This window comes from Apodemus sylvaticus, chromosome 19, assembly GCF_947179515.1.
Source record: "Apodemus sylvaticus chromosome 19, mApoSyl1.1, whole genome shotgun sequence".
NCBI classification, from domain to species: domain Eukaryota; kingdom Metazoa; phylum Chordata; class Mammalia; order Rodentia; family Muridae; genus Apodemus; species Apodemus sylvaticus.
Genome location: NC_067490.1, coordinates 61,666,026 through 61,738,114, shown reverse-complemented (window position 1 = coordinate 61,738,114; position 72,089 = coordinate 61,666,026). Strand labels below are relative to the sequence as shown.

Genomic DNA, 72,089 nt, shown 5'->3' with positions numbered 1-72,089 from the left:
ATGTTGAACATTTCTTAAGGTGTTTCTCAGCCCTCCAAAGTTCTTCAGGTGAAAATTCTTTGTTTAGCTCCGTACCCCACTTTTTAATGGGGTTATTTGGTTCTCTGGGTTCTACCTTCAGTTATTTGTATATATTAGATATTAGAGCTCTGTCGGATTTAGTGTTGGTGAAGATCCTTTCCCAATCTGTTGGTTGACGTTTTGTCTTTTGACAGTGTCCTTTGCCTTATAGAAACTTTGTAATTTTATGAGGTCCCATTAGTCAATTCTTGATCTTAGAGCATAAGCTATTGGTATTCTATTCAGGAACTTTTCCCCTGTGCCAATGTCCTCAAGGGTCTTCCCCAGTTTCTTTTCTATTAGTTTCAGTGTGTCAGGTTTTATGTGGAGGTCCTTGATCCATTTGGAGTTGAGCTTAATAGAAAAAGATAAGAATGGATTGATTCGCACTCTTCTGCATGCTGACCTCCAATTGAACCAGCACCATTTGTTGAAAAGACTTTCTTTTTTCCACTGGATGCTTTCAGCTCCTTTGTCGAAGATCAAGTGACCATAGGTGACCATAGGTTCATTTCTGTGTCTTCAATCCTATTCCAATGATCTGCTTGCCTGACATTGTACCAACACCATGCAGTTTTTTATCACTATTGCTCTGTATTAAAGTTTAAAGTCTGGGATACTGAATCCCCCTGAAATTCTTTTACTGTTGAGAATAGTTTTAGCTATCCTGGGTTTTTTGTTAGTCCAGATGAATTTGTGAATTGCTCTTTCTAGCACTATGAAGAACTGGGTTGGGATTTTTATGGGGATAGCATTGAATCTGTAGATTGCCTTTGGCAAGATGGCCATTTTAACTATATTAATCCTGCCAATCCACGAGCATGGCAGATTTTTCCATTTTCTGAGGTCTTCTTCAATTTCCTACTTCAGAGATCTGAAGTTCTTGTCATATAGGTCTTTCACTCGTTTTGTTAGAGTCACCCCAAGATATTTTATGTGGTTTGTGGCTATTGTGAAGGGTGCCATTTCCCTAATTTCTTTCTCAGTCTGCTTATCCTTTGAGTATAGAAGGGCAACTGATTTGCTTTAGTTGATTTTATAACCAGCCACCTTGCTGAAGTTGTTTATCAGCTGTATGAGATCTCTGGTCTAGGTTTTTTGGGTCACCTAAGTATACTATCATACCATCTGCAAATAGTGGTAGTTTCACTTCTACCTTTCCAGTTTGTATCCTTTTGACCTCCTTATGTTGTCTAATTGATCTAGCTAGGACTTCAAGAACTATATTGAAAAGATAAGGAGAGAGAGGGCAGCCTTTTCTATTCCCTGATTTTAGTAGGATTGCTTCAAGTTTCTCTCTGTTTTGTTTGATGTTGGCTACTGGTTTGCTGTATACTGCTTTTACTGTGTTTAATTTTCGGCCTTGAATTCCTGTTCTTTCCAAGACTTTTAGCATGAAAAGGTGCTGAATTTTGTCAAATGCTTTTTCAGCATGTAATGAAATCATCATGTGGGTTTTTCTTTGAGTTTGTTTATGTAGTGGACAGTATTGATGGATTTCTGTATATTGATCCATCCCTGCATCCTTGGGATGAAACCTACTTGATCCTGTATTGTGGAAGATTGTTTATCGTTTTGATGTGGTCTTGTATTAGATGGGCAAGAATTTTATTGAGTATTTTTGCATCGATATTTATAAGGGATAATTGGCCTGAAGTTCTCTTTCTTTGTTGAACCTTTGTGTGCTTTTGGTATCAGCATAATTGTGGCTTCATAGAACGAGTTGGGTAGTGTTCTTCTGTTTCTATTTGGTGGAATAGTTTGATGAGTATTGGTGTTAAGTCTTCTTTGAAGGTCTGATAGAATCCTGCACTAAAACAATCTGGTCCTGTGCTTTTGTTTGGTTGGAAGGCTTTCTATGACCCCTTCTATTTCTTTAGTGGTTCTGGGTCTGTTTAGATAATATATTTGATCCTGATTTAATTTTGGTATTTGGTATCTCTCTAGTAACTGGTCCATTTCCTACAGACTCTCCAATTGTGTTGAGTATAGACTTTTGTAGTGGGATCTGATGATTTTTTTTGAATTTCTTCAGTTTCTATTGTTACATCTCCCTTTTAATTTATAATTTTGTTAATTTGGATAATGTTTTGTGCCCTTTGGTTAGTCTGGCTAAGGTTTTATCTATCTTGTGGATTTCTTCAAAGAACCAGCTTCTGGTTTTGTTGATTCTTTGTATGGTTCTCTTAGTTTCTACTTGATTGATTTCAGCCCTGAGTTTGATGATTTCCTGACTTTGCCTCCTGGGTGAATTAGCTTCTTGTTCCAGGGCTTTCAGGTGTGCTGTTAAGCTGCTAGTGTATGCACTCTCCATTTTCTTTTTGGAGGCACTCAAAGCTATGAATTTTCCTCTTAGCATTGCTTTCATTGTGTCCCATAAATCTGGGTATGTTGTGTGTTCATTTTCATTAAATTCTAAAAAGTCTTTGATTCCTTTCTTTATTTCTTCCTTGACCAAGGTATCATTGAGTATTGTTCAGTTTTCATGTATATTTGGGCTTTCTGTTGTTTTTGTTGTTATTAAAGGCCACTTTTACTCCATGGTGATCTGATAGGAGGCATGGGATTATTTCGATCTTCTTATATTTGTTGAGGTCTGTCTTATGACCAACTAACTATATGATCAATTTTGGAGAAGGTACCATGAGGTGCTGAGAAAAAGGTATATTCTTTTGCTTTGGGATGAAACATTCTCTCTCTCTCTTTCTCTCTCTCTCTCTCTCTCTCTCTCTCTCTATATATATATATATATATATATATATATATATATATATATATATATACATATATATATATACGTATATATATATGTATATATATGTGTGTGTGTGTGTGTGTGTGTGTGTGTTAAATCCAATTGGTCCAAAGCCTCAATTAGTTTCACAGTCTCCCTGTTTAGTTTCTGTTTTCCTGATAGGTCCATTGAGGAGAGTGTGGTGTTGAAGTCACCCATACTTATTGTGTTAGGTGCAATGTGTGCTTTGAGCTTTAGTAAAGTTTCCTTATGAATGAGGTTGCCTTTGCATTTGGAGCTTAGATGTTCAGGATTGAGAGCAGGCCTTTTAAAATCTTATTTAAACTCTATAAAATTAGAGGGCATGGCTGGCCAGTATTTGTATAATCTATAGGTCAAATAATTAGTTAAGTAATGTGAATTTCTCTAAAGACATCATGAGTAAATTATTTTTGATGTACAGATTGCAGAATATATACAGTCCCATAAGAAATAGTTGTCAGTGCTGGAGAGAAGGCTCAGTGGTTAAGAGCACTGGCTGCTCTTCCAGAGGTTCTGAGTTTAATTCCCAGCAACCACACAATGGATCACTACCATTGTCATGGGATTCTATGCCTTCTTCTCCTGTGTCTGAAAACAGGGACAATATGCTCACATACATGAAATAAATAAATAAATCTATTTTAAAAAAGAAAAACATTGTCAGATTTCTGTAGGAAAAGCCAATAGTTTCACTTTTATCCTTTGATGAACTATGATACTTTTAAAATGTTGTGCCACTGAAAACATAGAAAGAGGGAAAATAAATTGCTTATTCCCCACCCATGAATAAGTATTCTCACAATACTTTGTGGATTTATTTGTTAAACCTATTGAATATTATGACATTAACATTTATAAAATGTTAGAATGATCTAAAGATTGAAACAGTTTTAATAAACAAGGATTTATACAGACTAAAAGGGAAATTTTCAAAATGAGAATTAAAAAAATTCACACACAACCTTTCTAAGTTCGAATGAAATAATTGAAGTATTTAAGGCACTTAGATTATGAGACTTATGGGAAATATATATGGGATTTAAGTCTCTGTCGTCAGATAAACAATTAGTAAATACTGGCTATAATATAAGTCTAAATCTTCCCTGTGTTCAGTCTAAATTGAGGAGAGTTAAAATACAGGTTTGATTCCTTCAGATCTTAGAAGGGTAGTCTCACTCAGTACAAGCAAGGATATCGGGTCATGTTCACTAAGAGGGAAAAATGTCCCATCACAATGCCCCACTCTCTGATCACAGTGCCCCACTGTCCATCACAATGCCCCACTGTCCATCACAGTGCCCCACTGTCCATCACAGTGCCCCACTATCCCATCACACTGCCCCACTGTCCCATAACAGTGCCCCACTGTCCCAACACAATGTCTCACTGTACCATCACAGTGACCCACTCTCCCATCACAGTGCCATGCCCTAGAACACCCCAGCTGGATATAGGGGTCCCTGGAATGTGGGTTCTCGAAGCCAGACGGGTAAGGATTCTGTGGCGACACACAAAAGTTACACAGAAACAGTTTGAATCAGAGTGTATTTTGCAGCTCTCAAGCAAGGGTTTTTACACATAAAGAAGCTGGTATTTCAACAATGAAAATCTCTGTTCAGTGAAGTGGTACAACAGTATGGACAATGCAATCATCATTCGACACAGAAAAATACAAAATCATTCAAATATTACAACTTCAAAAATATATATATTCAACGAGGTGGCCAGGTAGAAAGGATATTGTTATGATCTTCAAAACATAAAAGTCACCCAAGCTAGTGGCACATTTCCAAAATTTAACCAATAATTTTCTTATGATCAGTTACTATTTAACTTCTACTTTCTGCTCTACTACTCTTCAAAATACAAATTTAAACTACTTTAATTCTCTTCTATTTTGAGCTTTCTTAAACAATATACCAAAACCTACCTCCGTTGACACACATGCAGACATACAAAGTGATTGATACAGTGAAGCACTGGTTTACCCGGAGATGATGTCATGGTTAATGAGTCCATCTTGGGAGACGGTTCCGTACCCATTATATCTGCTCAAGATCTTAGCCCCGTCTCTCAGGAACATCTTGTAAATGAGAAAAGGAAGAGGAAACATAAGAGATAAGTTGCCAAGAGAACTATGGTTCAATATATTTTTCCTCTGGCGAAGGGATTTACAAATGTTTCCAGGAGGCCTACCCCTGTTGAGGGCAAATGCCTCCATCTGTGGAACTTGTCACACAGATTCAACAGGAGGTGGTGTGGTAAACTAGAATTGTGGTCTTCTGTCCCTTTTAGAGTAAACTTTAATTTTTTGTAGAGTGATTTCTCCCTGGGAAAGCATATTAATTCTAAGACAGCTGTTTCTTCAGCATTTTAGAAAAATGTTTCCAAGGAAATGTGTTGACTCAGGTCATCTTGTGCCAGTCTGTTGCTTCCCTGAGAAACGACTTTTGTTTACCTCTTGTTTAAACACACAACATTCTTTAGTTAAAAGGCTGTACCACAGCAGAGTTTTAAAGTTGCCCATTGGTATCAGGTAGTAAACTGTCCATTACAGGAAATGGATTTGCAAGTGAAGCATGGCTTCTGCCTTCAGTGTAGAATATTAGGAACAGGTTAGTTTGGACAAGACACAGTGAAACATGGTAGGCAATAGCTACACCACAGATCAGTGTTTAAGGGAGTCAGCTGCAGGGGACACAATTATGAAGAAAAACCTGATACAAGCAGACTGAGTAGTTTTGTAATTTCACAGCTTGTATTGATTCATGTATGTGAAAGAAAACAGACCAGATTGTGGGGGTGTACAATTTGGATAAGTTATCTTGAGCCAGTGAATAATGAATTTACAATTACGGGATTCTCATGTAAAGATACGTGGAATGCTTACTGATATAATTAAGTCAGCTCAGAAATTTGAGACACAAACCATTGGCTGAGCTGTGAATGTCCACAGTAATATTTCCCATAGTGACAAAGTAAAAAGCTCTCTTCTTAATGTCATTCCCTCTACCAGCGAATGTCTGCTCCTTTTCAAAGTTAGTATATCTACATGCCTTTTTTTTAAAACATATTTATCTTTTTTAAAAATCAATTGTTCCTATTACTTTTCAAATTTCATTTTCTCTGAGTCACTGCTCTAATCACATATTTGTTTCTATTCTCCATAGTTTCCTCATCATTAAAACTTTCATTCCTTTTACCCAGAGGCTTTGGTATTTGATCTTTGTTTATGTTTAGAGGAGTGTCTTCTGTAGCTGAGACTTGGTCATTATAGGTAATCAAGACTTGTTTTGAAGACCCAATCCTATCTCTGCTGCACTGTTCGTTCAAGAGAAAAATACTCCTCCTTTGAGGCTTGGCTCTACTGGTCAGTGTGAAGGAAAAGATATTATTGAGTGTCCTCTAACCTCCATGACAGATCTCTTTCTCTCTATGTCCTGCCTGTGACACTTCTCCAAACAATTCTCTCTTGCTATTCTGAAAACATTCTCTTGATAGTTTTTCTCTCGTAACTCATAAGCCCATTCTCTTATTTTACATGTAAATCCAGTTAATTACTCCTGCTATCTTTTTCATTTTCATATAAATCAGCATCCTGTGAACCTATCCCTTTGCTTCTTAAGAGACAGCAATCACATATTTCTCTTTAAGTGTGCAAAATAATTTAGAGATCTGCTTTCCTCTGTCAAGCACAAATAATAAGCAAGCTCTGGGTACCCTTTCTAGAAATTACTACTTTTTATTGAATATATTCTTCATTTACATTTAACATATTTGCCCTTTCCCAGATTTCCCCCTCCCAGAAATCCCTCAACCCATCCTCCCCCCACCTCCAAGAAGATGCCCCTCTTTCCAACCGCTTCCCACCTAGAACCCCCTCCCTTGCCCACACTGGTGCATTTATCTAGCCTTCATAGGAACACGGACTTCTACCACTGATGCCAAAGAAGGCATTCCTCTACCGCAAATTCAGCTGGAACCATGTGCACCCCTTGGTTGATGGCTTAGTCCCTGAGAGCCCTAGCAGTTGTGGTTGGTCAACATCACAGTTCATCCCATGAGGATGCAAACCCCTTTAGCTCCTCCAGTTCTCCCTCCAACTCCTCCATTGGGGACTTCACTCTCAGCCCAATGGTTGGCTGCTAGTATCTGCCTCTGTATCTGTAAGGCCCTGGCAGGGCCCCTCAGGAAACAGCCATAATAGGCTCCTTTCAGTACCCATTTCTTGGCATCCATAATACTGTCACAATTTGGCAACTGTTTTTTAAGATGAATTCCCCAGGTAGTACAATCACTGCATGGCCATTCCTTTAGTCTCTACCCACACATTGTCTCCATAATTGCTCCTGTGTGTATTTTGTTCCCCTTCTCAAAAAAATCACCCACACTGTGTTCTTATTTCTTCTTGAGCTTCATGTGGTATGTAAATTGGATCTTGATTGTTCTCAACTTTTGGGCAAATATTCATTTAGCTGTGAGTGCATACCATGTGTGTTCTTTTATAATTGGGTCAACTCAGTCATGATGACATTCTCCAGTTCCACCCACTTGCCTAAGAATTTCATGAATTCATTGTTTTTAGTTGCTAAGCAGTATCCCATAGTATAAATATACCACATTTTCTTTATCCATTCCTCCATTGAGGGGCAGCTGGGATCTTTCCAGCTTCTGGCTATCACAAATAAGGCTGCTATGAACATTCTGGAGCTTCTGTCCTTACTACATGTTGGAGCATCCTCTGGGTATTTGACCAGGAGTGGTATAGCTGGGTCCTCAGTACTATGTCTAATTTTCTGAGGAAGCGCCAGACTGATTTCCAGAGTGGTTGCACCAGCTTGCAACCCCACTAGCAGTGGAGGAGTGTTCCTCTTTCTCCACATCCTTGCCATTATCTGGTTTCTCCTGAGTTTTTGATGGTACCTATTCTGACTGGTGTGAGGTGAAACTTTCATCAGAAATTGATTTGTTATCTCCAAAGTCATCACACACAGAAGCAGTCATGTTTGTACGAGAAAGTGACTGATATGAAGCAGATGGTAGTGAGGGGGAAGGTTGGTAACCAGAATAAGTGAGTAAAGTTTCCAGAAAGGGAGGAAGGAAAAAAGGGATATAAATATTTTGAAGCAAATGATTACTTGAGTGAAACATATATAATCCATCATAAGTCAATGACATAAATACCTCGTTGCATACATTCAACTGAGAAAGCCATGAGGATGTTTCTACACTGACATCCTGGAAAAGTCAGTTAAAATACTATAGACTAGGTAGATAGTGAGACTCACTGATCCCAGGAGCTTGGAATGCAACACTTCAGGTCACAGTATTAAAGAAAAGCATCCTATTCATGTCATAAGAATAGATATGAAGGGTTTGTGCACTGAAGAACACCTGAGAAACAAATGAAGCATTGAAAGTAAAGGAGACGCCACAGGTGCAGGCAAATCTGCCAGAGACAATGGCCTCTTTGCTCAAAGAGTCTTGAAAATAAGTCAGAGCCAACAGAAAATCTGTTCAAGAAAACAGAACTAGAAATGTGATGTCAATTTGGAGCCTAACGAGGATCAACTCTCAGCAAGAGATGAACCAAAACCCCTCCTTTATAACATGAAAACATAAAGGGAACTGATTCTTCAAGCATTCAGACCAGAAAAATAAAACTTCAATTAACCCATGAGGAATAAAATTCACATTTTTTGGGTATCTCATAGAGAAGCCTGACTCAGAGATATGGTTTCTCTAAAATAGAAAGATTCAGCAACTAGAGAATTCCATATCTAACAGAAGACTGATGCAATTCAAATCAAGATAAAACATCTTCCCAATTTTACAGATCCAGCTGTGAGAGTCTTATCAGAGTTAAATGTGTGGACTCTAGTGGATGATATGCAGTGTCTTCCTCAGTCGATATTCACCACATTTTCTTGGGTGAGCCCTCCCCACGAAGGAGGGTCTCACCAACACGACTGGACTGAGTGTGTGTCAAACACCAGGGATGTGTACATGTTGTGTATGTGTGTGTACTGGGAATCTTCAAAGAGGACCTCATGTTCACAGAGAAAGTGCCCCAGCCATGAGTCCATGTTCCTGCCCCCATTTCCTCATGACAGTTATAATGAATTCCATGTCATTAGTGATTCTGAACATTCTAGGAGTGATGATGATGATAAGTAGTATTTATCTTTTTAAGAATTACATATATGTGCATAATTTTTAGGCCCACATGGCTTGAAATTTGACATCAGGCCAGGCCAAAGAAGTAGGCTTCAGGCAGGAATTTGATAATGGGCCAGGACAATATGATATGGGAGTAACATAAGCTCAGGCAGGAATCTGAGTTTGGGATACAACAAAGAAGCAGGCTTCAGGCAAGGATATGAATGTGCGCTAGGACAGGGAAGTAGGCTCAGATATCTTGGTCATCCTGATAAGCCCTTAGAAACTGTGACCATGGAACCTTGTTTATTGCCTTTCTTGTTCTTTGACTAATTGTGTTTATTCTCTTGCTTGTCCCTTAACATACACCTTATATTATTAGTTGAAAGTAAATAAAATAGTATGAAAGCAGATGGGGAAAAATAAAACCAGCTCAGGCTCGAAACTGGATGTGATCATGCTACAGTGCTGTCTAACTCTCTTTTTCTTTTTCATCCTCATTTTTACCCTGGAGAACCTGCTAACTTACTGACCTGGCTTGGTCACAGATTCTCAAAATATCCCACTGTATTCCACTCAGTTGCCCTATTTTACCCCAGAGTACTTGAACCTCAGAGCATGAGAAAGACATGTTTTATATATGCAGGTGAAGTGTGAAGAGAAGTGTGTCAAAGATGCACATTGTAATGAAACTTAGCATGTGTATACTTCTCACATGCAACTATATACATTTCAGTCTCAATGGGCTGCTGGGTTGAAGAAACATGATTGTGTTTAAAATCAACACAACATGCAGCATTTGAGGGATCTCTTCAGGAAGCCACTCTCTCCTTTTATCCGTATGTTGTTCCCAGAGTCAATGCTAAATTCCTTAAGTCCTCCAGGGAGCCAACTACAATGTAATCACATTATAGTCTCCTTATTACAAACTTGAGTTTTGACCTCCTCACCTCCAATCCATAAGACACTTTGGTGAAGCAGCCCAAAACCTCATTGGGACATGGATTTGTAGAAAACATGGGAGCAAGTGTGGGGGTATACAGCCTGGAAAGCATCTAATAGATTGACTATTGGCAGGCTGGTTGGTGTTCTGAAGCAAGACAATGAATAATCACAAAAGATATGAAAGTACATCTGAATCAGACTAATCTTTGATTCACTGTTACAAAATAGCTAGGGAGGCACTCTAGGGTATCAGTTAAGGACCAGTCAGAGGGTACTTTCTGGTACATGGGTGCAGTTTGGTTTCTTATAAAAGTCATGATCACTGGCTTTTTAAGAAAAAGGCTTGTCCCAAGATGGAGTAGATTTGGCCTCTCAAAATCATATATGTTGAATCTTTCTAAGACCACACTTAATTTTGTTTGAGTTTTAAATATATTTTTGTTCTTATGTCCAGACATGTATTCACATGTGCCTATGAAATACTTTTGACTTTTAATTATGCTTATGTGTACTCGGCTGGTCAGTGTCCTTGCAGATTACTGATAGTGAGGTTGTGTTGCTATTTCCAATCTTTGCTTCCCAAGAGTTCAAGGGGTACCACAACTGAACGGTAAAAAAAGAACATGGTTTACTCTCTTATTAAGGTCCTAGAGAAAACAGAATCCTGCCTTTTCTGTTTACTGATTATATCTCTCATCTGAAATGATTTCTTCATATCAGGTTAATATCATTGTATCTGAAATTATATCACAGGGCACATTTGGTTTGATGGGTAAGGAAGATTGGATTAACCAAGACCCACTAAAACAGGATTAGAAGAAAGAACCCAAGAGCAGCTGAGTAGAAAGTGGAAACTCAACCTGAATGGAGAAGAGCTTCTCCGTGGAGAGAGAGCAGTCCTGTGAAGGCAGTCTTGGGCCCTCACAGGGGAGCCATAAACACTGTATGCAGGTGAAACATAGGAATGTTGAGTGAGCCAGTCTTCCACATTCCCTTCTACATCCTTTACATGAAATCATGGTCAGTGAGCAATCCTCAACAGTGCTGTATTACAGAGTGGCCAGCTATTCCACATCACCCATATCGAATGCCTGAAGAGCTGGTTTGAATGCAGCAGACACTCAGAAGCTTCCAATGATGTCAAAGTAAAAGATGTCTGTAGGGAACAAGGAGTTGCCTCAGCATATAAAGAGTTTATCATGTGCTTAGGAAGGTCATGTTGGGGATCCACAACCCTTGTCTAAGAAGCCAGGAATGGTGGGGCAAACCTGTAACATCAGGCTAGGAAGACATACTGGTAGATCATTCAGAGTCACAGAACAGTAAGGACTGCATAAGAATTTGACAGCAGAGCTGACCAGAGGCTGAAATGATGTCTTCACTATTACATAGTCTGTACTGTTTGGTGAAATCCTTAAGGAGTCCAGTCAAGGCTGAAATGCAGGTGCTTGAAATCCACAGGTCAAGGATTTTTGCCCAGTGACTTCTTGGTGCAATTGAAAAAGCATCATTTCCTGACAGGTGCAAAACACATGAACTGAGAGGAAATGTCATGTTACGAAAAAGATAAACACAGGCCAAGTCAACATGTAGATGTGTTTGTATTTTTCCAAGGACATTTTTATCCCATAGTAGGACATAGGAGCTAGTGTTAACCTCAATGCCTTTTTTTTCTTAAGTGTATACTCAAGAATAGCTATAAAAAATTCTCTGTGTCACTTTGTCCCATCATGAAAGATATCCACAAAATGCACATAAAGCAGATCTTATGGCTACTTACCTAGAAAGGTGCTGATAGCCCCTAACAGGACAGTTAGACTCAGTTAACAGCTAATATCACCTCTGCTAATGGCAGTAGGCAATAAAGGTCAGAGCTGCTGGCTGCTAGCTTAATGTGAGCACTGATGGTACCCAGCCGTGTGCTGATTGCACCTAATATCTGCCTCTAATGATGGCGGCAGGAAATTTATTAACAAGAGCTTATGGCTCCTGGCTGAATCGTGGTACTGATGCTGCCCAACCACGTGCTGATGGAATCTTTTATCTACCTCTGCTGATGGTGCCAGACAATATAAAACAATAGCTGATGGATCCTGGTTCAATCCGAGTAGTGATGGTACCCACCCAGGTGCTGATGGCACCTAATATCTATCACTGCTCATGGCAGAGGGCAATTAAACTATTTATCACCCTGCATAACCACACACTTCTTGTCCAAGGGGTTTGCAAGACCCAGATGAGAGTCCTATTTGTGTCCACTTATCTTCTTCAAGTCCCTGTTCAAGCACCATATGCTAAAGGTCAGGAGGCTCCTACCTGGAAGAAGGTAGTGATGGAGTCAGGGAATAGGGTTCTGGTGATGGCTTTAAAGTATGAGGGTCTCAGGGCTTTCTAGCTCTATAACTGTACTAAAATGCTGATGATAAATTCTTGCTCTTTCTGAAGGTGAAGGACTGCTGGCTTAAGTGATTAATACCTGCAGCCTAACAGCAGAGGATTAAGCAATGTGGTCGTTTTTATCTCAGCTGGAACTGCTGGGCTCTAACTTTCAGTATGCTAGTCAGAAATCTTTGCAGCAAGAGAAATGGGACACTTAAAGAAGTGTTTACTGAGTTTATTTCAAAGTTGTAAAGAGTTTCCTTTGAAAACTATCTAAGGAGAAAACCAGAATGAACCCAAGTTGGGAAAGGGAAAAGAATTCTTCTAGGCACAGAAAAGGAAAATATAAGGGGGGGGGGAGAGAAAGAGGGGCACTTTCTCTTTTGTCTTCTGTACTTATATATCTTTCAGAAAATATAATCACGTTACAAAGTTCATCACAAGTTCACACAAAAACTAAACATAAATTGAATTAGAAGTTTACAACAGAGAATGTATATATGTATATCCATTAGGAGAAATTATCTAGCTAAACATTTATCAGTGGTCTTAGGTTTACAGGTTCATTGAATTTTAAAACCATAACTAAGTTTTTAGTGAAGTTTTGTTTGGATAAACCCAGGCAATATTTTATCTTCTGTCCTAACATCTATAATAAATCCCAGTTCTCTTTTTATGACCTCTGCTTAATTGTTTTACATCCTCTTGCAATGTGCTCAGAGTGTGGTTGCCATCTAAGAACAATTAACTAGTGAGACTTGGGAGACTGGCTGAGTTCTCATTGCAATTTTGACTATGAGAAAAGGACCTAATAGCAGTTCCATTATAAAAGAGCTTAACAATCACAGATGTAATTTTAGGAGTTCTTATAGGATCATCATTAAACTTAATTCATTTATTTGTCTATATAGCATCACGATAAGACAGTGCATCTTGGAGGATATGCAGAGATCCACTCCCAAAGGGTGTGGTATTACTTATTGATATTATATATGTTTAATGATAACAGTAAAAATATATAAATATCAGGAAACTTTCCTAAAATTAGTGTGTCACAGCCTTGCTTATTTAGGGCTCACCTGTATGAGATTATATAGTAATCTGAAACAGGCCATCATGATGGCCTTCAGGAGGATCACCTGCTAGAACATTAGCTTGTCCCATTATGGCTCCCGACATGGATTCTTGAGATTTCATTTGCCAATGCAATCAATATAAATCTCTTTCCCTTTACTACAGGGAGACTCTTCAGACAAGGGCAATAAGCAGCAACATTCTTTGCCAAAACATCAAAGAGCCATCTCCACAACTGAAATAAAACTAAGCACCCATTTATATCATATTCCTATTGCAATAGCCTCTTAATTCCCATTTAATTTTGATTATATTCACTAGGTTTCTCTCCAGTATGTGTTCTTTTATGTCTTTGTAGACTTTTATATTATAAATAGGCTTTACCAAATTGATTGCATTTATGAGGTATCTTTGCAGTTTGTGCTCTTTTATGATATCAGAGACTATACTTACATGAAAAATCCTTACCACATTGATTACTTTCACAAAGTTTCTCTTCAGTATGCAGCCTTTTATGTCTTTGTAGATGACTGGGACATGAAAAGGCTTTACCACACTGACTACATTCATAGGGTTTCTATCCAGAAACTCCCATTTAATTCATGATTAAATTCATTAGGTTTCTCTCCACTATGTGTTCTTTTAAGTCTTTGTAGACTTCTACATTATAAATAGGCTTTACCACATTGATTGTATTTATTAGGTTTCTCTTCAGTATGCAACCTTTTATGTCTTTGTAGATGACTGGGACATGAAAAGGTTTTACCACACTGATTACTTTCATAGGGTTTCCCTCCAGTATGTGTTCTTTTATGATATTGGAGATGACTGTGACATGAAAAGGCTTTACCACATTGATAAAATTTATAAGGATTTTCTCCAGTATGTGTTCTTTTATGACTTTGGAGATTACTGTGACAGGAAAAGGCTTTACCACATTGATTTCATTTATAAGGTTTTTCTCCAGTACGTGTTCTTTTATGATTTTGGAGATTACTGTGACATGTGAAGTTTTTACCACACTGATTACATTCATAAGGTTTCTCTCCAGTATGTTTTCTTTTATGATTTTGGAAAGTATTGTGCTGTGCAAAAGCTTTACCACATTGATTATGTTCATATGGTTTCTCTCCAGTATGTGTTCTTTTATGGCATTGTAAATGACTGTTACCTGCCAAGGCTTTACCACATTGATTACATTCATAAGGTTTCTCTCCAGTATGTGTTCTTTTATGATATTGGAATGTAATGTACTGTGCAAAAACTTTACCACATTGATTACATTCGTAAAGTCTCTCTCCAGTATGTGTTCTTTTATGTTTTTGGAGACCACTGTGACTTGAAAATGGTCTACCACATTGATTACATTCATAAGGTTTCTCTCCAGTATGTATTCATTTATGATCTTGGAAAGTACTGCGTCTTGCAAAGGCTTTACCACATTGATTACATTCATATGGTTTCTCTCCATTATGACTTCTTACATGCTTGCAACAATAATTGACACATGTGAAATCATTACACCATTCTTTACCCTGATCAATCATTTTATCAATATGAATTAAGTTTACTTTTCTGTGCAATGGTAAAGAAGCATCAGTTCATAAAGTTTTATAACATCATATGTTCACGAGGTTCTTGTGCATTATGTGTTTTTCAATATACCTGTGATGGTTATTACATGGTTCATATTTATAAGATCTGTTTTTATATGGGATTTCTACATGATGTATTTCACTTATCTGATGAAAACAGAAAAAAAAAAAGACTCTGAGCTTTATATCACTGTGTGGAATCACAAATATCCCTGTAGTATAAATAATACCACATTTGATTTGAACTAGGAGAAAGAGAAGATTTTCCAAATTCTAGTACACATAAAGATTTTCTACAGTGACTGTTTGGGGATGTTTGTAGTAAAATTTAAAAACCAATAAATTACAAACTTCTATCATGTTAAGAAAGTCTATCGCTAGGCGGTGGTGGCACATGCCTGTAATCCCAGCACTCTGGGAGGGAAAGGAAGGTAGATTTCTACTTTTGAGGCTAGCCTGGTCTACAGAGTGATTTCCAGGACAGCCAGGGCTATACAGAGAAACCCTGTCTTGAAAAAATCAAATCCAAAACACCACAAAAAAACAAAAGGAAAGTCTACCAAAGGAAAAATACTACATATTCTCTAATTGTTTTGGGATAGAAAGAAGTTCACTGTTTATGTCAATATCCCAATGCTCATGTGGCTATAATCATAGTGACACACTACATATGTATTACAAGAAGAACAAATGAAAGTTTTCCACATTGAATTCGCACTCTATTATTTTTGTTCCTCATAGATATTTGATATATGAATTAAATGATAACATACTTGACTCTCATAAACTGAGCTCTCAATAAACTTAGCAATGTCACTACAAGAATAAGAATATCACCAATTTCACCGTGGACTATTAGCTTTTTCCTGAGTTTTGGACATATATTTATCACTATTTAATTTGTAACATCTATATTTTATGGGACTATATAGATTAGAAGATTCACCGCAGAGCTCTAATGGATCTATAAATCAAAGTTATCTCTAAAGACATTCTTTCCTTGCCTTCTTTCTTAAGGGAATTCCTTGCATACATGGGTCAGATAACCTACAATGAGATACATGGTTTTGAGAGAATATTATAATCATAGCTACAGTTAAACGACTGAAATTTAACTCTCTTGCTTTTAGTTAGAGCTTCCAGAACATATTAAAATTTTGAGAGAGGCATATTTGTATCAATTTGTGTGTCCTCCCCTAGCCAATTGTTCTCTAAGAATAGCAGGCAGCAACCTAACCATCTCCTGCAGAACAATCAGAACCGGTTTCCAACCTTCAAGGGGGGGGGGAGGCGCTTGGCCTGCCTTTTTATCTTGAGAGAGATGCATTAAAGGTTGTGACTTGAACCAAAAGTCATGTCTGTCTCCACGCATTTTCTCTTGCCACATTGTTCCTATTCCCATCTCTCTTCCAGAGAACCCACCATTAGGATGTAGCTGCTGGACACTACAAGTTTGCAAATGAAAATTACCTTTCATGACTTCTAGAAGTTTGACATTGTTCTTCAATACAATGGTCTTTACAATGGGAACGTAAAACACGATACCACAAAAGAAATTATATAATTTTTGAAATTAGGTAAAATTCAAGGAACTGTGAATTTTCACAGCACTGAACCTGATTTATTCAGTTCAATCTTCCTGGTTCTCAATTAAAAGAAATGGATTCATCAATAACCAAGAAATATCTGTCCTTTATTTTGAAGATCAGAAGAAAGTTTACTGTCTTACCTATAACAGTGAGGTTCCAGTAGGTCTCCAGCATCACATCTTTATAGAGATTCTTCTGGGAAGGATCAAGTAAATTCCACTCTTCTGAAGTGAAGTTCAGATGCACATAATCATAATACACTGCATCCTAAAATGTACCACACATGTGTACAACACAAAGCATGATACTGATATCACTGTAAAGTAAATGTAAGCTTTCTTGACAATATATTCATTCAATTTTAGTGCTTCTTCCACTTATTTCCTGACACAGAAGGTATAATCTAATAACCATGTCATTTTTTGAAAGAAATTGAATGGTGTCAGGATAACCATGGGGCCCAAACCCTCTAAAAGGAAAAGCAGAAGTGATTGGGAGGAAGAAATTTGTGAGAGCATGGAACCTAGAGTGGGGACAGTGATCCTGGAAATGAGGAATATATAAACTATTGGGGATGACAAAATGCAGGGAAGAAAGAAATTTTTTTAAGTCTATACAAACGGTCATCTCCCACAATAGGTTTCTGGAAAAACCCCACATACAAGACCTTCCACAAACTCCAAAAAGAAAACCAAACAGGACATACAAACATTCAAAGATATCATCCTATCCATAACCTTTTTGTTTCAATCAACTGCATTGTAACCCTGGTCATAATAAGTTCATGCCCGTGCTGTGGTGAAAACGCATTCAGTCTATTTTTATCCTCATAGTCTGAAGTAGCTCCTACACTGTTCAAAGTTCTAAATTCTCCTCTGACACTCAAGGCAGTATCTTGAAAGTCATATATTGTAAAATCAGCAAAGCATGTTGTATCTTTCCAACATGCAATGACACAGAGTATTCCTTTACATTCCCATAAATATGGAAGTGCACATATGTAGAGAACACTGGGCCAAGGCAAGAAACCCAGCAGGACAAACACCAAATCCTGTAGCTTTATTTTAAACACATCGGACTTCAGTTTCTAAAGGCTTAGATGGCCCTCTTCTTGTAACTTCTAATACATCTCTCAATTTGGGTATTTCCTCTTCCTTTATGCCTCTCTTCTTATCAGATTTAGGGATCTCAACACCTTCTGGTCCCACAATGCAACTTAAGCATCATTCTCATGACTTCAATGCAGTGAACTCTCAGAGCCTTAACTGAGGCTCTGACTCTGCCAAAGGATGGCTAGAATAGTGCAAAACTTAAACCATAGAGGAAGACTCCATGATCTTGAAATTTTCGTCTGTCAGTTTCTAGAACCAGCATAATATGGATGATTCTGTTAAGTTTTGATTCTAAGTTGATGGACCACAATTACATTAGGTTTTATTTAAAGTTCTTTCCTGGATCTATGAAAAAATACCCATTTCTTCCATTAATTTATGATTTATCAGGAGGAAGAATTTCACTTAGGGTACCTCCTCAGGTATACACCCACCAGAGCATTTGCTCTACTGTTTTATTTATAACAGCTAAAAGTTTGAAAAAGTCCAGATGCCCCTCAACTAAAATAAGGATATAGAAAATTTGTTTCATTTTCAAAATTGAATACTATTCAGCTATTAATAACAAGGCCATCATGAATTTTTCAGGCAAATGTATACAACTAGAAACTATAATATGGACTGTGGTAACTCTGACACAAAAGGAAAAGCATGTATATACTTACTTACAAGTGAATAATAACCATAAAGTCCAGGATATCCACAATACACTCCATAGACTAAAAGAAGTGACACAAGAAGGAAGACCAGTTGGGCAGTGGTGGAACATGCCTTTAATCCCAGCACTTGGGAGGTAGAGGCAGGTGGATCCCTCGAGTTTGAGGCCATCCTGGTCTACAGAGTGAGTTTCAGGGCAGTCAGTGTTACACTGAGAAATTTTGTCTAGATAAACAAAACAAAACAAACAAACAAAAAACATAACAAAACAAAGAATGAAGACCCAAATGAGCATGGTTGAATCTCAATCAGAAGGGGAAAATAAAACAGTCATAGGCGGTAGAGGGAAGAGAGAGAACTGGATAAGAGAGCAAATAAGAAAGGGGAAGAAGGCTAGAACAGGAACAGGTATGGTAAGAGGCAAGACAGGACCAAAGGACAAAGACAATGAAATGTAATCTGCAGCAGGAGAGGGAGGAAGGGTGGGGTATCTTTAAGATTTGCCAAAGATGACAAATTTGAGGACACCAAGGAGTATTTGAGGGGTAATCTTAGCCTAAATGCATTGCAGTGAGATATGAACCCTGAAGTGGCCACATTTTGATGACAGGCAGGACCCCTCAGTGGGGAGTTAGGGACACAAACTGAACCAATAACATTTCTACCCAAATTTTGTCCTGTCTACAAGAAATGCAGGTGAAAATATGGAACAGAGAATGAGGGAATGGACTACTGATCGCCTGCCCAACTTGAGACACACCCCATGAGTGAGCAAGCACTGAGCCATGACATTACAGAGGATGTACTTATACTTCCAGAGAGTAGATGGGCATGATTGTCCTCTAAGAGTCTCCACCCAGCACCTGACTGAAACATGCAGACACCCACAGTGTGACATTGGACAGAGCACAGGGGATCCTTTGTAAGAGTTTGGTAAATGATTGAGGAATAGGAAGTCCATAAGAAGACAATGAGAGTCAATTAACCTGCACACTTGGAGACTCTCAGAGACTGAGTCACCAACCACGGAACATACACAAGATAGACCGATTTCCCACCACATATGTAGTATGTGAGCTACTCATTCTTCATAAGTTTCCCTCAACAAATGGAGCAGTAGATGTCCCTTATCGCTTCTCAGCATTTTGCCTAACATCAAGTGTAGAAGATGTCCCTTATTGTGTTGACTGTCTGTCCAAACTGTTCAGCTAACTTGTCTGCCTTTTCTGACCTCAGTAAGACAGATATGCCTAACCATGCAGAGAATAGAAATGCCACGGCTGGTGGATACTCCAGTGGTCCCTGTGCTCCTTGGAGAGGTAAAAGTATATAGGGATGAAGGATTCTGTAAGGTGGAATGGAGAGATTGGAAAAAGTAGAATTTATATTAAGTAAATAAATGATAAATATATAAGTGGGGAAAATGAACAATTGCATATACATAGAATAAAAATATAGAAATTAGTCCATTATTTTTACATTTTAACCCCCTCAATATTTCAGGGTGTAAACAAAGGAGAAAATATTTTAGGCCAAAATGTCACACAAGTGACATCTTACTAAAATTCACCCTGTGTCTATTTTCATCTGAAATGCTATGCTCAATTTCCTCTGGCTGCACACTGTCAGCATTCCAATCTCTCAAGTCCTATGAGAACAACTGATTAAGCTCCATGAACAGCTTTCTATGACTTTCATCATCTCAAGTTCTGATAATTATCATATTCTTTCAAAAAAGAACAAAGATTCTTTACAATGGCAAAACCACTTGTTGATAATGATTTTGTGGTTGTTTTTGTTGTTCTAACTTGTTACTCTGTGCTGTAAAGGAATCATCTGAAGAAAAGCATGTCTGGTAATAAGAGGTTGTGAATTGTTCTGTAAGATCACAATTCATCACTTTGAGTAGAAACTGAAGCTACAAACTGAAGGTAAAGCATGGACAAACATTGTCTCCTGGCTTGCTCTCCTGCTTGGTCATTATCCCATGCCCAGGTAGCTCTCTCATCCAGGCCAGACCCACTTGTTTATGAATATTGTCACCCTCTGTGGAAGAGCCTTCCCACATCAATCATCTTCACTGTCTCACAAAGTCATCCCAACCACTCATTCTGATGAGAGCACACCTTCAGCTAAGGCACCTTCGGATGAATGTAGCTCTGAAATGTAGAAATATTGGCAGATTCACCTCTTTCCTGACTATGTCTCCTTCTGTGTTGCTATGATTTTCTCTTCCTGCCCACCTCTTCTTGATCTTAACATTAGCTAGCATTCCCTCTTGAACAAACCCACCAGACAGTAAATGGGGCAACACTCAGCCAACCCTCTCTGAAAATCTAGAGAGCAAATTATAACTCAGGAATAAACACCCACCCAAACAAGGCAAACTGAGAAACCAGTACCTAGACCTATAGTAATCACAAACACAGATGCCCATACAGCAGCATAGGATGATGGGAAATACCAACCAGGAAAATAAGTCACTATCCTCAGGTTTTCACTCCTTTCCATTGCCCCGTACAACCTCTTTTGAATCAGATCTCTTCCATGTTTTAGTTTAGTTTAGTTTCTCAGGACAGGTTAAAGAAGAAGAAAAAGGAGGAGGAAGAGAAGGTGGAGGAGGAGAAGGAGGAAGAGGAGTAGGAAGAGAAGGAGGAGGAGAAGGAGGAGGAGAAGGAGAAGGAGAAGGAGAAGGAGAAGGAGAAGGAGAAGGAGAAGGAGAAGGAGAAGGAGAAGAAGAAGAAGAAGAAGAAGAAGAAGAAGAAGAAGAAGAAGAAGAAGAAGAAGAAGAAGAAGAAGAAGAAGAAGAAGAAGAAAAACAACAACAACAACAACAACAACAACAACAAGATCAATCAACATAAAGGTCTAGAAAATATTTCAAATGATATCATAAATGAAAACTTTCCAGAACTAAAGAAGGTGCATGTTAATATACAAGAAGCATCAACAATACCAAACAGACCGGGAAAGAGTACCTTGCCATGGAATAATCAAAACACTAAACATAATTTAAAGAAATATAAAACATATACAGCAGAAAAAATAACAAACTAATCAAAACAAAAAATAGTAATGTTTGAAATCAGAACTATTAGATCCATATCTGTCTTTTTTTTAAAGATTCAATTCATTACTTATACAATTGTCCCTGCATGTATTCCTGCTGGTCAGAAGAGGGCACCAGATCATGTTACATATAGTTGTGACCCACCATACTGTTCCTAAGAATTGAACTCCTGACCTGTATAGGAACAGCCAGAGTGCCTAACCTCTGAGCCATCTCTCCAGATATATTCCTGCCTTCTTAATGTATATTATGAAAGACAAAATTGTATGGAAACATGTGATTCATAGTCACAGAAACCACCCATGCTTCTACAAGAAAGCAACTGTCACAGATATTTTGGACAGAATTACAGTCAGTCATGATACTGAAGTTATTGAGAGGACATGGGCTGAAATTGCAAGTAAGAAGCACCATTAGAAACCTCACAGGTAGTCACAACAGGCTGATGCTTTCGATCCAACCCCATAGAGGGCACACCAGCCCAGGACCCAATGCTCAGCTGCTTGTTCCTCCCTATTGTGGGCAGATATCCTATGCTCACCATGTCTTGATTTCAGAGCTTCCTTGAGGTCCCCACACAGCACCCAACAGCAGAGCTCAGAGCAGGACACAGAGAACCATTCAAGCTGCACAGCTACAGCAAACACACAAAAAGGCAACCAGAAAATCCCACCTCCTTGTCTGACTGGCAGGTTTGCCTGGAGGCCTTGATTGGCCAGTGAGACTTATCCCTCCTCAACCTTAAAGAGTACTTCCTAACCAGGACCAGACCTTTCACAAGTCTCAGGAGTAGTTTGCCCTTCATTAGCATTTGAAGCAAGATTCCAAGAGGAATCTCACCATACCAAGCCTGGCAGGAGGATAAACATTCCAGCTCAGACTGGTCAGCTGCCTGCTCCTCTGGTCTGTGAGCTAGGACCCTGAGCTTACCCAGACCTGTGCCTGAATTTCTTCAAAGCACTTGTCTTCTTCCCATAATCATGGTGAATTACTTGCCTAGACCATTACTGAAGGTGCATTGGAGGTATCAATCTGACCCAAGAAAGGATAACCCAAAGAATGATACAGGCTATTAACATTAAAATGGAATTGTAGAGACAACTGTTTTAGCCAGACAGTGGTGGTGCATGCCTGTAATCCTAGTACTGGGGAGGCAGAATAAGGTGGCTATTTGAGTTTGAGGCACACACATACACACACACACACACACACACACACACAAGAAAAAAGAAACAAACCAAGAATTTTGTTTGTGGATAAATGCTGGGATCAGGGAAACTGAAGCTCCTTTCAACAAATGACAGATATCAAAGAACCCCAGGAAAAAAGCCAGAAACACAAGTGAATCACTGCTTACCACTATTACTACTCAGCACATTTTCATCATTGTCAAAGTAGAGAAGAAACACAGTTGGATTAGTACAGATTGTTTAGATAAGCCTATTTTAAATCACAGAGAAAATGAATCTTTCTATTCGTATAGAGAATGGGTAGTTAATAACATTTCTCAATTAAGGTTGTCAGCAAAGGAAATTAGAAATATCAGGAATTTTTTATTTCATGTTGTAGGATATTACAGCTGGTCTTCATTATATACCAGAATACTTAAGAAATAATTATTCTTTTTTTGTTTGGTTGGTTTTTTCGAGATAGGGTTTCTCTGTGTATCCCTGGCTGTCCTGGAACTCACTCTGTAGACTAGGCTGGCCTCGAACTCAGAAATCCACCTGCCTATGCCTCTCAAGTGGTGGGATTAAAGGCATGTGTCACCACCGCCCAGCAGAAATATGTATTCTTAAAAAAAACAAAAACAAATCACCATTGTTTTGTAAAATAAAGTAGTACAAATACAAAAAACAAAAATGACCCTTCCATATGTAAGTTGCAAAAAGAATCTATAACCTAGGTCAAAGGTGGATTAGAACATCTCAAAAGATCATGATTAAGAAAGGGTTTCTCACTTCAAAAAGTATAATTAAGAAACATCCCCCACAGTAACCAGGGTTAGAGTTAGGGTTAGGGGATTAGAGGGTTATGGTTAGGATCAGTACGAGGGTTTTTAGGATAGGATGCTTAGGAAATTAAGGGGTTAAGATAGGATTAGAGAACATAGTAGAGCATGTATCCTTATTACATGGTGGGGAATCCTCTGGGTATATGCCCAGGAGTGGTATAGCAGGATCTTCTGGAAGTGAGGTGCCCCGTTTTCGGAGGAACTGCCAGACTGATTTCCAGAGTGGTTGTACCAATTTGCAACTCCACCAGCAGTGGAGGAGTGTTCCTCTTTCTCCACACCCTCTCCAACACCTGCTATCTCCTGAATTTTTAATCTTAGCCATTCTGACTGGTGTAAGGTGAAATCTCAGGGTTGTTTTGATTTGCATTTCCCTAATGACTAATGAAGTTGAGCATTTTTTAAGATGTTTCTCTGCCATCCGAAGTTCTTCAGGTGAGAATTCTTTGTTTAACTCTGTACCCCATTTTTGTATCCCTCAAGAGAAGAGTGGATGCAAAAAATGTGGTATATCTACACAATGGAGTACTATTCAGCCATTAGAAACAATGAATTCATGAAATTCTTAGGCAAATGAATGGAGCTAGAGAACATCATACTAAGTGAGGTAACCCAGACTCAAAAGGTGAATCATGGTATGCACTCATTAATAAGTGGATATTAACCTAGAAAACTGGAATACCCAAAACATAATCTACACATCAAATGAGGTACACGAAGAAAGGAAGAGTGACCCTTTGTTCTGGAAAGACTCAATGAAGCAGTATTCAGCAAAACCAGAACGGGGAAGTGGGAAGGGGTGGATGGGAGGCCAGGGGGAGAGAAGGGGGCTTACGGGACTTTCTGGGAGTGGGGGTCTAGGAAAGCAGAAATCATTTGAAATGTAAATAAAAAATTTATCAAATAAAAAAATAATAAGTTAAAAAAAAGATAGGATTAGAGATTTAGGATAAGTCCCAGGGTTAGGCTCAGGGTTAGGGTTAAGGTGGCCACCATTACTCTTGATGGTCCCACTGAATGAATAGTATCCCTGAAACACAAAGAAGAAATATCAGGTTTAGGCTTAGTCTCAGGATTATGTCAAAGTTTTGTTTCTTGTGCTGTGTGAACTTAGCTTCTATATTTTCGCTCATTTGCCTTCCTACTCCTCTTTTTCATAACATCAAAATCTTCTTTCCTCCCCGAGTGACAGTGGAAAGTGACTTATCTAAAACCTAGAATTCCCAAATGGGCAATATCTTTACTTTATTTTGGGGCCCAGTTCACATACAAAAAAAGGGTAAATATGACTCACAATATCAGTTTTCCCAAGCTCACAAACACACTGCTGCTAAAGGAATTCTTAAGTTTTTTAAAGAATGGTAATAAAATGTCCTTGTTATTAGTTAGTACTTGCTGATCAATTTATTACCTCCTCTGAGGTCAAGACACACCTCATCCCTCCACAGACTCTGAAGAGCTGCTTTAAAATTATAAGCCTAGGCAGGTGAGGCACACATACACTGCCACCACCACACACACACATCACTGGGCACTTGGAAACTAGGAGACGGCTATGAGTTCCAGCCAACCTAGAAGACATAGTGAGTTCTAGGGCAGCCCTAGGCTGCACAGCAAGATGCTGTCCCAAAACCCTGAACTTAATAAACATCCCACACTACATGCATGCTAGTCAAAGGACTTCAGTTTGGGAACAAAGTTTGCAGGCGGCATTTAGAAATTATGTCAAGTTACTACAACACACAACCTCTGGACACAGGACTTTGATTCCTTTCTGAGAGGGAATATTAAATAACACTGGCCGAGCTTATGGCTTTACAGAAATAACTGCAAACACAGTTAAAAAAAATATGGGCCAAAAGTTTTGCCACTAAGCTAATGGCTTGGCTGCTGAAGTTACTACACTTCTAAACCCCTATCATATCCCTACTGCTTCAACTACACAGTAGGACAGCAAGAGCATGTTTTGCACTTAGCAATCGCCATGTGGTCTCAGGTCTTAGGTGGCTCTCATTGTTAGTCTATGTCCTCCCACATTTAAAAAGAACCTGGACAGCCCAGCAGTAGTGGTACACACCTTTAATCCCAGGACTTCGGGGGGCATGCAGAGGCAGGTGGATCTCCTGAGAGTTCGAGGCCAGCCTGGTCTACAGAACAAGATCTAGGGACAGTTAGGGCTAATGGTGAAAACCTGTCTCAAAACAAACAAACAAGCAAACAAAGAAACAAAAACAAAGCAAACAAGCAAAATGCCCCACCTGTCTCAAACATGCTCCAAGGCCATCCCCTTACCCATCCACTGAGGACCCATCCAGATCATCTTCCCCCACAGCCTCATCTCACCCTGACAAGTCAACAGCACTTTAATTCCTAGCAAGCTTACTGCCTGAAGCCTTAAGAATGAGCCTCAGGAGTACACTTCTGCATTTGATTGCAAGGTAAATCCCACTTTTAAATGTGTTTCTTTTTTAAAGAAAAAAATATGCTAAGGTTTTAGTTTTCAAATAAAATACTATTCATAGCATGTCTATTATGGAGGCCTTTAAGTGGAAATAAAAGTCTCATATATTTTTGTCTTTTTTAGACATCTGGGATATTCATTCATTAATATTTTATGTTAGTTCTTAAAGTTAAGAGGAAAAGCTGCCCTATTTTCTGTAAAAAAATTATTTTTAGGGTCTGTCAACATGTTAAATGCACTGCTATTATGTTTAGAATATATGTATGCATACCTGAATAAGGCTCAGTCTAACGTTTCCATATTGCCATTCCCTGGGCACTCGATAACTGATTAGAAGCCAGACTCCCTACTTAACACATCAACTCCACTGTCTCATCTGTTTATCAAATAAACGCTCATCATCTGTGCCACACCAGGCATAAACAGCAACCATGACAGTTATCAAAGTGTTATCTGTACCAGATAATGGTGCTGTACAGAATCCCTAATGCCTAACACACACATGTTATCCAGGTCAGCCCATGTTTCTGTCAGCACAGTCTCCATCAGCAATTCTGGGGGAGCTGCAGCATCTGCCATCTGTTGTAGCACAACAGGGAAAGCCACTATTAAGTGATGCCAACTTTCATTCCTTTCTACAGGTAGATGAACATTCTCTTAACCACCCAGATACTCAATTCCCATCATAACTGCAAATTAAATTTCTCCAAATGATGCCACTAAAAGAGTGAAATAACTTTCTCCTGAACTCTTAATCCTCAACTTCTATACATGACACCTTCCTTCCTGGATCATCAAGTGCAACTGAGGTTGCACCTTCACCAATGGCCTTCCATGGCCTCTCACAGTACCAAGAACAAGCTGATCTTCATTTCCACTTCATGACTTCAAATCCAGTACCACCTGGTTGACTCTTAGACAGTATCATGTCCAGCCACAGCACAAAGTACAACCATGGCTATCTCTGGAACACAGCCTCTGTGCTCTCAGGAAACACTTCCCAGAAAATTCCACCTTAGTGATGCTGGTCTCTTCTTAATCACCACTAATTTCTTAGCTCCAGCTAACAAACATCAGTAGTGCCAGTAAAGCAAAAAGTTTTGCTTTAGTGGTTCTGGTATCTTGTTAATCACAGATGATTCTTTAGTCCCAACAAGTCAAAACAACAGAATCTTCACAATCAAAACAGCAACAACCCTCATAATAGATTTAAATTTTCCCTCTGAAATTTCACAAACCAAGCTGACATTTTCTGCACTGTTCTCAACTTTATCTTCCACCCTCCTACAGAACAAGGTACAGAGCTCTTAAGATTGAATGGTTCTTCTAGACCAAAGTTCCAAAGTCCTTTCACAGTCCTCTCCAAAACATGGTCAGGTTGTATCATGAATACCCCACTATGCTTATACAAATTTACCTCATTCAGGTTTTCTATTCCTGCACAAACATCAAGAACACGAAGCAAGTTGGGGAGGAAAGACTTTATTGAGCTTACAATTCCACATTGCTGTTCTTTACCAAAGGAGGTCAAGCCTGGAACTCAAGCAAGTCAGGAAACAGGAGCGTGTAGAGAGGGCATGGAGGGATGTTTCTTACTGGCTTGCATCCCCTGGCTTGCTCAGCCTGCTCTCATATATAACTTAAGAATGCCAGTCCAGGGATGGTACCACCAACAAGGGGCCCACATCCCTTGATCACTAATTGAGAAAATGCCCCACAGCTGGATCTGATGGAGGCATTTCCCCAACTGAAGATCGTTTCACACTAATAACTCCAGTCTGTGTCAAGTTGACACACAAAACCAGTCAGTACACTGTTCCTCTCACATGGCTGCCATGTCTAAATTCAGTAAGAGAGATATGCCTAATTATGCAGAGAGTTGAAATGCCATAGTTGGTGGACACTCCAGTAGTCCACATACTCCTTGGATAGGTAAAAGGATTTAGGGATGAAGGACTGTGTAAAGTAGAATGGAGAGATGAGAGAAAGTAGAATTTAAATTAAATAAATAAAAATAAATATGTGGGGAAATGAATAAATACATATAAATAGCATGAAAGTTTTGACATCTTCACATTATTTTTAAACTTTACACCACTCTATATTTCAGGTGTAGGACAAGGAGAAAAGATTTTGCCAATATATCACACAAATGACCTCCCACTAAAATTCACACAGTGTCTACTTTCCTCTGAAATGCTATGATCTAAATATCCTATGGCTTCATACTGTCAACACTCCAATCTTCCAAGTCCTATGAGAACAACTAATTAAGTTCCATGAACAGCTTCCTATGACTTTGCTATCTTGATTTCTGATCTAATCCACATTCCTTCCAAAAAGAACATAGATTAGGTCTGGCAGCAAAATTAACTATTAATACCTTTTGTTGTTGTTATTGTTGTTTTTCTAATTAGCTACATGGTTGCTGTGATGGAATCTTTTGAGCAAAAGCATCTCAGATAATAAACTGTTGTTGTGAATGGCTCTGTCAGATCACAGTTCATAACTTTGGTAGCTAAGAATAGAAACTGTAGCTACAAACTGAAGGTAAATCATGGACAAACATTGTCTCCTGGCTTGCTCTCCTGCTTGGTTAGTGTCCCATGCTCAGACAGTTCTCTCATCCAGCCCAGGCCCACTTGCTTATGAATATTGTCACCCTCAGTAGAAGACCCTTCCCACATTAATCAACACTATCTCAAACAGACATAGCAACCAGCCATTCTGATGAAAGCACACCCTCAACAGAGGCTCCTTCAGATGACTTCAGATCTGAAAGTTGAAATGTTGGCAGCTTGACCTCTCCCTATATCTCCTTGTACATTGCTATGATAATCTTTTCCAGCACACCAACCTACTAGCTTTCATCATTAGCCTGTATTCCCTCTTGAACATACCTTCCAAACAGGTCAGTAAAGAGACAACATTTAAAAAACATTTATCTGAAAATCCAGATGGCAAAGTCTCAACAAGGAAAAAAACTTGCATTCAAACAAGATAAACCTAGAAATTAATTCCTAGACCTATTATCAACTCAAACCCGGATGGCTAGACACAAACATAGGAATATAATGAAGAACATCCAGGAATATATGTCACCAAGAAATCCAAGCTATGCTTTCAAGGCAGGTCCTGAGAAACAAAAACATGATAGAGATATGATGCAAAATAAGTTGTATGGAGGAAAGGAGAGGAGTGAGAACCTGAGGATAGGAGAGAGGTACACAAGAGAACCTGCAGACAAGTAGATAGAGAGGGAGCAGAGAAAGAACAATGAAGGAGGAGAAAGAGAACAGAGAGAGTGCAAGTGCAGGGAACAGAGACAGGGAGCCAATAGAGCAGAATTTCCATATATATAAAGCACAACCTGGAATAAGCAGCAGGTGATGGGACAGCTATTGGCACAAGCGTTTCCTAAATTACTGAAAGCAAGCCATTGAAATTGCCTGTTCACTGTCAGCTATTTAGGCAAGACACCTACAGAGCAAGAATGCAAGAGAGAATCACAAGCATTAACAGTTGAGTGAAAAAAAAGGGATGCATTGGTCAAAAAAAATCTGGATTCTAAAACTTTACTGGCACTAAACAACCAAGAGTTCTCTAACATATGAGAAGGCAAAAACACAGATGACTGGAGAAGAAAAAGCCGGAGAAAGAGAAAGGGAAGGAGAGGGTGATGGCGAGGGTGAAGAAGATCAATCAGCATAAGGGTCTAGAAAACATTTCCAAAAATTCCTAATGAAAACTTTCCTAAACTGAATAAGGTCCCTGTTAATGTAAAAGAAGCATCCAAAATACCAGACTGGGAAAAATCCCTTTGCCACATAATAATCAAAACAATAACCATCTAAAGTAAAGAAATATAAAAAACTACCACAGAAATAATTAACAAAACTAAAGAAAACAAAAACAAGTAACATATGAAAGCAGAGCTACTCAATTTATACCTGTCTTTTTAATGAATGCTATAAAACACAAAAGGGTTTGCACACGTGCTGCAGAGTCACAGAAACCACACATGTTCCTACAAGAAAGCCACTGGTCTGAATGTTTTGGGCAGATTCAGAATCAGCCATGACAGTGAGGTCACTCAGAGGTCACTGGCTGATGTGTCAAGTGAGGAGCAGCACAAGGGACCTCACAGGTGTGCACATCTGGCTGATGTTTCCCATCCAGCCACAGAGAGGACCCCCCACCCCAACACCCACTGCTCAGCCGCCTGTCCCTACCCATGGTGGGCAGTGATCCTGTGCTCACCATGTCGCGATTTCAGAGCTTCCCTAAGGTCCCCTCACAGCACACAACAGCAGAGCTCAGAGCAGGACACGGAGAACCATTCAAGCTGAACAGCAAGGATGAATTTCCCCACCCGCAGGAAGGGCAGGAAGTCCTCCTGCAGGAGCGGCTTCTCCCTGTGCTGCTCAGCAGCTGCGGGAACTTCCTGGTGAATCAGGGCCCTGGGGGTGGGACCGTGACGTCATCATTGTGGGACTGCTCTCCTGCATGTCTCCTGCTTTGGGTGCAGGGTATCACCTCAGGGCCTTCCTGTACAGTGGGCTGGGGGTGGGACCCCACGAGGGGGCGGGGCCGGATGTGATGGACAGACAGAGAGGGCAGTGAGCTTGCTCAGTATTCAAGTCTTGCTCTGCCCACACCCGGTGAGATTCTGCCCTCAGGTCCCTAAGCCCCGCCCACTCCATCGGAGTTGAGATCACAGGGGAAGTAGATGTTGTGATGCTGTGGCTGGAGGCAAGGCTGGCAACTGGAGCTCCTCCCCGTGGGCGTGAACCAGTGGGGCGAGGTCTTGAGGTCCTGGGAGGAAGGAAAGGTCCTGGGGTCATGTGGTCAGGGGGAGAGGCAGGGGAACTCAGCATCACAGACGGGGCGGGGTCATGGGGTAACCACGGGGTCACAGGCTGACTCAGGTCACACCTGAACCTTTCTGTGACTCTCACCTCGCCCTGCTGTGCTCTGTAGCAGCTTTGGGAACCACACCCCCACCTGGCACTCTCAGCCCTCGCCCTGCCCCCAGCTTCCATAGGCCAGAGTTTAGAAGGTCATAAAAGTTCGGTATCATTCACAATCTGAGAAGAATCATGGGACATTGTGTCTTCCACTGTCTAGTGTAGGGAAGCGCAGTCTCACAGGACACACTGAGCCAGGAGTTGAACATTCTCTCTGTTGTTCATATACTATCATGTGCTAGTCATATTTACAGAATATCTCCAAACTTCCTGTGACTCCTGTCATCTGGAGAACATGCCATTATGCTAAATCCAAAATGCCTGGATTATAAAGATCCAACCCCCGTCCTGTCCAATATCAGTACCTGTGCAGACATTCACTGAGTTATTATAATCTCTTGCCTGATAATCAGTCCCTGGCAGTCAGTGGCATTTGATAAAACATTTCATTATTGATGTTTGTTCACACCTCATTAAGAAGTTTGAGAACAATTTCACACATTTTCCCCAAAGAAATGAAAGAATTCACATGCAATTTCTGAGATAGAATTGTATTGCTAATGTTAGTGTATACCTTATATTTTTAATTCATGTCTAGTTGTTACTTGTTTTGAAACAGTGCTGTCTTGGATTCCACTGCAACAACACAGATGTATGTCTGTTATGACAATTTATGCAACTTGGTTAGATTACAATGAATGACACAGATTGAGCACTGAATTTGATTTATATTTGTTTCAACTACATTATTTTTGGCCCACAATATACACACTGAATTAAATGGAATCTTTAACTCCATTTTTGGAATGGTTGCTATGTCACTGGCCTATAATAAAATCTTGCTATGGAGTTTATTGTACAATCTTAGTTACTATGAATGAAAATTTGTTTCCCACTTTGGTTGAATTATGACTTTGTTAATTTGAACATTTTTCAGTACTTTTCAGACCTATAGATAGGGAGAATTGTGAGCCTTGATATTGTGATATTCCATACTTCTTGTTTACTGGGTGGTAATATCATGTCAAATGAATTTGGAATGTGCATGGGGGCTGACTCTTCACTCCATTGTGACTACTATGAAAATTCCATCTTGGCTGTGTCAGTCATTTGGATGTAATTTGGTGCACATGAGCCTTGGACTTGGATCTATGTCATACTCATTATAGCCAGACTACAAGTCAAACATAAAGATCCTTCAATAAACTTGAATTTGCTTTTACCAAGATTGAGAGGTGAGACTCCATGTTGTTTTCTACAGAGAAATCCTCCATGTCCTTTGAACTCAAATAGTATTTCTTGAATTTTTTTTTCTTTCTGCTTTAAAATCATGTTATTGATGTGACATGGTGGAAAGAAAGCACACCACACACCACTGTATCCTTCCTGATTATCAGGGTTATCCTTATAACCTGAATTTTTTCCTTTAAGTTAAACTATTGGATAGCAATCTTAATATATCCCCTATAGGACTTTATGAGTGTATAAAATGAAATGTTCTTCCATGTCTCACAAATAATATTCCATAACTTCTGTTCAATTTGTTGTTCCTTTATTTTGCATTGGAATCAGATATCTTATTCCATGTTGTGCTATGTGGAACATGAGATAGCCTCTATCCCATTGTCATTTCATAGAATAATCTCTGAAATATTGGTGCTGTAATTAAATTAATTGTTCTATATCATTTATTAACAAATCCTTCTTGTCCCATTTGTTTCCCATTAATCAGATACTGAATTTTGTTTCTTCAATCATTTGAAACAAGGCACAGAAATGTGATTTATTCAAAGCATTGTAGCAGTTTTGAGTATCTGCACTCATCACTCTACATGAATGTAAAGCCTCTGAACATCTCTCATGTGTCTTCCAGATTTTGATACTGTCACCCTTATTTCCTCCTCATCCTTTCTCAGTCCCTTGTCCCACTCTCCTTCCATTCCTCCACAATTGACTTGTACACCCCCCAATGCAGGACTGAAGCATCCAACCCCTGATCTTCCTTCCTTCTACACTGCATGTGCCTTGTAGGTTGTATCATATGTACTGTGAGCTTTTGGGTAAGTATACACTTACTAGTGAGTACATACCACAAGTGTTATTTTGTGTCTGGATTACTTCACTTGGATGATATATTCTAGTTCCATCCACTTGCATGCAAATTTAATTATTTTTTTGTACTTAATAGTTGAGTAGTACTCCATTGTGTAAATGTACCACATTTTCAGTACCCATTCCTCTGTTGAAGGACATCTGGGTTCTTTTCAGCTTCTGGCTAGTATAAATGAGGCTGTTATGAACAAAGAACAGAACTCAGCTTATAGAGAATTCACCTGCTCAATTAGGGTTTCCTAATGTGACTACTCTGGCTTCCACTTTGTGCCCTAGTAATCTCACCCGCAGGAAAATCATCATGACTACAATCAATCATTTACCTTCTTTTGGAGCTGGAATTTTGGAGTTGGTTGATTTGAGTTTTTGCTTCTGACAAACAGAAAAAAATCACCACAATATATCTCGTCAGTAACCACGGTTCTATCATGAGCCTGTGTATTGGGATCAGGCCCCAGGCGGACTCAGACAGAAATCGGCCAAAAATGGGACCATGCTTAGTCCTTCTTCAGGGACAGTAGCTGCCATCATCGCCGGGACAGTTCCATTTTCCTGTAGTGGTGGACTGTCTTTCAGTCATAAGGGAAGAAGCTGTGATAGCTCTGGGTTTATTGCCGCCAAATCATCCATATCAATCTGCAAGGGCAGTCAGTCTCAGTGAAGCAATACTGCCTGATCTAAATGCAATGCTGTGATCAAGATCACCCAAGATTCGGGCTTTACCAACCGGAGGTTCCATGAAAGTACTGACCACTGCAAAATAGTTATTATTTAGCAATGGTTTCCCATCTGAAAGGGATGGATTTCCAGTCTTCAAACCAATGGGAGATTGTGAGTGAGGAGGATGCAGTGGAGAAGACAGCAGACAGACAGGCACACAAAGTCCACAGTAGACACACACCATTTGGCTCTCCTACTGCTCTGCTGGGCAGTGATGTCCTGCTGGCCACAGCCCCCTGAGCACTTCCTGCTGGCTGACAGGAAGGAGGAAAACAAGTTCTAACCGGCTGGTGATATCAAAATGGAGGGCCCCTCAGGATCTTATAAGCAGGCGTAAGTTCCACAAAGCTGCTACCTAACCCTAAGTCTACATCCATTTTCTACTGGGCCCAGAGACTTCTTCTTGGTCACACCCTGCTGGTGACGCCTTTCCTAGATCCTGGTCACTCTCACAATGACTTCACAATTCTGCATTTACGTCACCAGAGTCCTGGGGCTCTTTAGGAACAACTCAGATTTTTCCAGCATAACGTGAAGCAGCAAACTGGGCTGAGGGGTGTGGCTCAGCAGCAGCGTTCCCTTTGCATGAGAGAGAGCTTGACGTCCCTCTTCAGCACCACACGTGACACCAGACATCACACTGATCACACTTTTGTTTATATTTAAAACTGATAAAACTTATGAATATACTTCCCGGGTCTGGAGAGGTGACTGAGCAATCCAGAGCACTGACTGCTCTTCCAGAGTCCTGAGTTCAACCCCCAGCAACCACGTGGTGGGTCACAGCCATCTTTAATGGGATCCGATGCCCTCGTCTGGCGGGCAGTTGTATATGCAGAGAGACCACTCGTTAAATACATAAATACATAAATACCCAAACGCATAAATACATAAATACATAAACACATAAATACAGAAATACAGAAATACAGAAATGCATAAATGCACAAATGCATAAATGCACAAATGCACAAATGCATAAATGCATAGATAAATAGATACAAGATGCATAGATACATAGATGCATAGATGCATAGATACATAGATACATAAATTCATAAATGCATAAATACATAAATGCACAAATGCACAAATGCACATGTGTACAAATGCATAAATGCTTAAATGCATAGATGCATAGATACATAAATACATAAATACATACATAATTGCATAACTGCATACTTGAATACTTGCATGAATGCATAAATACATAAATGCATAAATGCATGAATACAAATATACACAAACACATAAATACACAAACGCATAAATGCATAAATACACAAGTGAGTGAATCCATGAATCCATGAATCCATGAACACATGAATACATGAACACATGAATACATGAATGCATAAATGCATAAATGCATGAAACCATGAATACATAAATACATAAGCGTCATTGTGGATGTCACTGACAGGGGAGATGGACAGGGCTCAGTGTGACTGGGCTTCATTGTGGCCTTCATGAGAAAGGGGTGGGCGGGGCTCAGCACGACTGGGCGTCATTGTGGGCGTCACTGACAGGGGAGTTGGACAGGGTCAGTGTGACTGTCTGTCACTGTGGGCGGGAACCACAGGAAGCAGCACTCAATGCTGTGTGCAGGGGGCACCCAGGCCCCGCCCCTAGGTTATGCTCCCTAAGCAGTAAGCCCTGTCAGCCTCCTGAATCTGCCTCTCAGAGACACGCCCACAGTGCGGGCCATGCCTCCTTCAGGCGCCGCCTCTCTCAATGGTTTCTGTGACTGACCCGGTTCCCTTTTCCTAAGGTATAATTTTGGGATATGGTTGCTTCCCTGATTCCGGGGTTTCCAAGCTCTCCATGTTTGCTCAGGGTCAGCAGAGTCACTGGGTCAGTGGCACACAGGGTTGGGCGGGGCAGACTCGTGGGCGGGGACTCATGTGAGTGACAGGTCAGCCTGGCGGGGGGCATGACGTCAGTCAACACCGGAAACAGAAAGAGGGGAACTGCACAGGAGCTCACAACCAGAAGTCGCATCTGCCCAACTACTCCAGGGGTCAGGAGCATCTTGGGACCTCGTCAGGACAGAGGTCGGCGACTCAGGGGGCTGCATTTCCTGGGGACCGGAAGTTAGGCGCTCATATCCATTTCGCTTCCTGTTGGAGCCGGCTGAGTCCTGCCCTCCGCAACAGTCACTTCAGGTCCGGCTTTCCTCAGTCCTGTCTCTGCCCTGCCCACTGTCAGTCTGGGTTACCTTCCGTTCCCCCCCCCCCAAGGCCGACTGGAAAGCCTGGGGGCGTGGCTGAAAATTAACTGACAGGTCAGGGTGGAGCAAGTGAGTCACAGGGGATCCGGATCCCGCCCCCTGGGAAGACTGACTGAAGCTCCGCCCATTGCAGTGGGGCGACTCTGCCCCTGTAAGTGACATTATACAGCCCATCAATTACACGCAGGCCACGCCTGTTTTGCATGAGACAGATCATTAACATACGATGCCTCATTAGCATAGCAGTCCATCAGGGACGAGCACACCCCGCCTCATCATTAGCATAGCAGACATCATGGATGTTCACGCCCCGCCCCATCATTAGCAGGAAATCAGCAACCAGGGCTCCTCATTAGCATAACGCTGCCCTCCCGCCAGCTTTCTGAATCACTGGCTTTCAGAGTCACTTCCTTGCTTGGTGCTTTTTCATTAGACAATGTTCTCCCGTTTTCGTTCATTTGTCCCATTTTATTTTATTCTTATTTTCATATATTTTATTTTTTTCCATATTATTATTACTTCAGATACCATTTTATAGGACGTACATCACTATAGACGATAGACAGGGATAGAGGTGGGGAAGAATAGAGAAAATGGAGGAAAACAAAACTCTAATCATATGTATCGTGAAAAGCAAGATATATTCTAATCAAAGACTGAAAATAAAATAAAAATAAGAATAAAAATAACAAAGAAATAAAAATAAGAATAAAAACAAAAATAAAATTAAAATAAGAATAAAATTAAAATAAGAATAAAATAAAAATAAGAATAAAAATATAAATACGAATAAAATAAGAACAAAAATACAAATAAGAATGATAATAACAATAAATAAAAATAAAAATAAAAATAAAGGTAGGAATACAAATAAAAATACAAAAAAATAAGAATAAAAATAAAAATAAAAATAAAGAAATAAGGATACTAACAAAACAACACCAAAGCACACTTATTTGTCACCAATGTACACCCATGAAACCCACTTTCCATGTTATCTTGGTCATTAGTTTGCTGTATAGGCATCAAAGCTGAGCACAGAGCATAAACCATTTCCATGGAACGTCCCTATAATCTGACCAGTGTATATTAGCATATTCATGAGGGGGGCATGACTTGCCTGCCTCATTTGCATACCTGAGTCCTTGGAAACAGCAAGCACAGCCGATTTGAATACACGCAAATCTAGTTGGAATAAATTATGATGTAATGATGACACATGACATCACACAGTTCCCTGCAAATTCATTTTATATCTTCGATCCTGGGATTCGACTTCTTCCAACTTCCTGCTGTGCCTTTGCGCGACAGAACTCACAGTTTATTTTATTTTATTTTCCCAAGATGATGACCTTTCATCCACACAGTCATCTTAAGAGTAAACAAGGGCCGGTTTCTATGGAGGCCATGTTTATCATGCATTATCTGCATCTTGGGAGGTTTTGGAAATACACACATATATATAAATATATATCAGGAAATTTTGTACGTGATTTTTCTTCCATTTTATCTGAAAGAATTTCTACCTTTTTAATTGATTTCGAAATGTTTTCTATGTTTATTATTATTTAATAAATAATATTTTTCGATGAAAATCTTCTATTTTAACATTTTATTCTAGATTTCTTCAGATGTTGGACAGCAAAGGAAGGAGAGGCCCCTGGTCATCCATGGGCTCAATGCTGCAGTGTAGGGGATACCAGGACAGGAAGCAGGAGAGGGTCGATTGGGAACCTGGGGGAGAGGAGATGGCTTATGGGATTTTCGGAGAGGGGGAAAGAGGAAAGGGGAAATCACTTAAAATGTAGATAATGAATATGCCTAATGAAAATAATTTTAAAAATAAATATTTTCCATCAAAATCTGATTATTAGACATTTTTTCTATATGCTTGGTCAATTAGAAAGTATATTTTGTATTTTTACTATTTTACAATTATTATTTTCCAAAAAATTCTACGATTTTAATGCCTGTTTCCATAAATATCTTTATATATATTTTCTTCAAATTTTTTGGAAATATTTCCCATCAAAATCTTCAATTTCATCAGAAAATAATTCTGCTTAATTCTTTAATTAATTTAGACAGTTTGTTTTTGTTTTTTTTTTTTTTCAGAGAAATGGTTTCTTTGTGTAGTCCTGGCTGTCCTGGAACTCACTCTGTAGACCAGGGTGGCCTCGATCTCAGAAATCTGCCTGCCACTGCCTCCCAAGTGCTGGGATTACAGGCCAGCTATATTTTTCCTTTTTTTATAAAGATTTATTTATTCGGGTGGGTGGGACGGGTATAAAAAAAGGCTTATTTATTTATTTATTTATTTATTTATTATATGTAAGTACACTGTAGCTTTCTTCAGACACGTCTGCCCCATACACGTCACTCAAATTCATACACTTTCTTTCTTTCTCTTGTTATAGACTATCATTATCATCATCATCAACAACAACAACAACATCATTATTATTATTATCATTATTTATTATAAAATACAAAAACCTGTAATAGGGTAAAATGGGAAGTAAACAGAATAAAAGAACATAAATAAAAAGACTAAGAAACCTAAACATACACGATCTCAAATTAATACAATGTAATTTGCATAAAAGTATAAAAGTATAAGCTACAATATTCTTTTTTTTTTTTGTCTTTTTTTTTTATTTGATATAATTTATTTACATTTCAAATGATTTCCCCTTTTCTAGCCCCCCCCCCACTCCCCGAAAGTCCCGTAAGCCCCCTTCTCTTCCCCTGTCCTCCCTCCCACCCCTTCCCAGTTCCCCGTTCTGGTTTTGCCAAATACTGTTTCACTGAGTCTTTCCAGAACCAGGGACCACTCCTGCTTTCTTCTTGTATCTCATTTGATGTGTGGATTATGTTTTGGGTATTCCAGTTTTCTAGGTTAATAACCACTTATTAGTGAGTGCATACCATGATTCACCTTTTGAGTCTGGGTTACCTCACTTAGTATGATGTTCTCTAGCTCCATCCATTTGCCTAAGAATTTCATGAATTCATTGTTTCTAATGGCTGAATAGTACTCCATTGTGTAGATATACCACATTTTTTGTATCCACTCTTCTGTTGAGGGGTACCTGGGTTCTTTCCAGCATCTGGCAATTATAAATAGGGCTGCTATGAACATAGTAGAGCATGTATCCTTATTACATGGTGGGGAATCCTCTGGGTATATGCCCAGGAGTGGTATAGCAGGATCTTCTGGAAGTGAGGTGCCCAGTTTTCGGAGGAACCGCCAGACTGCTTTCCAGAGTGGTTGTACCAATTTGCAACCCCACCAGCAGTGGAGGAGTGTTCCTCTTTCTCCGCACCCTCTCCAACACCTGCTGTCTCCTGAATTTTTAATCTTAGCCATTCTGACTGGTGTAAGATGAAATCTTAGGGTTGTTTTGATTTGCATTTCCCTAATGACTAATGAAGTGGAGCATTTTTTAAGATGCTTCTCCGCCATCCGAAGTTCTTCAGGTGAGAATTCTTTGTTTAACTCTGTACCCCATTTTTTAATAGGGTTGTTCGGTTTTCTGGAGTCTAACTTCTTGAGTTCTTTATATATATTGGATATTAGCCCTCTATCTGATGTAGGATTGGTGAAGATCTTTTCCCAATTTGTTGGTTGCCGATCTGTCCTCTTGATGGTGTCCTTTGCCTTACAGAAACTCTGTAACCTTATGAGGTCCCATTTGTCAATTCTTGCTCTTAGACCTCAACAAATATAAAAAGATAGAACTAATCCCATGCCTCCTATCTGATCACTATGGAATAAAAGTGGTCTTCAATAGCAACAGAAACAACAGAAAACCCACATACACGTGGAAATTGAACAATACTCTACTCAATGACACCTTGGTCAAGGAAGAAATAAAGAAAGAAATTAAAGACTTTTTAGAACACAATGAAAATGAAAACACAACATACCCAAATCTATGGGACACAATGAAAGCAGTGCTAAGAGGAAAACTCATAGCCCTGAGTGCCTCCAAAAAGAAAATGGAGAGAGCATACATTACCAACTTAATGACACACCTGAAAGCCCTAGAACAAAAAGAAGCTATTTCACCCAGGAGGAGTAGAAGGCAGGAAATCATCAAACTCAGGGCCAAAATCAATCAAGTAGAAACAAAGAGAACCATACAAAAAATCAACAAAACTAGGAGCTGGTTCTTTGAGAAAATCAACAAGATAGATAAACCCTTAGCCAGACTGACAAAAGGGCACAGAGAAAGTATCCAAATTAACAAACTTAGAAATGAAAAGGGAGACATAACAACGGAAACTGAGGAAATCCAAAAAATCATCAGATCCTACTACAAGAGCCTGTACTCAACACAACTGGAGAATCTGGAGGAAATGGACAATTTCCTTGACAGATACCAAATACCAAAATTAAATCAGGACTAACTAGACCATCTAAACAGTCCCATAAAGCCTAAAGAAATAGAAGGAGTCATAGAAAGTCTTCCAACCAAAAAAAGCACAGGACCAGATGGTTTCAGTGCAGAATTCTACCAGACCTTCAAAGAAGAGTTAACACCAATACTCTTCAAGCTACAATATTCTTACAAATTAACTTTGACTGAAAAACAAACAAAAAAGTAAACACAACAAATCAAATGAACACAAAAACCAAACAAATATAAAAGTCCTGGAAAGCATTATAAGACAAAGAACTGGCAACAATGTCTTTGAGTTTGTTTTGTGTTTCCTATCTGATTCTGGGCAAAAGGTTTGCCCTTTAGAGCAGTTTGAATATCTTATTAATGAGCACATCTCTTGAAAAAAGAGATTCTTGTAAATCATACCTGAAAGCAAGGCTGTTAAATCATTTGTTAACATACACAGGAACTTTAATGTTTTCTTTTTCATTCATCTGGTGGCCATTGTGTTTCTAGAAAATGATTTCTACATACACGATGGAATCTTCAACAACTTCATGGGATACATGCCAAGTATGGTGTCATCCCTCATTTCATAGAGCATTTTATATTATAAAAGCAATTAATATTATTCTTTGTACATGAATGTCAACTGGATTGGAATGGGGGTGCAGTTCCATTCCCCTCTCAATATCGAGACCCCATATTTAACAGAACCACACACGTCCTGTGATGCTGCCACAGTCTCTGTAATTTCACATGTGCATCTATATTTCTTGTTTTAGAAGTCCCGTTTCCCGTGGTGGGTGTTCTCAATCCCCTCTGGCATGGATAATACTTCTACCTGCACTTCTACAGTGTTTCCTGAGTCCTGACGCAAGGGATTTTATGGAGACATCCCATTTATGAATGTGTGTTCCAAATTCTTTCACATTCTGAACATTGTCTGCCTAAGGGTGTTTTTGTTTGTTCTTATCAATTACATAACGAAAGCTCTCGAATGGAGGCTGATCAAGTACCTGAATGTTAAGTATAGCCTAATGACTTTTAGTGTGATTTTACTGCTATGCAACTTGATCAGACATAATTATGTGCAATTTTACACAGCCTCTAAAATTGAATTTCAACACACACACACACACACACACACACACAAAGATATATATGCAAATATATACAGGTTCAACAAGAATTAATGAATAAGAGACCATGTGCATTTTAGGCACTCAGGGACTGATACAAGGGCTGTTTTGGAGACAAGAAATATAAACAAAAAGCAAGTAAATGACAATGTCTAAAATAAACTTCCAAATATTTAAAAAATAAAGCAGCAAACAGTACTTTGAGAAAAAGATGACACTGACTATCAACACCTGATGTAAAGAAATAATAATGTGTATGTGTTTATATGTGCATGCCTGTACGTGTAATATTAAACTGAAATAATATTTAGTATCCATATTTTGATAAAATTTATGATGAGACCCTTCATCTAGAGTGATTTAAATCTTCATAAAATTCACTTGTTTTATTGTGGTAACAGTTTTGTACATGGCGTATCCATTAGTGATTTTACTCCCTTAAAAAAACACTTCCATTCCATAATGAAATTGTGCCTTTCACATAAATTGACAGAGCCTTATATTGCAGGCCCAATCTGAACCGCAATTTCCTTTCATATAATATTCCATCCTTTGTATATTATCTGATATTCTTAACATATTTCTAGTATATTTTAAAGCTATTCAAAAATCCAGAAATACTGTGTTGTCATATGCAATATTGTCACTGTGCTTCACACTCTGATAACAGTCACTCTTGATTTTCTTTTCAAATAAGTAACTTTAATTGCATGAGGAATCTATGATATTCCAAATCCAAAGAGAGGCAATTTATCACTAAGGTGGTGTCTTGATTCTATTGCTGTAAAAAACACCATAATCAAAGGAAACATGTGAGAAAAGTTTTTACTTACTTATGTATCTTTGTCACAGTATAGTCAATGTAGCCAAGGCATGAAATGGGATGCAGATACTCCATGAATGCATGAGGAATAATTTTGATTACTGGCTTCATGCCCATGATGTATGCAGTCCTCTTTTTATAACTCAAAGAGCAACTTACCTAGAGGGGTTAGTGTCCAAACTCAATACAGTTACCTAATATCAATAATTAATAAAGTATATGGCTTAAACACACAATACAACTCAAAATGATGGTAGATATTCCTCAATTGAGAGTCTCAGTTCTCAATATCTTCAGGATTGTGTACTCATAAATGAGATAATTTTCCAACAAACTTTGGAAATTTGTATCACAATGGAGAGTGATGTCTTATTTGTAAATTCAAATTAGTTTATTTCTTAAAATTTTTATATTATTAACTACTAATTTGGTTAAGACAAAAAATATGTTGAGTAACATCTAACATTTTCATACTATGAAAGATTCAGTGAAGCAATTTATCTTTGTTCTTCTGTATAAAATTAGAATCTGATCTAACTAAAATAACGTAACACTTTGGGACAAAGATACACCCTAGCAACCCTGCACTAGAAGCCAAGATAGAGAAGACCTCCACAGCCACCATGATCTTCCCCCTGGTGCTGTGGTAGACAGGGAGGAAGGTGATCCAGACACTGCAGAACACCAGCATGCTGAAAGTTAGGAACTTGGCTTCATTGAATCTGTCAGGAAGGTTCCTAGCTAGGAAAGCCACAGTGAAGCTCCCCAGAGCCAAAGAACCTAAATATCCCAGGACAACATGGAAGGCAATGAGTGAGCCTTTGTTGCAAATAATGACAGTTTTTCCATGTTCAGATTGTATATCTCTGTCAATAAAGGGAGGAGATGTTACCAACCAAATGCCACAGAGAACAAGTTGGATCAAAGTACAAATGGGAATGACCAAGTTAGGTACCCCCAATGTCAGCATCCCTCTCATCCTTCTTCCTGGAGTAGTGAGCTTGAAAGCCATGACCACAGTTATTGTTTTGGCCAACACTGTAGAAACAGCCACTGTGAAAAATACTCCAAATATGGTCTGCTGCAGGAAGCAGGTGGCCTTGTTGGGATGTCCAATGAAGAGCAATGAGCAGAGAAAACAGAACACTAGAGAGATGAGCAGGATATAGCTGAGAATGTGGTTACTGGCCTTCACAACAGGAGTATCCCTGTACTTCACAAAAGTGTAGAGTACTAGAATTGTCATGACTGAGAAGGACAGAGCAGTGGAGCATAGAGCAAGCCCCAAGGTATCTCCATAAGCCAGAAATGACACAGCTCTTTGGAGGCAGTGGGTTTGCTCCAAGTTGGCATACTTATCATCTGCACACCTCACACATTGTTCCATATCTGTTGGCAGAAAACAATAAAACCTTATATGACAATTATTTAGTTAATAATTATGTATTTGTATTATTCAGAGGATATATCAATAAAAAAATTGGTATTGAACATCTCATCCATTCCTTCTTGCTGCAGGGACCACTGACTTAAGTTTGCTTTCTATTAACCTGGGTTCTGTGGTGAAATGAAACAACATGATGGGGAATGGAATGGAAAATATGTATTAAACAAAAACAAAGAAAATATGATAAATAGTAACATGCTTGATTTCAGATTTGTTAATTCTTCAAACCATAAAATGACTATTCACAGACAAGGGTAGTGTGCATGTGTAGTTATTGATTTCAGTTGATTCATTATGTATTTTGTTTGCTTTTTTGGGTGGTGCCATTTTACTGTATCTCCTAAAGAAACCAGAACATACAATTCCTCATGCAAGTACTGTTTGCCTAAAGGAATATTTTCATTCTTGACACTCTATGCCTCATAGAAATTTGCATGTTTCTCTCATTTTGGTACAATATCGTTATTTCCAAGTATTCATTCCAAGCTATAGGACATGTACGTAGTGGATACTCACATTCATTTCTTTATGTAGTGGGTGATTGATGATAAGCACTATGCCATCTATCCTTTTTTGAACTTGTCACTCTTGTTCTAATTATTTGTCAGGAAAAAAGTAATCATTGAAGACATATATGCTTTTTGTTTGTTTGTTTGTTTTAATGTTTTTTGAGACATGGTTTCTCTGCATAGCCCTGGCTATACTGGAACTCACTCTGTAGACCAGGCTAGCCTCGAACTCAGGAATCCACCTGTCTCTGCCTTCAAATTGCTGGGATTAAAGGCACTGCCACCACTGGCCCACACTAATGTAAGATCTTAAAATTCATTTCATTAAATAACCACTGTTAGCCTGAGCATTTAGTCTTTGTGAGGGACTAACCTGGGTGATGGAGGGCACGATTATGGGGTGATCATATAGTGAAGTTTCTTTGTCTAAAATATTCAAAAAACGTAATCCTAGATTACATAGTTTGTTTTTAAAAATTAATAAACATGTATGTCCTCCTAAATGTTTTCTTCATAGTATAAAATCAGAATGCAGCATATTGTGAGAGAAAGGCATTGTTTGTAGAAGATACTGCAGGTTTTTTGCCGGGTCCAAATGACGCTGATATTATTTAACTTATTAAGTTCTGAAATATGGAGATTTTAGGACTTCAGTTCCCATCTAGGCCATATCATATTTCTAGTTTCGAAAGAATAGGATTCAAATTCAGCATTTCTTTCTACATGCAAGCATGTACCTGTTTCATTGGAAACCTCATTTTCTGGGCACTGAACACAATCAAAGCAGCAGTCTGTTGTTTCTTTCTGATGAATTTTCCTAAGTCCAGCAGCACATGGAACACTACACAAGGAGGAGGGAACCTGAGACAATATATAAACATTATATAATATGTGTGTGAGAGAGTATGTGTGTGATTGTATGTGTGTGTGTGTGTGTGTGTATGTGTGTATGGGTGTGTAGTTCATGTAAACATAATATATGTAATGAAACATAGGTTGACAGATATGGCTATAAATATTCCTTTGTTTACCAGTATTTCTTAACATTTTCAGGTACAGTATTATTTTACATTTCCCTGCAGTACACTGAATGTCACACAATATTTTCTATTCATGTAACATTATATATGTAACTTTCAGGTTGTAGCAATTTATAACTTCCTAAACTGATTAATCCGAAAGGAATGCTTATGTGGCATCAGTATTTTGCTTATGATTTATAAATAAAAATCAGGATACTGAAGTATATGGAGAAAAAAAGGGTATACAAGAAAGAGTTGTTTGATAAGAAAAAATATGTTATATAACACTGTCCTAAATTTTCTCAAGTTTAAAACAAAATCTTGAGTCTCCTATGCTTCTCCCCTTTCTGCTGCCTTTATGAGACTCCTTCCTCACTACTCTAGCATTCCCCTATACTTTTGCTCATATCTCCTCAGAACCTAGGGGCTCCCCCCCTACTGATGCCAGATAAGGTAACCCCCCCGAAGAAAGGAAACCGGGAAGTGGGATAAGGTGTTAATATATGTAAATAAAATATATAAATAAAAGAGGAAACCTTGAATCTGGAGAAAGGTTTCTGTTATTGAATATATTATATACTTTATTTGGCTATAAATATGTTCACACGGACTAAGAAAAGTCCATGGCATACATATAATTACAAAATTTTAATTATACACACAAAGACACGCACAGACACACACACACACACTCACACACACACACATTTGGGCACATTTGTACATGGAATCCAGAGGCATTTGATCCCTATGACAAGATTTACATGAAGTTGAGAGTTATTATATTTTGGTGCTTGTAACCGACCATGGTCTTTTGCAAGAGTAGCAATTGGTCTTTACCACAGAGACCAATTGAATATTAACTGTATTAAATTAAATATAATTAGATAAAGTTAGATAAAATTAATGAATATTAAATGTAATAAGAGTTATTACATTTTGGTGCTTGTAACTGAGCATGGTCTTTTGCAAGAGTAGCAATTGGTCTTAACCACAGAGACCAATTGAAGTAATTGAATATTACTTCAGTCCCTCATATTCAAAAATTTAGATATCTTGAAAAAAACTAAAAAAATGTAGAATACCAACCGAAGTTCCTCCTGTCACCCACTCCAAATCTTCAGATATATGAAGTTGTTGCATCTGTGGGATGCAAGGAAAATAGCTTCCTATTTTCACTTTTAATCCAATGCCTTGTGGAAGATTCCAAATGATGAAAATGTCATATTCTGTACACTGATTTTCCCTATGGTTCATGTTCACCAATTCTCCAACAGGGTTAATAAATACCCTGGTCTTCAGCAAGGTAGACACCTAAATGAGATCTATCATTATATACTTACATATGTGTATCAATAAACGGAAAGCAAAGTTGAGAACTTCCCTAATTTCTTAATTACTTTCACAAAAGATAGCTGCATTGAAGAAATCCTGTGTAGTAAAATACAATATGCCTCATTCATAACTGAAAATTTAATATGCAATGGTAAAGTGTGCTTGAAAAATGATTAGCATATTACATATGTAACATGGTCTATATGTGTGTGTGAGTGTGTGTGTATGTGCTCCTGTTTGTCAAAAATATGTTTTCAAATAAGTAGCCATTTATGTGCAAATGAAGGGGAATTGTGAATGTGTGTGAAAATAAAGAATGGCTGTCTTTCTTGTATAGACAGTAAACACATATGAGGTAAACAGAAACTTTATAAAATGTAGTCTTGATACATTATGGATTTATAAATAATTCTTAATTTAGTTGAGTAAGAATTCATTATAGCACATTTACTGATTCTCCAGAAATTATTCTTTAGAAAAAGATTCTAGACTAGTCATCACTTAAGGGTTTTATGATAAAACTCTTGATTCCTATTTTAAATTTCAAACTCATTAGTGGAAACATTGAGACACGTTTTCAAAAAACTCACTCCTACCATAAAAAAATTATTGGCTCCTGTTAAATTTTACTTTGTGCATCATATTCATCCATGTAAAAGAATAATTGGGGAGCATTGCAGTGTAGAAAATTTCATTGAGAGAATAATTTAACAAATGTACAGTTGTTTACCTTGGTCCATTTAAAAGGTCAAAATGATAAATCAAACCACAATGAAATATAAGAAACTTTACCTGCTGACAGTCAGTGGATTCTCCATTGAGTTCTGCTATTTTCTGAGACTCTACTTGTTGAAAAATGCGTTCATGGTAGGTGTGGGCCACAGCATAAACAGCATTATACAAATTGTAACCTTCTTCACTCAGGGCCATGTCATATTTGTGCACTGCTGTCCATTCCAATGTGTTATTGAATGCAAAATGACCCATTTTACTGCTGTTCTTAGAGATTGAACAATTAAAATAATTCCACCCATGTATAGACTGAGAAATGTTTACTGGGTATTTATCAGTGTTCAGAATTTGCATAAAATTACGGAATTCAACAATCTCACCTACATGATGTGAAAAAGTGACAGTCCCATGGAAAAAATCAAGGCTGAATTCGTTTTTGATTGTGATAACATCCCATTGTGAAGTAGTGATCCAGATTCTCTGTGCACCTAAATGTTCCCATCTTCTAAAGCTGACTTCTAAAGTGGAGTACATCTCACCATAAATGATAACAACCTTTGCTGAAGATGTCATAATTTGTTTATCATATATCATAGCCTTTGTCATGTATGTCTGCAAGGTTTCTGGGATCGCGTTCACAAAAGCTAAACAGATCCCATGCCTTTGCATTTCTTCTCTCAAGTCTGAGAGAAACTGAATGCCCTGGTCTTCATCTGAGATGACCAGTCCTATCCAAATCCATCCAAAATGAAGCAACAAGGAGGCCATGCCTTGGGACAAATGTGTGTCTTTGGTAGCTACCTGATGGACATAGGGCAACTGGTCATGGTCATTTAGGTTAGGATTAAATGGTCCAAAGAAAAGCTAAATAATTTCAAGAGAGGATGAAATATCTACATGAGAACTATGATTATTAGGTTATATGCACTCATAAGCAAGTAGCATTACTCATCTTTTAAAACTCCTTTTAAGGATAGTACAATTATTCTCGAAATACCTTGTATTATTCCTATTAGATTCTAGCTGATTTATTACAAGTCATAATGTCCTACAAAACAATTTTAACTGTTGGCCCAGTATATCTATGATTTGGTTACTTAATTCGTATTATATATAATATTAAATGGTGTGTGTGTGTGTGTGTGTGTGTGTATCTCTGTGTGTGTTTGTTTGTCTCTAGCATGTAGCAGTACAATAACAATGCACTCTGTCCAAGTTTTTCTTGGAGGCACATGTAAATAGAATTTAAAAGTTGTTAACTCATGCAGTGTCACACATTCTTACCTTTGGTGTGCTAGAATCACTTGCTAGTTTTAAGGATATTTTCCATGATGGTCCAGTAAGTTCTATATCACAAAATGCCTCTTTTCCACAGATATAATTAATAAAATTAAAACTATAGATTGGTGAATGTATTTGATCAAGAACGTCCAATGAATCTTCACACAGACCAAGAGTGGTTGAGAATACCAAAGATATATTGGGTAAAATATAAGGATTTTTATTGATTTCATCAGTAGCAAAAAACATTACCAGAAAAAACTCATATTTTCTTGTGGGTATTCTGAAATAAGCCATAATTATGATTAAGGGAGATGTTTGAAACCTAAAATTTCAATTACAGTAAAGTTTGTAATTTGAGACATGATAAATTAGATCTAAATGTCTTGAAATAAGCCTCATAAATTAGACATACTTAGAGCAATATAAAATTTAAGAATTCATAGACATAAGGCAGTGTAGATAAATTTTGTATTTGTGAAAAATCAATAAAGATTGTTTTATCTCTGAATGCCATTCTTGAACTAGTTTTCAGTCTTATTAAATAAGAATGCTACAAAATATACTTGGAGTTGCAATTCCACATAATAATAAAAGTGTGACTTAAACCACATGTGAACAACATAACACATTCTTAGGCTTTTATTATTTCAATGCCTTTAATTCATCAGACTTATTGATATCATTTAGTATTTTGAAAATCAAATAGTCTTTCAGTTGCTATCTGCACCTGGGAACTGGAGCTGTCAACCAGCCTTCAATGCACTGGCACTGCAAGTTGAGAGCTAGTGTCTAGGGAGTGCTATTTCCTGGGCATGGATCTGAGATCAGCATTTTTTTTATTGAGTCGCTGTTCTAATTAGTCTGGCCAGGAGCACGTAGGGCAGAGGAATGGCAGAGAAGATGGGACAGGGTCCTTTTAGTCACCATGTGCACTGGGGAGCTAAGGCTGTCCCACAGCCCTCTGAAAATGTTACCTGCCAGGGGAGAGTTTGTGTTTGAGGAGTGCTAACAGAGGTTTACAGGCACACAATTGGGACTCCACCCAGAGACAGCAAGATAAACTAAAACCAGAGATCATCAGATAGCAAAAGGGAAGTGCAAGAATCCTAGCAACAGAAACCAAGACTACCTGACAACATCAGAACACAGATCACCCACAATAGCTAGTCCTGGATACCCAACAAAAGCAAGACTTGGATTTAAAATGAAATCTCATGATGCTGATAGAGGACTTCAGGAAGGATAGAAATAACTCCCTTAAAGAATACAGGAGAACAGGGATCAACAGATAGAAGTGATTAAAGTGGAAACACAAAAATCCCTTAAAGAATTATAGGAAAACACAACAACATAGGAGAGGGAATTGAACAAAACCATTCAAGATCTAAAAACGGAGATAAAAACAATGAAGAAATGACAAAGAGATACAACTCTGGGTATAGGAAACCTCAAAAAGACATCAGGAGTCACATATGCAAGGATCACCCACAGAATGCAACAAATAGAAGAGAGAATCTCACGTGAGGAAGATGCCATAGAAAACATTTTCACAACACTCAAAGAATAAAAAAAAAATGCAGAAAGTTCCTAACTGAAAACACCCAGGAAATCATGAAAACGAAGAGAAGACCAAACCTCAGGATATTATGTATAGAAGAGAGTAATGCTTTCCAGCTTTAAGAGCCAATAAATATCTTCAACAAAATTAGAGAAGAAAACTTCCTTAACCTAAGGAAACAGATGTCCATAAATATACAAGAAGATTACAGACCTCTAAAAAGACTGGAACAGAAAAGAAATTCCTCCTGTTACATAATCAAAACCCCAAATGCACTAAACAAAGAAATTATATCAAAAGCAGTAAGGGGAAATGGACAACTATCATATAAATGCAGGCCTATCAGAATTTCACCATACTTCTCACCAGAGACTATAAAAGCTAGAAGATCCTGGGCAGATAGCATACAGACTTTAAGGGAACACAAATGCCAGTCCAGGCTATTATACCCAGCAAAACTCTCAATTACCATAGATTGATAAACCAAAATATTCCAACACAAAAACAAACTTACACAATAACTTTCCAAAACTCCAGCACTTCAAAGGATCATAAATGGAAAATTTCAACAAAAAGAAGGAAACTACACCTTAGAAAATGTAATAAAATAAACTTCTTTTAAAAAACCATGAAGAGGAGGGCAACATAAACATACCACCTCTAAGAGCAAAAATAACAAGAAGCAATAATCACTTTTCCTTAAAATCTCTTAATATTAATGGACTCAACACCACAATAAAAAGACATAGACTAACAGACTGTTACTTTGTAAATGGGACCCAGCATTTGGCTGCACACAAGAAACTCACCCAAGAAACAAAGGCAGACATTACCTTAGAGTAATAGCCAGAAAACTATTGTCCAAGCAAATGGTCCAAAGAAAAAAGCTCCAGTCACCATTTTAATGTCAAATTAAATCGACTTTCAACCTAAAGTTATCAAAGAAGAAGGAAGGAAACTTCATACTCATCAAATGGAATATCTACCAAGAACTCTCAATTCTGAACATCTATGTTCCAAGTTCAAGGTTACCAACATTCATAAAACAAACTTTACTAACCCTCCAAGCACATATTTCACGCCACACAATAATAGTGGGAGACTTCAACATGCCACTCTCTTCACTGGACAGATCCTGGGAACACAAAATAAATAGAGACACAGTGAAACTAATGGAAGAAATGAACCAAATGAATTTAATATATAACTCTAGAACATTTTTTTCCTAAAACAGAAGAATGTACCATCTTCTAAGCATGGCATGGGACCTTCTCTAAAATTGACCATATAATCAGTGACAGAACAGACCTCAAAAAATATAAGGAGTTTGAAATAATTCCATGCCTCCTATCAGATCTCCATGGACTAAGGTTGGTCTTCAAAACAACAAAAATAATAGAAAGCCCACATACATATGGAAGCTGAAGAACACTCTACATATTTTAAAATGTAATGAAAATGAAGTCACAACACACCAAAACATATGGGACACAATGAAAACAGTGATGAGAGTGAAATGCATAGCACTGAGGGCCTCCAAAAAGAACCTGGAGAGAACATAAACAAGGAGCTTGACAACACATATTAAAGCTGTAGAACAAAATGAAGCAAATATACCCAAGAGGAGTATGTGTAAGGACATATTCAAATTCGGGGATAAGATCAACAAATAAGCAACAAGAATTATACAAAAAACAACCAAAGCAGAAGCTGGATTTTGGAGAAAATCGACAAGATAGATATGCCCTTAAAGAAACTAATGAGTGGGCACAATGACAGTAGACAAATCAACAAAATCCGAAATGAAAAGGGAAATTTAACAACAGAAACTGTAGAAAACCCAAAAAAATTATCAGATGCTACTAGAAAACCATATACTCAAGGAAACTGGAAATCTGGATGGAATGGTCAATTTTCTTGACAGATATCAGATTGACAGCTTAAATCAGGATCAGATAAACCTTCTGAACTGTCCCATAACCCCTAATGGAATAGAAACAGTCATTAATAGTCTCCCAACCAAACATAGCACAGAACCAGGTGGGATTAGTACAAAGATCCATCAGACCTTCAAACAAAATACCAATACTCTCCAGACTATTCCACAATATAGAAACAGAAGGATCACCTAATTCATTTTATGAATCCACAATTTCTCTGATACCTAAAGCACACAAAGACCCAACAAAGAAAGACAATTTCTGACCAATTTCTATTATGAAAGCTTAAGCAAAATTACTCAATAATATTCTCACAAACAGAATCCAAATGTCATTCATCATGATCAATTAAGATTCATCCCAGGGATGCAGGGAAGGTGTAATATTTGGAAATCCATCAACTTTATCCACTATATAAACCAATATTATTAATTTCTAGCACAGAAAGAAAAATTTTCAATATTTTTCCATGGTGTTTGTAGAACATGATTTTAATGTTTCCAACTGTTATTACTCAACAAACAGAATAATCATTTAAGACATATTTCATTTAAATTTGTTTCTCAATTTCAAAATATAATAAAAAGTTACAATATCCTACATAATGAGAATATTATCTTTTAGGCTTTTTTTACACACACCTTTTATTGTGTTGTTACTATGTAAATTTTGTAAAACTTTATCATATATCTCCTAATAACTCAGTGTTTCTAATTCTTTGAGATCCTTTAAGTGTTGTCTGAGCACATAGGTCTTCTCTCCATTTGAAATGTGTTCATCTACCCCAGCACTGCTGGCAGTTCATTTTTAACTATTTATTATCAATTACCTCCCATCAGGAGTAAAAACACCAAACAAGCTCATATGATGAAATTTGCATTTTTTAAATTGAGAGTCTGGAACTAAGTTTTCTTTCTAAACATGAAAACTCTATTTACAAAGTTTATTTACACCTTAATATGGCTTATATAATAGTCAACAATGAGAATTTCCTATATTTTTTCGATGTGTGAGATAATGCAGAATACATCTGAAGTGAAATTCCTACTGACCTAACACAGAAGTATAATAATGTGAAACCAAAATAACTATCAAAGTGTACATTGTGTAATGAGGCCAAAGTTTGGAAAACATATTCTATGAATCCCAAAGACATGAAAATTGAACAAGAGGTTAGATGAGAGTCAGAGACAGAAAAGTACAAGAAACCTCAGTTAACAAAAGAAAAATGTCCCAGGCACATTGATTAGCTATAAGATTAATGATTTCAACACAGCTTCCCTCATGATCTGCAGACACAAATGATAACATCTCACAATTGGGATTTTAGAACTAAGTATTCACAATAAAAACAGCTTATTATTCACAAGAAGAATATTTATTCTCTTAGATTTTCTCTAATATGATATTTATTCAATAATAAATAGAAATACTGAACATATATCTGATACTAGTAGTAAGCCTAGTGCGTGACTGGGCATTTGCATTATTGAACCAAAAGATTATTCTGGTAAGAGAATATGAAGCCTGGCATTTATTTTCCACATTCAATATCAATTCCAGACTGAAAGATGGGACTCATTTAAAGATTATATTAAAAATCAAAGTATATTTATATTCACATGCATATAAGTAATATTGTACATGTAATCAGGAACAGTAGACCCACACATTCAGAAGCATTTCAATGCATGAATACTCAAAATTTAAAGACCAAAATTAGATAGCATTTTAGGAAGGCATTTCGATGAATGCTCATACAGGAATTGTTGGCTGACTATTCAATATAGGCAGAGATGTATTCTGCACATATTGAGCACTTGCCAAAGGTGGGAACTATAACATCAAGGCAGATGGAAATGCATTTATATATATAATATCCATAGACATTCAACTGATAGAGTCCAGTCTCTCTCATTGCCAGCTTTATGAACTGAATAGCAACTTAGTAAAGCTAAATTAAACTGTGACACATTTGAATCTATTAAAATAGTGATTGATGTAATCATTAATTTTTAGTGGTTCATAGAGTTACAGGAGGAAGAACAAGACAGAACTCCACAATTTGTGTACATAGCTGCGTGTTTCTAATTCATGACAGTGAAGCAGGGAGTAAAGTTAATGACTTACCTAAAAAGAATAGTTTTATTATAAAAATTGTCTTCAACAGGTTCCTCTGTTGTAAAAAGGAAAAAGCCACAATCACTTCTCAAATCTCCATCATTATCTTCATTATTCTTTATCCTCCAAAAGCAAGTGGGTTCTGTCAAACAGCACAAGAAGAGAAAAAACGTCAGGAGCAAAAATGAATTAGTGAAAGCACACAGTTTCTTCATGTCTGCTAGGCTCTCTGATAGAACAGTTGTGAAATCCGTTTCTTATGCAGACAAACATCACACAGACATTTACAATAAAGTGTCTGTTTTAAGGCTTCTGCTGTCTGGAGATCCACTAAATTATATTCACTGTTCCTTTCCATTCATCCTATGTCATGCTCTCTGGATACATTGAGAAAATTCTGGCCTCAAGCTCTACATCTGTGGTCTGAAAACTTTTGATGAAAACATTTCTGAAAACATGTTTTGGAGATCACGTTCTCTATCGTAAGGTGCCATGATGTCATTCAGATTTCTGAAAACATGTTTTAGAGATCATTTTCTCCATCCTCAGGTGCCATGATTTCATTTGTATGCATGGCATAATTCCCAAGGACCATCATCTCCTAGGCAGCTTAGGCCAGAATATGTGTCAACACCCATATGTACAAACACAATGGATTTCAACAGAACTTGCATAGACAAGAGTTTAGAAGGTCATAAAAGTTCCATATCATTCACACTTTTAGAAGAATCATGCGACATTATGTCTTCCACTGTCTAGTGTAGGGAAATGCAATCTCTAATGAAACTTTGGGCCAGGAATTGAACACTCTCAAAGTTGTTTATATACTACTGTATGCTAGTCATGTTTACAAAATATCTTCAAACTTACTGTGATTCCTGTCAACTGGAGAATATGTCATTGTGCAAAATCCAAAAATGCCTTGTTGCTTTGCAAAAATTCAAAATCCATTCTGTCCAATATAAGTACCTGTGCAGATATTCACCGAGTTATTATGCTGATGTTTTCCCTGAAAATCAGTACCAGGCAGTCAGTGGCATTTGATAAAGCATTTCTTTCTTGATGCTTGCTCACACTTCATTAAAAAGTTTGAGAACAATTTCATACGTTTTTCTCAAAGAAATGAAACAATTTGCATGCCATTTCTGAGAGAGACTTGTATTGCTAATATTAGCTTATATTAGCAATACAGCTTATATTTTTCATCCATGTCTACTTGGTGTTTGTTTTGAAACAGAACTGACTTGGATTATATTGCAACAACAGAGATGTATGTCTGTTACGCTAATTTATGTAACTTGGTTAGATTACAATGGGTGAAACAAATGGAGTACTGAATTTGATTTATATTTTTGAACTCCATTATTTTGATCCCATAATATACACACTGAATTAAGAGAAATCTTAACTCCATTTTTAGAATGGTTGTGATGTCACTGGCTTATAATAAAATCTTGCTATGGAGTTTATTGTACCATCTTATTTATTATGAATAAAAATTTTCTTCATACTTTGGTTGAATTATGACTGTCAATTTGAATGTTTTTCAGTACTTTTGCAGACCTGTAGATTGGGAACATTTTGTACCTTGATATTGTGATATTCTATAATTGTTGCATACTGGGTGGTAATACCATGTCAAATGAATTGGGAATATGTGTGGAGGCTGACTCTTCACTCTTCTTTGACTACTATGGAAATGCCATCCTGGGCTGTGACATTCTTTTGGAAGTCATTTGGTGCACATGAGAATTGGACTTGGATCCATACAATACTCATTACAGCCAATCTGCAGGTCAAACATAAAGGTCCTTCAAAAAACATGAATATGATTTTGCCTAGATTGAGAACTGAGACTCCATATTGTTTTCCACAGAGAAATAATTCATGTCCCTTGGAAGAAAAATTTCTTTTCTTTTTGCCTTAAGCTCATGTTATTGACTTGACACATTGGAAAGAAGGCACACCACACACGACTGTATCCATCCTGATTATTACATGTGTCTTTGTTTTTTTCTTTTTCCGTTAAGCTATATTATTGTATTGCAATATAAGATATTTCATACAGCACTTTATGAGTACGTAAATTAAAATGTTCTTCCATGTTTCACAAATAATATTCCATAGTTTTTGTTCAGATTGTGTTCCCTTTATTTCTGTTTTGGAATCAGATATCTGATCCATGTTGTGCTATGTGTAACATGAGATAGCCTCTATCCCATGTTCATTTAATAGAATAATCTCTAAAATATTGGTGTTGTATTTTCATTAAATGTTTGATATCATTTATTAGTAAAATCTTTTTGTCCTGTTTGTTTCTCATTAATCAGATTCTGATTTTGTTCCTTCAATCTCTTAAAACAAGATTTGATATGGCACAGAAATATGATTTATTCAAAGCATTGAAGCAGTTTTGAGTATCTGCACTCATCACTCTACATGGATGGAATGATATCAGCTTTCTCGAATGAGATATATACTAGCAAAGATCTTATCCATTAACCACACATATTTGAAAGGCAATGTGATGGCCATTGTACATCCATGCACCAATAAAAATAACTTCACTTTTTCATTGCAAAGAGCATCTCAGTCAATTCTAATTGCCAAGATTATGTCGAAGCTTCAACATCATCTAATGAAACTAAATATTGCTTAATTACAAAGAGAACCCACTTAGTGTCCTCCACCTAATTGAATATTCTTAAAGAAATAGGTAATTCCCTGGATAGAATGAATTTACCAAAATAAAATCAAACTAAGATAATCAACTTTTTAAACAGAGCTATTATTTATTTATTTATTCATTTATTTAATATATACAGACCTAAACACCTCATTAGGTGATGAAATTTCTCTGACAATATCCAGCACCACTTTATGGAAAAATTCTTAGAGTAAATAAGCACACAAGGGACATACGTACACATACTAACATCACATTACAGCAAGGCTATATCCAACATTAAATTATATGGAGAGATATTCACATCAGTTCCACTAATTCACAAACAAAACAAGGTGGTTCATTCTCTCTCTATCTATTCAAAGTACTATCTAAAAGTTTAACTAGAGCAATATATCTGAAGGGGATGAATGCAATATAAATTAGAAAGGAGAAAGTAAAATTACATTTATTTGAAGATGACATGGTCATATATAATTGAACCAAAAATTTCCAAAGGCAATTTCTGAGCTCCAAATCAAGAGATTTTGGAGACTTTTCGCTTATAAATACACTTTACCACGTTGATTACATTAACTTTCAGGAAAGCTGTTGGATACATGACTAACTAAAAATACAAGCACATTTCAGTGGCTAAGGTTCTGAGTATATTTGTAGATCCTGATTAATGAGTAGCAAGGTGAGTCCAAAACATTCTTGTCATTTGACTGGTCCTGGTGTTTGAATTGTGTTGGAACTCAGTGGATCCCATAACATAAAGGCTTTAAACATTTTTAACATTCATAGAGTTTCTCTCCAGTATGAATGCTTTCATAATGATGAAAAAATATAGAGGTTTTCAAAGTCTTCATTATACTAAACATATTCATGAGGTTTTTTTTCTAATACATATTCTTTCATGAAAATGAAGACTACAGTATTGTGCAGTTTTGACAACATTAAATGAGCTCACAATGTTTCTTTGGTTTCCACTACTATGAGGACACATCCTGAACAAGGTAGCTCCTATAAAAGGAAATATTTATTTGGGGCTGGCTTACAATTTCAGAGTTTAAGTCCATTTTCATCAGAGCAGGAAGAATGGCAGGCATGTGAGCAGACATGATACTGAAGAAGAAGCTGGGAGTTTCACATCTTTATCCCAAGACAGCCAGGAAAAGACTGTCTTCTAGGGACCGAATAGGAGGGTCTCTTCAACACTAGTAGGAATTTCAAGGCCCATCCTCACAACGATGAACTTCCTACAACAAAGCCACCCTGGTCCTCATATGATTAAAATCATTTAACACCATGTCTGGATCTAAGCTTTTAATTTTAGATCTTAAATTGAAATCCCAGAATAGCAGTCAAGATCCATTCCATTTAAGTTTGACACATACTTGTATCTTTGTATCTCCACATGAAAACAATCACCAGGTAATAATAATTCCTCACATGATACATTTGTCTTCCATACAACTGCAAATCACTAAGTTTAGCTGGGTGGAATCTTGCCCTAATGTAACCATTCTTTTAATACCATTGAATAGCACAGGATTTAACTTCATTCAACTTCCTGATGATGCTTTGCACCTTGAACCTTAATTTTTGTAGTTTTCCTTTATTCCTTTTCTATTCTGGTTAAAAACTGTCATGCCAAATTTTATGAGGGTATTTTTGAGACTTACTTTGTCAATCCAAATTAAATAAATCTCTTTACCTAATCCTCAAGGAGACTAATCATACTAGGGTAAAATCCACAACATTCTTTGCTAAAACATCTTAAGAACCATCTTCAGAGTTGAAATAATCCCAAGTATGCATATCTATCATATTCCTACTATAATGGCCTAATAACTCCAACTTAATTCATGATTATATTCAGTAGGTTTTGCTCCATCCAAGAGATTTTGGAGACTTTTCGCTTGTAAATACACTTTACCACGTTGATTACATTAATAAGGTTTCTCTCTAGTATGTGTTCTTTTGTGTCTTTTGAGATGACTGTTACTTGCAAAGGCTTTACCACATTGATCACACTCATAAGGTTTCTCTCCAGTATGTGTTCTTTTATGATATTGGAGATGACTGGGTATTGCAAAGGCTTTACCACATTGATTACATTCATAAGGTTTCTCTCCAGTATGTGTTATTTTATGATATTCGAAATAAATGCTCTGTGCAAAGGCTTTACCACATTGATTACATTCATAAGGTTTCTCTCCAGTATGTATCATTTTATGTCTTTGGAGATGATCAGATCTTGCAAAGGTTTTACCACATTGATTACATTCAAAAGGCTTCTCTCCAGTATGTGTTCTTTTATGATATTGGAAAGTACTGCACTTTGCAAAGGCTTTACCACATTGATTACATTCATAAATTTTCTCTCCAGTATGTGTCATTTGATGTCTTTGGAGATCACTGGATCTTGCAAAGGTTTTACCACATTGATTACATTTATAGGATTTCTCTCCAGTATGTGTCATTTTATGTCCACGGATAACACTGTGATATGAAAAGGCTTTTGCAAATTGATTACATTCGTAAGGTTTATCTCCTCTCTGTGTTCTTTCATGATATTGGAATGTATTGCACTGTGAAAAGTCTTTGCCACCTTGATTGAATTCATATGTTGTCTTTCCAGTATGTGTAATTTTATGTCTTTGGAGATTACTCAATCTTGCAAAGGATTTACCACATTGATTACATTTAAAAGGTTTATCTCCAGTGTGTGTTATTTTATGATATTGGAATGTACTGCACTGTGCAAAGGCTTTACCACATTGATTGCATTCATAAGTTTTCTTTCTAATATGTATCATTTTATGTCTTTGGAGATTACACAGTCTTGCAAAGGCTTTACCACATTGATTACATTCATAAGGTTTCTCTCCAGTATGTGTCATTTTATGTCTTTGGAGAACACTGTGACATGAAAAGGTTTTACCACATTGATTGCATTCATAAGGTTTCTCTCCAGAGTGTGTTCTTTTGTGATATTGGAAAGTACTGCGCTTTTGAAAGGCTTTACCACATTGGTTGCATTCATAAGTTTTCTCTCCAGTATGTGTCATTTTATGTCTTTGGAGATTACTTGGTCTTGCAAAGGCTTTACCACATTGATTACATTCATAGGGTTTCTCTCCACTATGGCTTCTAACAGACCTGTAACAATAATTAGCACATGTGAAGACATTATACATTCATTACTCTGATCAATCATGTAATCAATATGAATTATGTTTACACTTTGTCTAATGCTAAAGAAGCATCTGATCTTAAGGTTTTAGCACTTTGCATTTTCATGGTGTGCTCCTCATCATGAATTGCTCAAGACACCTGTGATGGTTATTACATGGCTCATATTTATAGTACCCTCTTTTTATATGATGTATTTTAGCTATCTGAAGAAAGAACAACTCTGATCTTTATAACACTGATTGCATTCATAATTTTTACTGTAGTGTGAATTACAACACATTTGACTGTGAACCAGGACACACAGAAGAATTTCCAAATTCCTACTACCCATAAAGATTTCTTCACTATCAGTTTGGGGATATTCCACTTAAAACTAGAAAAGCAATGAATTGCAAATGTCTGTCACATTCCTAAATGCTATCAAAGGCAGACTACTACATATCTACTCATTGATTTAGAGCAAAAATTTTATGTTGCTTGTTTCAATATCCCTATGCTCACATGGTTTTTATCCATTGTGACACATGATATACTTAATCAAAAAAATGACAAGTGAAAGGTTTACACATTGCATTCACACTGTTTGAATTTTTATTTCTCATAACATGTGGTACATAGGATAATGCTTCTCTACAACAACATTCTTGATTTTCATAAAATGTCCTCTCATCAAAATTAACAATACTACTACAAAAATATCAGTATTACCAATTTTCCTATTCACTATTTGCTTATTAGAATGGTTAGGATATAAATTTATCACTACCCAATATGCAATATCTAAGTACTATGATACTATACAAATTGGAACATCCATACCATAGCTCTAAAGAAGCTACATATCAAATGGATACACAAATCAGATATCCCATCTTGAGGTACATGGTTTTGTAAAAATATTTTAATCAAAGCTACACTTAAAGGACTGTTATTTTACACTCCTGCTTTTCATTGGAGATTCCAGAAGATAATAAAATTCCCTCAGAGGCAAATTTGTATCACCTTGCAAATGAACATTACCTTTCATGTCTTCTACGACTTTGACAATTTTCTTCAAGACGATGGTCTTTCCAATAATAGCCTAAAACACAGTACCAGAAAATGAATGATATACTATTATAAATTAGGCAAAATTAAAGGTAATGTGAATTTTCACTCCACTATGAAATTTACAATTAAAAATTCAGTGAAACTGAATTATTCAGCTCAATTTTAATTATTCACAATTAAAATAATAGAAGATCATTAATAACCAAGAAACATGTCTTTCTTTTAGAAAGAAAAATAATGGTTTTACCTATAGCTTTGAGGTTCAGGTAGGTTTCCAACATCACCTCATTGTAGAGATTCTTCTGGGAAGGATCCAGCAAATTCCACTCTTCTCCAGTGAAGTTTACATGGACATCATCAAACGTCACAGCATCCTAAATATCCCATACATGTGTACAACACAAATCATGATATTAACATCATCATAAAGGAAATATATACTTCCTCGAAAACATTCATATAAGTTTAACACTTTTTCCACTTACATTCTCACTCAGAATTTATAATCACTGTGTAATTTAAGATGCAGCTTGAATTATAAGACTTACCTGTGATACTTTTGAACACTTTGAATAGGATACAGCCTTGCCAGAAAAATGCCAATTGAGAGGGATATGCAGTGGAAACAGATCCACAATACTGAGCACACATCTGGAAAATTGTTTGAACAATTACTAACCACAAACATGGTGGGCAAGATGGATATATTTGATGATGTCTTTAATCACAGACATACAAACAGGTGTATGTCAGTGAACTGGATGACAGCATGCCATATGTATCATGTTCTAGAAGAGGAAATGTTATATATTAAGACCCTCAATCCCAGCTGGGTGGTGGTGGCGCACGCCTATAATCAAAGGAAACTGGGGAGACAGAGGCAGGTGGATTTCTAAGTTTGAGGCCAGCCTGGTCTAGTGTGTTCCAGGACAGCCAGAGCTACACAGAGAAACCCTGTCTCGAAAAATCCAAATCCAAAAAAACAAACAAACAAACAAATAGAAAAAAGATCCTTAATCCCCTATAAAAATCAACCAAGGTAACAAAAACGATAAACTCACAGTTCTTTAGTAAAAGTTCCTTCAAAGAATCATACATTCACTTCAGGTCTGTATTCATATTGCAGAAACGTGAAGTACAACAGTTTAAACGATAACATAAATAAAATGTTACTAAATTGGAATGTATGCTTAAATATTTACAAGTGAACAGATGAAAATCAGAGTAATATAAATGTTAATCATAAGCCGGGCGGTTGTGGCACACGCCTGTAATCCCAGCACTCTGGGAGGCAGAGGCAGGCAGATTTCTGAGTTCGAAGCCAGCCTGGTCTACAGAGTGAGCTCCAGGACAGCCATGACTATACAGAGAAACCCTGTCTCAAAAACAAAACAACAAAAAAAAAACAAAACAAAACAAAACAAAACAAAAAAACAAAAAACAAAAAAAAGAACAAAAAAATATTGATCATAAATAAGAAACATAGGGTAGGAGAGAAAAGTGGAGAGCTCCTTCTGGTTTTCCAATTTGTCACAAACACATTGTCACCATCAACTATTCATTCTTCCAGATTGGGGGATCTAAGGCCATCTTCTGACAACAGAAAAGATGACACACACACGATATTCATATTAATGCACATAGGCAATATACTTCTATTTATTCAAATATTGCAGAACAAACACAAGATCGATGAAGAATGTCATACACCTGGCAGACAATGACACTAAAATCTTAGATAATATTGATGTCATGAACATATGCAATCCTGAGAAATAGAATATAACCTATACATTTGGTCAAATTTCAGAACTAAAGATGTGGATGAAAAACATCATAAAAACATATTTTGCTAAAAAATTGCAGGCAAATGGATACACCTAGATACTATCATCCTGAGTGAGTTATCCAAGACCTAAATGTCATGCATGTATGTACTCATTTACAAATGAATAATAACCATAACGTACAGGAAATCTACAGTACATTTCTTGACCCTCAAGAAGATAAAAATGAAGTAAGGCTGACGGGCTAAATCGATGGCTCAGCTGGTAAGAATACTGACTGCTCTTGTGAAAGTCCAGAGTTCAAATCCCAACACCCACATGGTGGCTCACAACCACTGATAATGTGATCTGACACCCTCTCCTGGTGTGTCTGAAGACAGTTACAGTGTGCTTATAATATATATCGTTAAAAGGAAGAAGGAAGGCTAAAATGATAATGGTTGAATCTCACTCAGAAGTGTAAATAAAACAGTAATAGGAGGCAGATGAAAGAGAGAGAACTGGAAGGGCGAGTAGTTAAGAAAGTGGAAGGGGAGGTAAGCTACAGTTGTGATGAGAGAAAAGGAAGGGCCATAGGACAAGGGAAATGAATTGAAATATATAGTTGTCAGGGGTCTAAGGGTGCAGGAATCTTTAGGATGTGCCACAGATGAAGAAAGGGAGGGCAACAGGGAGTCTATGGGGGTGATCATAGCTGAGATGTATATCAATGAGAATAGGAACCTGAAAAGGCCACAACCTGCAGCCAGGCAGGAGCCCCAGTGGAGATTTAATTACAACATCCAAACCAAAAACACCTCCAACCAAAATCTGTCCTGCCTACAAGAAATGCAGGCAAAAAGAAGGAGCAGAGAATGAAGGAGTGGCCAAACTATACCCTGAACAAATTGAGACCCCATCCATGGGCAAACACCTGACAATACTGAGGATATGTTTTGTATACTTCCAGAGAGTAGCTTAGCATATTTGTCCTTTGAGAGTCTCCACCCAACATATGACTGAAACAAATGCAGACACCCACAGCCTAACATTGGACAGAGCACAGGGGATCTTTTGAAAGAATTCGGGAAAGGATTGAGGACCTCTGAAGGAGCAAGAAGTCCATGAGAAGACCCTCTGTGTCAACTATCCTGGATATTAGGAGACTCTCAGAGACTGAGCCACCAACCAAAGAGCATACGCAGGATGGAATGAGTCCCCTATCATATATGTAGCAAATGAGCTACTCAGTCTTCATGTGGTTCTCACAAGAAATGGAGCTGGAGTGGTTCCTTATGCTCTTGCCTTTCCAAACAGCTCCCCTAACGTGGCTGTCTTTTCTAACCTCAGTAATAGCAATATGCATAACCATGCAGAGACTTGAAATGCCATTGTTGGTGGATACTCCAGTTGTCCCCAACAGCCTTGGAGAGATAAAAGGTGTTAGGGATGAAGGATGTGTAAGGTGGAATGCAGAGATGGTGGGAACTGGAATTTAAATAAATAAATAATAAATAAATAAGTGGGAAAGTTGAACAAATACAAATAAATTGAATGAAAGTATGGAAATCAGTCCATTATTTTTAAATTTTATGAGCCAAGTAGGAAATATTTTTGGCCAAAATATCACGCAAATGAACTCTCACTAAAGTTTACAGAATCTATTTTCCACTCAAATTTGCTCTGGCTGCATATTGTAAACACTCCCATCTTCCAGGTCCTATGAGAACAACTGCTTAAGCTCCATAGACCGCTTTCTATGACGTTCACCATCTCAATTTCTAATATTTTCCACATTCCTTCAAAAGAGAACATAGAATCTGTCCAGTAGCAAAATCAAATATTGATACCATTTTGTTGTTGTTGTTCTAACTTGCTACTCTGCTGCTGTGATGGAATCCTCTGACCAAAAGCATATCAGGTAATAAACGGTTGTTGTGAATGGTTCTGTCAGATCACAGTTCACTTTGGGAGCTTAGAGTAGAAACTGAAGCTACAAATTGAAGTTTAAAGCATGGACAAACATTGTCTCCTGGCTTGTTCTCCTGCTTGGTCAGTGTCCCATGCCCAGGTAGTTCTCTCATCCAGCTGAGGCCCACATGCTTATGAATATTGTCACACTAATTGGAAGAGCCTTCCCACATCAATCATCAACACTATCTCACACAGACAGAGCAACCAGCCATTCTGATGAGAGCACACCCTCAAATGAGGCTCCTTCAGATGACTGTGGCTCTGAGATGCTGAAATGTTGGAAGCTTCACCTCTCTCCTGACTATGTCTCCTTGAGGATTGCTAAGATATTATTATCCTGCCCACCTCCTCTCCCAGCTTTCACCATTATCCAGCATTCCATCTTGAACATACCCACCAAACAGGTCAATAAAAGAGGCAACACTCAGCCAACACTCTCCTAAAATCTAGACAGCAAACTATAACCCATGAATAAAACTCACACAGAAACAAGGCAAAGTCAGAAACTAATACCTATGCCGATTATCACCTCACACCAAAATTGCTAGACACCAACATAGGATTATAATGAATAACATCCAGGAAAATATGTCACCAAGAAAACAAAGCTATTTTTTCACAGCAGGTCCTGAGAACCTAAAACATGCAAGATATCTGATGCAAAAGAGATTGTATGGGGGAAGGAAAAGGAGTGAGAAACTGAGGATGGGATAGTGGTAAACAGGAGGATCTGCAGACAGGGAGACAGACAAGGAGCAGGGAAAGAGCCATGAAGTTAGAGAAAGAGAATAGAGAGAGTGCAAATACAGGGAAAAGAGACAGGGAACAAAAATAATAGGCTGTCCATGTGTATGCAGAAACTTGAAACAGCAGCAGGTGACAGTGGCAGCTATTGGCTTAAGCATTTCCTCGGTCTCTAAGAGCAGGCCATTGAAATTGCCTGTACACTGATAACTATTGAGGCAAGGCTCACCCACAGAAGAAGAAGATAATCACAAGCTTTAAAAATTAATAGGAAAATAAATGGATATATTGGTCTAAAAAAAATCTGGATTCTAAAACTTTCCTGGCACTAAAAAATCCTGCACCAAGTATTCTGCAACATGTGCGAAGGCAAAAATGCAGATGACTGGAGAAGAATAATGAGGAAAAAGAGAAGGAGAGGGTGAGGATGAAGAACAATCAGCATAAAGGTCTAGAAAATATTTCCATTAAAATCTAAATAAAAACTTTCCTAAACTAAAGAAGGTTCTTGTTTATGTAAAAGAAGTATCCAAATTACCAAACAGATTGGGGAAAAGTCCCTTTGGATATAATAATCAAAACACTAAACATCTAAAGTGAAGCAATATAAAAAAACTACAACAGAAATAATTAACAAAACTAGAGAAAACAAAAACAAGTAACACATGAAGTGGAGCTATTCGATGTATACCTGTCTTTTTAATGGATAACTTAAAGCACAAAGGGTTTGGACATGTGCTACAGAGTCACAGAAACCACATAAGTTCCTATAAGAAAACCACTGGTCTAAATATTTTGGGCAGATTCAGAATCACCCATGATAGTGAAGTTACTCAGAGGCCACTGGCTGTTTTGGCAAATGAGGAGCAGAACAAGGCACCTCAAGGGTGGTCACATCAGGCCGGTGTTTCCCATCCAGCCACAGAGAGGAATCACCACAGCAGCACCCACTGCTCAGCTGCCTGTCCCTACCCCCTGTGCTCACCATATTGCAATTTCAGAGCTTCCCTTAGGTCCACTCACTACAGTTTACAGCAGAGCTCAGATCAGGACACTGAGAACCATTCAAGCTGCTCAGCAATGATGAATTTCCCCACCAGCAGGAAGGACAGGAAGTCTTGCATGAGATGGCTTCTCCCTGTGCTGCTTAGCAGCTTCAGGAACTTCCTGGTGAATCAGGGGCCTGGGTGCTGGGCCATGACATCATCACTGTGGAACCATTCTCCTGCCTGCCCATTGCCTGCCTGTCTCCTGCTGTGGACATAGGGTGGAACCACAGGATCTTCCTATACAGCGGGCTGGGGGTGGGGACACGCAAGGGGGTGGGACAGGTGCAGACAGACAGAGAGACAGGGCAGTGAGCTTGTTCAATGTGCACATCTTAGACCGCCCACACCCCATTAGGCCTTGCCCTCAGGTCCCTAGGTCCCACCACCTCTGCAGAGCTGAACTCACTAGGGAAGTAGATGCAGTGGTGCGGGAGGGGGGGTGGCGGATAGAGCTCCTCCCTGTGGGCGTGAACCTGTGGGGCCTCAGCCTCAAGGTCCTGGGAGTTTTCCATTCAATATCCTTTGTAGGTCTGGATTTGGGAAAAGGGTTTCTCAATCTAAAAGCTGTCATTAAGAAACATCCCCCTCAGTAACCAGGGTGAGAGAGTTAGGGGATTAGGGGCTTATAGTTAGGATCACTACAAGGGTTGTTAGGGTTAGGATGCTTAGGAAATTAAGGGGTTAAGATAGGATTAGAGATTTAGGGTAAGTCCCAGGGTTAGGCTCAGGTTTAGGGTTAAGTTGGCCAACATTATTCTTGAGGGTCCCACTGAATCAATAGTATCCCTAATACAAAAAGAAGAAATGCCAGGGTTAGTGTTAGTCTCAGGATTAGATCAAAGTTTTGTTTGTTGTGCTCTGGCCTCAGCTTTTATCTTTTCACCCATCTGCCTTCCTAGTCCTCATTTTCATAACATCAAAATCTTCTTTCCTGCCCCAATAAAAGTGACAAGTCAATCATTCAAGAACCTAGAATTCCCACATGGTAAATATCTTTACATTATTATGGGTCCCAGTTCACACACAACAGAAGAGTAAATATGACTCACAACATGTTTCCCAAACTCACAAATACACTGCACCTAAAGACATTCTTAAGTTTATTGAAGAAGTGCAGTAAAATGTCCTTATTATTAGTTAGTACTTGCTAATCAATTTATTACATACTCTGAGGTCAGGATTCCTCACCAGGCTCTGAAAGATCAATCAGCATAAAGGTCTAGAAAATATTTCAAATGAAATGATAAAGGAAACATTTTCCTAAACTAAAAAAGGTGGCTGTTAATGTACAAAAAGCATCAAAAATACCAAACATTGGGAAAAAGTCCCTTTGCCACAAAATAATCAAAACACTAAACATATTAAATAAATATAAAAAAACTACATCAGAAAAAAATAACGAAGTAAGCCAAAGAATGAGTAATGTATGAAATCAGAACTGTTAGATTCATATCCCTCTTCTTTTTCTAAAGGAATTAATTCATTACTTATACAATGTTCTCCCTGCATGTATTCCTGCAGGCCAGAAGAGGGCACCATATACAATTACATACAATTATGAGTCACCATGTGGTTGCTAAGAATAGAACCCATGGTGTGTGTAAGAATAGCCACAGCTCTTATCCTCTGAGCCACTCTCCAGGTTGGATCCTGCCTTTTTAATGTATATTATAAAAGGGAAAAAAATAGTTTGGACACACGTGTTGCATAGTCACATAAACCACCCATGCTTCTACAAGAAAGCAACTAGTCCAGATATTTTGGACAGAATTACAATCAGCCATGATACTGAAATTACTCAGAGGTCATGGCCTGAACTACCAAGTACGAAGCACCACTAGAAATCTCACAGGAAGTCACATCTGGTTGATGCTTCCCATCCAAGCACATAGTGGACCCACCACCCCAGCACCCACTGCTCAGCCGCTTGGTCCTCCCCATTGTGGGCAGATATCCTGTGTTCACCATGTCTTGATTTCAAAGCTTCCCTGATGTCCCCACACAGCACCCAAAGCAGGCCACAGAACAGGATGCAGAGAACAGTCCAAGCTTTCACAGCCACATCAAACACAGAGAAAGGCACCTGGAAGATCCCACCTCTTTGCCTGAATGGCAGGTCTGTCTGGCAACCTTGATTGGGCAGTAAGTCAAGCCCTCCTCAGGTTAAAGTTTGCTTGCAGACTAGGGACAAAACCAAATACCAGGAGGGGTTTGCACTCCTTTAGCATTTGAATTAAGATTCCAAGAGGAACCTCACCCCTTCCAGTACTGGAGGAAAGAGTCAACATTCCAGCTGCCTCTTCCCTCCTCAGGGGTGAACCAACACCCTGCACTTAGGGGATCTGACTTCAGACCTTGCCTAGGCATTCATCAAAGCACTTGTCTTCTTCCCAAAATCATGGTGAATAGCTTGCAAATCCAATTGCTCAAGGTGCATTGGAGGTATTAATGTGACCCAGGAATGGATGGCCCAATGCATGAACCAGGCTATTAACGTTAAGGCTGTATTTTTACTAAAAAGAGTTTTAGACAGGCAGTGATTGTGCATGCCTGTAATCCTACCACTTGGGTTGCAAAGGCTGGGGATCTTCTGAGTTCCAGGCCAGCCTGGTCTATAAAGTGAGATCCAGGAAAGCCAGGGCTATAGTGAGAAAACCTGTCACAAAACAAACAAACAAACCAAGAGGTTTGTTTATGGCTAAATGCTTGGATCAGGGAAACTGAAGCACCCTTAAAGAGATAATAGGTTTCAGACAACCTCAGATGAAAAGCCATATACGTAGGGAATTACAGTTGAGCATTATTATTATCCAGCATATTTTCATCAGTTGCAAATTAGAGAAAAAGAAAAACTCAGTTAGGATACTTTAGATTTTCTAGATAAGCCTATCTCAAATCGTAGAGATAATGAATCTTTCTCTGTATATAAAAAGTGTAGTTAATAGAATGTCCTGATAAAGGCTGTCAGCCAAGGGAAGTTAAATAAATCAAGGACTGGTTAATTTCACATTGCAGGATCTTACAGAGAAAACTTAAGAAATAATTACTTCCAATGCAAGTTTTAAAATAGAAAAGACAAACAAATCACCTTTGTTTTGTAAAATAAAGTAGTACAAATACAAAAAGAAAAATGACCTTTCCATATATTGTTTGAAAAATCATCTATAGCCTAGATCAAAGGTGGATTAGAACGTCTCTAAAGATCAAGAGTAAGAAAGGGTTTCTCAATTTAAAAGATATAACTAAGAAACAACCCCCACAGTAACCAGGGATAGAGTTAGGGTTAGGGGATTAGAGTGTTATGGTTAGGATCAGGACAAGGGTTGTTAGGGTAAGGATGCTTAAGAAATTAAGGGTTTAAGATGCCCATTATTATTCTTGATGTTCTCACTGAATCAATAGAAATCCCTATTACACAACGAAGAAATGTCAGGGTTAGGGTTACTCTCAGGATTAGGTCAAAGGATTCGTTTGTTGTGCTGTGTGAACTCAGCTTCTATCTTTTCTCTCATCTGCCTTCCTAGACCTCATTTTCATAACATCAAAATCTTCTTTTCTACCCCAAGAAAAGTGGAAAGTGAGTTATCTAAGAACCTAGAATTCCCAGATGGGAAATATCTTTATATTATCCTGGGGCCCAGTTCACATACAAAGGAAGAGCAAATATGACTCACAACATCATTTTTCCCAAGCTCACAAACAAACTGCACTTAACAACATTCTTAAGTTTATTAAAGAATGGCAGTAAAATGTTCTTGTTATTAGTTAGTTCTTTCTGATCAATTTATTACCTACTTTGAGGTCACCACATACGTCATCCCTCCCCAGGCTCTGAAGAGCTTCTTTAAAAGCATAGGCCTAGCCAGGTGAGTCAGGCATGTACTGCCATCACCACACACACACATCACTGGGCACTTGTAAACCAGGAGAGCGCAATGAGCTCCCACCAACTTAGAAGACACAATGAGTTCTAGGGCAGCCCTGTACTACACAGCATGATTCTAGCTCAAAACATTAAAGTTAATAAATATTACACACTACCTGTATTGTACTCAAAGGACTTCAGCTTGAGAACAAAGCTTGCAGGCAACATTTAGAAATTAGAGTAATTTATTTCAATGCAGCATCCTCTGAACACAAGGCTTGGACTACTTTCTCAGAAGAAATATTAAATGACACTGTCTCACTGTACAGATTTACAGTGATAACTGCAAACACAGCCAAAAAATATATAGGCCAAAAGTTTTGCCACTGAGCTAGCTTGGTTGCTGAAGTTACCACCCTTCTAAACCCCTCTCATGTTCCTGCTGCTTCAACTAAACAGTAGAACAGCAAGGACAGATTTTGCACTTAACAGTTGTCATGTGGTCTCAGGTCTCAGGTGGCTCTCACTGTTGGTCTATGTCCTCCTACATTTAAAAAGAACCTCGACTGCCAAGCAGTGGTGGTACACACCTTTAATACCTGCACTTGTGAGGCAGAGGCAGGCAGATCTCTTTGTGAGTTTGAGGCCAGCCTGGCCTACAGAACAAGATCCAGAGACATCTAGGACTAATGATGAAACCTTGTCTCAAAACACAACAAAACAAACAAACAAAAACCCTTGACAAGCATGCAAAATGTCTCACCTGTCTCAAACATGCTCCAAGCCCATCACCTTACCCATTCATTGACGGCCCAACCAGATCATCTTCCCCCACAGGACTCATCTCACCTTGACAAGTCAATATATTTTAATTCCCAGCAAGCTCACTGCCTGATGCCATAAGACTTAGCCTCAGGATTCACACTTCTGCATTTGATTGCAAGGTAATTCCCAATTCCAAATGTGTTTGTTTTATTAAATAAAAATATATTTTATTGTTTTAGTTTTTAAATCAAATTCTATTCATAGCATGTCTATTATGGAGGCCTTTAAGATGAAAATAAGTCAAAAACTTATGTATCTTTGTCTTTTCTAGATGTTTGGGGACTATTGTCCATTATTACTTTGTGTTAGTTCTCAAAGGTAAGAAGAAAAGCTATCCCCATTTGTTGAACAAATAAACTCTCATCTTCTCTGCAACACAAGGCCAGGCATAAGAAGCAGCCATGACAGTTATCAAAGTGATTTCTGTACCAGATACTGGTGCTGTGCGGAATCCCTAATGCATAACACACAGGTGTTATCCAGCTCAGCCCATGTTGCTGCCAGAACGTTCTCCATCAGCAATGCTGGGTGTGGTGCAGCATCTGCCATCTATGATAGCACAACAGGGAAAGACATGATTAAGTGATGTCAACTCACATTCCTTTCTACAGGTAGATGAGCATTATCCTAACCACCCAGATACTTAATTCTCATCATTACTCTAAATTAAATTTCCCCAAATATGATGTTCAGCATGTCACAGAAAAAATGAAACGCTTTTCT

General features: G+C 38.0%; 1 protein-coding gene across 3 annotated transcripts; it reads right to left on the bottom strand.

Annotated features, from left to right (window-relative positions):
• Positions 1-42,760: 42,760 nt before the first annotated feature.
• LOC127669930 (vomeronasal type-2 receptor 116-like) lies at positions 42,761-54,439 on the bottom strand. 3 transcript variants are annotated; one of them, XM_052164182.1, is made up of 6 exons: positions 54,234-54,439; positions 48,606-48,885; positions 47,382-48,185; positions 46,344-46,568; positions 44,970-45,093; positions 42,761-43,665 (listed from the first exon to the last, which is right to left on the bottom strand). In XM_052164182.1, exons 1-6 carry the CDS (start codon positions 54,437-54,439, stop codon positions 42,761-42,763), a joined length of 2,544 nt encoding a protein of 847 aa, XP_052020142.1. The 3 variants fall into 3 exon arrangements, with proteins under 3 accessions (XP_052020142.1, XP_052020144.1, XP_052020145.1); XM_052164184.1 differs by having other exon boundaries at positions 48,606-48,892; positions 54,244-54,439; XM_052164185.1 differs by lacking the exon at positions 44,970-45,093 and having other exon boundaries at positions 46,340-46,568.
• Positions 54,440-72,089: the final 17,650 nt, after the last annotated feature.

Coding starts and splice junctions, on each gene's coding strand:
- LOC127669930 (XM_052164182.1), bottom strand. CDS start 54,439: ATGAAGAAACTGTGTGCTTTCACTAATTCATTTTTGCTCCTGACGTTT. Junction 46,569..47,381: donor AATCCACTGACTGTCAGCAG/GTAAAGTTTCTT, acceptor GATCTCATTTAG/GTGTCTACCTTGCTGAAGAC. Junction 43,666..44,969: donor TGAGGTTTCCAATGAAACAG/GTACATGCTTGC, acceptor TTCTGCCAACAG/ATATGGAACAATGTGTGAGG.